Source organism: Indicator indicator, chromosome 21 (assembly GCF_027791375.1).
Source record: "Indicator indicator isolate 239-I01 chromosome 21, UM_Iind_1.1, whole genome shotgun sequence".
In the NCBI taxonomy this organism is placed as follows: domain Eukaryota; kingdom Metazoa; phylum Chordata; class Aves; order Piciformes; family Indicatoridae; genus Indicator; species Indicator indicator.
The window spans coordinates 13,985,936-14,046,883 of record NC_072030.1 but is presented as its reverse complement, the minus strand read 5'-3'; the positions used below and the strand labels follow the sequence as shown (position 1 = coordinate 14,046,883).

Genomic DNA, 60,948 nt, shown 5'->3' with positions numbered 1-60,948 from the left:
TGGCAGCGAGAAGGGTCCCTGTGCTACCAAGGAGGGATCCTGGTTGTACTGAGGAGTGGGGGTGGGTCCCAGTGGTACCCAGATAGGTCTGGTGGTACTGAGGGGGGTCCCCGGTGGTATCAAGGGGGGTCTAGTGGTACTGAGGAGGGTCCCAGTTATGCCGAGGAGGAGTCCTGGTGGTACCAAGGGGTCTGGTGGTACCACGGAGGGTCTAGTGGTACCGAAAGGCATCCGGTGCTACTGTGGAGGGGATCCCATTTGTACCGAGGAGGGTCCGGGTTGTACCGTGGTGGAATCCCAGTCCTGCTTGGGGGGGTGGGGGGGGGGTCCAACAGCACTGAAGAGCGTCCCGGTGGTATCGAGGAGAGTCCAAGTGTGCCGAGGTGGGTTCCGGTGGTACCGCGGGGAGTGCCGGTGGGACGGGCTGGGGGTTCCCAACTCCGGAGCAGTGCTGGGGTCCCACTCAGAGGACGGATGGCTGGGGAGGGGGCCTCCCAATCCCCTGCACCCCACAGAGTTGAGGGGGTCCCGTGGGCTTCACTCCAGTGGAAGGGGATTCCCGGGAAGCGGCGGGGCCGGGGCTGGGGCCGCTTTCCCCGGTCGGCGGGGCCGGGGCCGGTCCCTCCCCAGGGCTGGGCTCTTCCTGGGGAAGAGGAAGTGCGGGGGGAAGAGCCCGGCCAGCCCTGTGCTCCCGGGTAGGGGGGGTCTGGGGGGGTCCGGGGTACCTGCAGCACCTCCCATCCCCCCCCAATTCCTTGCCGGTCCCGGTCCCGGGGGGATGCGCTGGTCCTGACTCAGAGAAAACTGAACGGGAGGGTGGCAGGGGTGGGTCGAGGGGAAGGGGAAGCGGGAGGCTGTTTGCGGTGGGGGATGGTGTTGGAAAGTATTTTGCAAACGCGGGGCTGGGATAGGCGGCGTGGGACCGGGGCGGGACATCGCCGCTGGCCGCGCTGCGGGGACATCCCGGTCCCCCGCTGCAGGACACCCGGGACCCCCCAGCGCTTGCTGCTGCTCCCCACCCTCCCTCAAGGTGACCCTCCCCCAACCTTTCCTGCCACCACCTCTCCCCGGAACCTTTGGGGTGACCCCCAGCCCTTCCTGCTACCCCCTGGTGTCCCTTTGCTACCCCATCTCAGGACCCCCTCTCAGTCCATGCTTTCACCCCCAGGGTGACTCCCGGCCCTGCTGCCACCTTCTGCCCAACGCTCCCCCCAACCCTTGCTGCTATCTGCGGGCTGACCCCTTCCAGCCTTTGCTGCAACCACTTTGCCCAGACCCCAACCCCTACTGCCACCCCCGGGAACTTCGGAATGATCCCCAGCCCCTCCTATCACCCCCAGCCTTTCCTACTCCCTCCAAGGCTTTCCTGACACTTCCCAGTCCTTGCTGCCACCCCTGAGACCCCCCGGAGTGATTCTTAGCCCTTCCTGCCACTACTGGGGTGAACCCCATCCCTTCTTACCACCCCTTAGAGTCACCCTAACCCCTCCTTCCATCCCTTGGGACCCCTGGGGTAACCCCCAACCCTCTCTGCCGTCTCTGGGGTGACCCTCCTAACCCATGACCGTGACCAGACTCCCAGCCCCTGCTGCCTTTCTCCACCCCTTGCTGCCACCCCTGGGACCCACAGAGTGACCCTTAGCCCTTCCTGCCACCCCTTGCTGCCATCCCCAGGACCCCCTGGAGTAACCCCTAGCCCTTCCTGCCACCTCTTGAGTGGTCCCCACCCTTCTCTGTCACCCCTAGGGTGAGCCCCAGCCCTCACCCTCTGTCCCCCTCACCCCTTTGCAACCAGGGCCACCCAGGAGCGGGGTGCCAGGGGGACACCATGGGGTCCCTGTTCCGCAGTGAGGAGGTTTGCCTGGCCCAGCTCTTCCTCCAGTCTGCCTCAGCCTACAGCTGTGTCAGCGAACTGGGGGAGCGGGGGCTGCTGGAGTTCAGGGATGTACGTAAGGGATGGGGGGCTGGGGGTGCCCTGTGGGCAGGGCAGCTGGTCTGGGTGGGTTTGGGTGCCCTGGGTGAGTGCAAGTGGCTTGGGGTACCCTGGGTGCAGAGGGTTTAAGGTGGGTGGTTTGTCATGCCCTGGAGGGGGGTAGATGGGTGGCTTTGGGTGCCCAAGGTGTAAGAGGTTTGGGGTGCTGTGGGTGCAAGGTGGCTGCACTGGGTGGGCTTGGGTGTGGGTGGTTTGGGGTTCTGTGGGTAGAGGAAATTGATCTGGGTGAGTTTGGGTGCCCTGGGTGGATGCAAGGTGGTTTGGGGTGACATGGGTGCAGGGAGGTGAGGCTGGGTGGATTTTGGATGCCCTGGGTGCATAGGGTGGGTGGTTTGTATTGCCCTGGGGGGAATAGATGGGTGGCTTTGGGTGCATAGGGTGTAGGAGGTTTGGGGTGAGTGGTTTGGGGTGCTGTGGGTGCAAGGTGGGTGCACTGGGAGGGCTTGGGTGCTGTAGGTGGGTGCAGGTGGTTTGGGGTTCTATGGGTAGAGGAAATTAGTCTGGGTGGGTGCAGGTGGTTTGGGGTGCCTTGGGTGCAGGGAGGTGAGTCTGGGTGGATTTGGAATGCCTTGGGTGCAACGAGTTTTGGGGTGAGTGGTTCAGGGTGCTGTGGGTACAGTGGGGTTGGGCTGGGTGGGTTTGGGTGCCTGGGGTACAGGGGGTCTAGGGTGGGTATTTTGGGACGCTCTGGATGCAGGAGATTTGGGGTGGATGAATTTGGGTGCCCTGGGTGGGTGCAGAGAAGTGGTTCTGCGTGGGTTTGGGGTGCTCTGGGTGTGGAGGTTTGAGTGCCATGGGGTAGGGAACTGGGTGCAGAGGCTGGGTGCAGGTGATTTGGGGTACCAGGGACTGGGTTTGACTGGTCTGGGGTGCTCTGGGTGCCGTGGGTGGGTATCTTGGGGTGCTCTTTGTACTGGGAGCGGGCCCAGGGGTACTGGGGATTCTAACCCTCCCCCCCACCAGTCCCACCATACTGTTGACCCCCACTCTGCAGCTGAACCCCAAGGTCAGTGCCTTCCAGCGACGCTTTGTGGGTGAGGTGCGACGCTGCGAGGAGATGGAGAAGACTTTCAGTGAGTGTTAGGGGGACAGTGCAGCTGGTCTGGGTGGGACTGGGTGCCCTGGGTGGGTGCAGGCGGTTTGGGGTGCCATGGGTAGCAGGGAGGTGGGTCTGGGTGAATTTGGGGTGCAAGGGGTGCATGGAGTTTTGGGGGTGAATGGTTTAGGGTGCTGTGAGTATAGGATGGGTGGTCTGGGTGGCTTTGGGTGCTGTGGGTGCTGGGGGGTGTGGGGTAAATGGTTTAGGATGCAAGCAGTGTAGGGAGGTTAGTCTGGGTGGGACTGGGTGCCCTGGGTGGGTACAGGTGGTTTGGGGTGCCATGGGTAGCAGGGAAATGGGTCTGTGTGGATTTGGGGTGCAGAGGGGGTTGGGATAAATAGTTTAGGGTGCAAGGAGTGTAGGGAGTTTGTTCTGGGTGGGTTTGGGTGCCCTGGGTGGGTGCAGGTGGTTTGGGGTGCCATGGGTAGCAGAGAGGTGGGTCTGGGTGGATTTGGGGTGCAAGGGGTGCCGGGGCTTTTGGGGTGAATGCTTTAGGGTGCTGTGAGTGCAGGATGGATGGTCTGGGTGGGTTTGGGGTAAATGGTTTAGGGTGCAAGGAGTGTAGGGAGGTCGGTCTGCGTGGGTTTAGGTGCCCTGGGTGGGTGCAGGTGGTTTAGGGTGCCATGGGTAAGCAGGGAGGTGGGTCTGGATGGATTTGGGGTGCAGGGGGCTTAGGGGTGAATGCTGTAGTGTGCTGTGGGTGCAGGCCTTGGGTCTGCTTCTGGAGTTGGAGTTGCCTACCGTGACCTCTCCCAACGCTTGACCGGGGCTCGCCTCAGCCTTTCTCCAGCAGGAGTTACGGGACGCCGGGCGGGTGCTGGCCCCATGCCCGGACAACCCGCGGGCACCGCTGGCACGGGAGGCTCTGAGGGTGCAGGAGCAGTCGGAGCAGCTGGCACAGGAGCTGCGGGAGGTCAGCCGCAACCGGGCGTCCCTGCGCGGGCGCCTGCGGGACCTGCGCCAGTACCTCCACGTCCTGCGGGAGGGTCGACGCTTCACCAGCCTGCCGGTGGGTCCTGCAGGGCGGGTTGCCACCGGCCTAGGGTGCCACCCTGTGCCCCTGTCCCCTCCTTGCCAGGCTCATCTGGTCGCTCTCCATCGCTTCAGGCTCCTCTAGGTTCTCCGCCGCGGTCCCGGGCGCTCTCCGAGCGTGAGCCTCTCCTCGACCCATCCCTGCACCAGCATCTTGACCGCAAGATCAAGTAAGAGGGGGTGGGAGGTGGGGTGGGATGTGGGGAGAGAGGCTGTGGGGCAGTGGGGGGCACATGAGGCAGCTGGGAAAACTGTTGGATAAAGGTTGGAGGCGGGCCATGGAGCAACTGTGTGGCCGTGGGGCATCTGGAAGGCTGTGGGATAAGGATTGGAGGTGGACATGGGGAAACAGCATGGCCGTGGGGCAGCTGGGAAAGCTGTGGGATAAGGGATGGAGGTGGGCCATGGGGCAACCTGATCTAGTGGAGGGCATCCCTACCCGTGGCAGGGGGGTTGGAACTAGATGATCCTTGGGGTCCTTTCCAACCCTGACAGTTCTGTGATTCTGTGAGGCAGTAGCATGGTCCTGGAGCAGCTGGGAAGGCTGTAAAATGAGGGTTGGAGAAGATGCCTGGGGCAGTGAGCATGGCTGTAGGGTGAGGGTTGGAGAAGATGCCTGGGGCAGTGGTGTGGCCGTGTGGAGCAGCCATGGGGCAGGGGCAGCAGCAGGTCCATGCCATGTCCCCACAGCTTTGTGGCTGGTGTCATTCACCCCTGGCGGGTGAGCGCCTTCGAGCGGCTGCTGTGGCGAGCCTGCCGTGGCTACTTGGTGGCCAGCTTTGTGGAGATGCCCGAGCCCATGGAGGACCCCACCACAGTGAGTGGGGCACTAGGGTGGGGAGAGCTGGTAGGGAACTAGGGCTGGGACGAGCAGGGGGTGCCATGGACTGTGTTGTCCCCAGGGTGAGAGCATCACCTGGGTCATCTTCGTCATCTCCTACTGGGGCGAGCAGATTGGGCAGAAGATCCGCAAGATCTCGGACTGGTGAGCCAGTGGCCACGTGTCCTACCACACAGAGCTTTATTGAGCAAGATCTCCCCTGGGTCCCACCGTGGGGACAACCTGGGCCACCCCAGGGAGCCTCGGCACCACCTAATGGTGGTGTCTGTCCGTCTGCCCCTCCCAGCTTCCACTGCCACGTGTACCCCTACCCAGAGAGCGAGGCCACACGGGAGGAGACCATGAGTGGGCTCCACAGCCAGATCCAGGACCTCAGTGTGGTGAGCTGGGCACCCAGTCCTTGACCTGGGGAGCTGGGACTGGGGGGATGCCATGGTGGGACACCCCCAGTCCCTGACCTGGGGAGCTGGGACTGAGGGGATGCCATGGTGGGACATCCCCAGTCCCTGACCTGGGGAGCTGGGACTGAGGGGATGCCATGGTGGGACATCCCCAGTCCCTGACCTGGGGAGCTGGGACTGGGGGGATGCCATGGTGGGACACCCCTGGTCCCTGACCTGCTCTGGTTGCCCGCAGGTGCTGGAGGAGACAGAGCAGTACCTGGCTCAGGTGCTGGACAAGGTGGTGCTGGCACTGCCCACTTGGAGGGTGCAGGTGCAGAAGATGAAGGCCATCTACCTCATCCTCAACCAGTGCAGCTTCGATGTCACTGAGAAGTGCCTCATTGCTGAGGTCTGGTGCCCAGTGAAGGACCTGACCCAAGTGCAGGATGCTCTGCGCCAGGGGTCGGTGGGTAGCTTGGTGTCCTTGTGTCCTTGTGCTGAGGGTGGCTTGGTGTCCTTGTGTCCTTGTGCTGAGGGTGGCTTGGTGTCCTTGTGTCCTTGTGCTGAGATTTTGCTCACTTGTCCCCATGTCCTCATGCCAGGCTCTCCTCACTTGTCCTCACTTCCTCATCTCCTTGTGCTTGGTGTCCATATATGTCCCCTCGCCAGGGCTTCTTCGGTGTCCCCATGTCCACATGCCAGGGGTTGCTCATTGTCCCCACGTCAGAGGTTGCTTAGTTGTCCCTGTGTCCTTGTGCTGGGATTGCTTGGTGTCCCCATATCTCCACACCAAGGGTTGCTTGGTGTCCCCATGCCTTCACACCAAGGGTTGCTTGGTGTCCCATGTCCTTCTGCTGTTGCTGCTCGGTGCCTCCCTACCCTCGCAGCAGGGCTTTGCTCGGTGCCTCCATGCTCTCCTACCACCGGTTGCTCGGTGTCTGTGTCCTCCTGCCGCGGGTGGTGGGGGTCTGGGTGCCATGGGTCATGCTCTGGGGGCTTTTCCTCCCCAGTACAAGAGTGGCTCGAGCGTGGAGTGCTTTGTGCAGCGCATCCCCACCTCGGAGAGTCCTCCCACCCTCATCCGCACCAACAAGTTCACCGCTGGCTTCCAGAGCATCGTAGATGCCTACGGGGTGGCCAGCTACCAGGAGGTGAACCCTGGTAAGACCCTTCCAGCCCTCTGGCCTCAAGATTTGGTGGTGGGGGTGGGGGTGAAGACCTCCATATGATGTGGTTCCATGTGCCCCCCGCAGCACCCTACGCCATCATCACCTTCCCCTTCATCTTCGCCATCATGTTTGGGGACGTGGGCCATGGGCTGCTCATGTTCCTCTTCGCTCTCTGGATGGTGCTGTACGAGGACAGGCCCAGCCTGAGGCAGGCCAGCAATGAGGTGAGGAGATGTGGTGTGGGGCCAGGCTTGGAGGGCTGGGGTTGGGCTTTGAGGTGTGGGCTCAGGCTTGGAGATGTGGAATGTGGTTGAGGTCATGGAGTGGACCTGGAGACATGGGATGGGGTTGGTGGGATGGGATGGGGGTGGAGATGTGAGATGAGTGTGGTGGGATTGGGGGTTGGAAGTATGGGATGGGGTTGGAGGTTTGGGATGGAGGTGTGGAACTTGGGGTGATGGAATGGATTTGGAAGTGTGGGATGGGTTTGGAGGTGTGGGATGGGGTTAGTGGTACAGGGTGGGGTTAGTGGGGTTAGCGGGGTGGGAGTGGTGATATGGGATGGGTTTGGAGGTGCGGGATGAGCTTGGAGGTGTGGAACATGGTTGGGGCTGTGAAATGGGCTTGGAGACATGGGCTGGGGTTAAAGGTGTGGGACATGGCTGGAGACATAGGGTAGCATTGGAGACATGGAATGAGGCTCTAGAGGTGTGATGGGCTTGGAGCCTCAGGACATGGTTGGAGGCATGGGATGGGGTTGGTGGTGAGTGATGGGACTGGGAGTGTGGGATGGGGCTGGTGGTGAGTGATGGGACTGGGAGTGTGGGATGGGGCTGGTGGTGAGTGATGGGACTGGGAGTGTGGGATGGGATCAGAGAAGTGGAAGGGGTGTGGATTTGTGGAGCGGGGCCGGTGGTGTGGCAGAGGGACAGCATGGGGCAGGGTTGGTGCTGTGGGACAGAGGAGCCTTGCTTGCCCCCCCAGATCTGGCTGATGTTCTTTGAGGGCCGCTACCTGATCCTGCTGATGGGAGCCTTCTCCATCTACACCGGCTTCATCTACAACGAGTGCTTCAGCAGGGCCACTGCCATCTTCCCCTCTGCCTGGAGCGTGGCTGCCATGGCCAACCACTCCTCCTGGAGGTGGGACCCCCCCAGCCCCCTGTGAGCCCTGTCCAGCTCCCTGCCTGCACTGACAGCTCCTCGCTCTGCCCACAGCTCTGCCTACCTCGCCACCCACCCCGTCCTCACCCTGGACCCCAATGTCACCGGTGTCTTCCGAGGGCCCTATCCTTTTGGGATTGACCCAGTGAGTGCCCTCTGGAGGAGGAGGAAGAGGAGAGGAGAGGGTGGCACCTGTGATTGGGTTGCTTCAAAATCTCACCTACTTTGTCCATGACAGATCTGGAGCTTGGCCATCAACCATCTCAACTTCCTCAACTCGTTCAAGATGAAGATGTCTGTGGTGCTGGGCATTGTGCACATGGCCTTTGGGGTCATACTGGGCATCTTCAACCATGTGTGAGTCCTTAGGGCTGTGCCCATGGGCTCTGGCCACCCATGGTCGTGCTAACAGGACTCAGGGCTGGGGTCATCTGGGTGGGGTGGGTCCTGTGCTCCCAACATCTGGGTGGGAGTGGAGAGGGTGGGTGTGCATGGGGACACCAAGCAAACCTCAGCAGAAGGACACGAAGACACCAAGTGACTCCAGCACAATGATGTGGGGACAGCAAGCCCTCCCAACGGGTCATGGGCACACCAGGTAACCCCTAGCACAAGGAGACCAAGCAAAACCCAACAGAGGCTGTGGAGACCCCAAGTGAACCCCAGCAGAAGGACATGCAGACATCAAGCAGCTGAAGACGTGGGGACACCCAGCAAACCCTAGCATGAGGTCACCAAGCAAACCCCCTCAGAAGGACATGGGGACCCCAAGCACAAGGCTGAGCGTGGCTGATGTCCCTCTTCCCAGGCACTTCCGCCAGTGGCACCGGCTGGTGCTGGAGTTCCTGCCCGAGATGATTTTCCTCCTGGCGCTCTTCGGCTACCTCGTCTTCCTCATCTTCTTCAAGTGGATCAAGTTCAGTGCTGCCAACTCCTTGGTGGCCCCCAGCATCCTCATCCACTTCATCGACATGTTCCTCTTCACCTCCAACGCTGACAACCTCCCTCTCTACCAGGGGCAGGTAGGACCTCACCGAGGTGAGGTGGCACCCACCTGGGCACCTCACTGCACCTCCTGGGGAACCCTCTGCTGGCTGGGGTGGTGGGAATGGGGGTCCTCCTGTTTTCACAAGGGTGGCCATTCCCAGCTCAGCACTGGAGGTGACCTCAGAGTGTTGTCTGTGTGCCGCAGTTGCCGGTGCAGACGGTGCTGGTGGTGCTGGCGCTGGCATCGGTGCCCGTCCTGCTCCTGGGGACACCGCTCTACCTGTGGTGCCAGCAGCGCTCGCTGAGGACCAGCCAGCCCACGGTGAGGCTGGAGCCATGGTGGCGGGGTCAGCCACACAGGGAGGTGGTGCGATCTCACCATCAGTGATGTCCCCATGCAGCTGGTGGCCAGCAGGGAGCAGGAACCGCTGCTGGAGGGGCAGGAGGCTGGCAACTCCGTCAACGCCACCAAGGAGGATGTGGAGAGCGGGGGGCACAGCCCTGATGCCAAGGTGAGGGACACCAACCCAATGGGCTCAGGAGGTGGTGGGATGGTGGTGGCTGTGCCCAGGGAGGTGGTGGGGTGGACATACCTGGAGGTGTTTAAGAGGAGGCTGGATGAGGCACTTGGTGCTATGGTCTGGTTGATTAGTTAGGGTTGGGTGATCGGTTGGACTTGATGATCTTGGAGCTCTCTTCCAACCTGGTTGATTGATTCTGGGGTTCTGTGGTCACTGATGTCCCACTGTCTCTCCAGCACTTGGACTTGGCTGAGCTCTTCATGCACCAGGCCATCCACACCATCGAGTACTGCTTGGGCTGCATCTCCAACACTGCCTCCTACCTCCGGCTTTGGGCGCTCAGCTTGGCCCACGCCCGTGAGTGACCCCCTGAACCTCCTCCCCCAGCCACCCTAGCACACCTAGGAGGGCTCTGCAGAGAGACCTTGTCAGGCTGGACAGATGGGCAGAGTCCAAGGGCATGAGGTTGAACACATCTAAGTGCCGGGTTCTACACTTGGGCTACAGTGACCCCAAACAGTGCTACAGGTTGGGGACAGAGTGGTTGGGGAGCAGCCAGGCAGAAAGGGACCTGGGGGTACTGGTTGACAGGAGGCTGGGCATGAGGCAGCAGTGTGCCCAGGTGGCCAAGAAGGCCAATGGCATCCTGGCCTGGATCAGGAATGGTGTGACCAGCAGGAGCAAGGAAGTCATTCTGCCCCTGTACTCAGCACTGGTTAGACCACACCTTGAGTGCTGTGTCCAGTTCTGGGCTCCTCAGTACAAGAAAGATGTTGAGATGCTGGAACATGTCCAGAGAAGGGCAACAAAGCTGGGGAGGGGTCTGGAGCCCAGGGCTGGGGAGGGGTCTGGAGCCCAGGGCCTTTGAAGAGCAGCTGAGGGAGCTGAGGTTGCTTAGCCTGGAGAAGAGGAGGCTCAAGGGTGACCTCATTGCTGTCTACAACTCCCTGAAGGGAGGTTGTAGCCAGGTGGGGGTTGGTCTCTTCTCCCAGGCAACCAGCAGCAGAACAAGAGGACACAGTCTCAGGCTGGGCTGGGGGAAGTTTAGGCTTGAGCTTAGAAAGAAGTTCTTCAGACAGAGAGATTGCCCTTTGGGATGGGCTGTCCAGGGAGGTGGTGGGGTTGGCATCCCTGGAGGTGCTTAAGAGGAGGCTGGATGAGTCTGGTTGGTTAGATAGGGTTGGGTGATCAGTTGGACTCGATGATGTTGGAAGTCTCTTCCAACCTGGCTGCTCTGTGTGAAGTCAAACCTTTGCCCCTCCTCTCCTCGTCCCTGTCCCCACCAGAGCTGTCGGAGGTGCTGTGGAGCATGGTGATGCGCAATGGCTTCGTGGGGCTGAGCTACGTGGGCGGCGTGGTGCTGGTGCCGGTCTTTGCCGCCTTCGCCGTGCTCACCGTGGCCATCCTGCTGGTGATGGAAGGGCTCTCTGCCTTCCTCCACGCCCTGCGCCTGCACTGGTGAGCCCTCCTTCAGTGCTTGGCATGGGGTGATGATGATGATGGTGATAGGGTGATGGATATCCCCCCCCCTGCCCCCCAACTCCCACCCTTGAAGATGCTGCTCCTCACCAACCCTTCTCCTCCAGGGTGGAGTTCCAGAACAAGTTCTACGTGGGCTCTGGGTACAAGCTGTGCCCCTTCACCTTCACACCTGACCACTGGGAGTAGCTGTGCCATGAAGATGCTGGGAGGATAGGTGTGGGGGAGGCTTTGGAGCATCACCTGGACCAAATCTCCCCCATCCCACCCCTTCTACTCAACTGGGGAGCAAGAATTCCCCCTGCCCCCACCAAACCCCCAAGGTTGAGGAGCAGCATCCTGCCTACCAGTGAATAAAACCATCCCTGTTCCTCCTCCATTCCCTCTGTCATGGGCTGGGTATGGGGGTCCTGGGGCAGTGCTGGGGGTGGTCCTTGGGTGCACCCCACACCCTGTCACTGCTGCCCGTAGCCAAAATGAGAGGTTGTGGTGGTGCTGTAGGTGCTGAGTGGGGGGAAGGTGGGCAGGGGGTAGGGCAGGGTGTGGGGTTTGCCCCCCACATAGACACCAGGGGGGCAGGTGAGGGGCTGGAAGGTGGATGTGGGCAGCTCAGGAAAGCTGGGGGGAGTTGGCTGGGGGGGAACGGTGGTGACCAGTGCCCCCTGGCTGTGGGGAGCCCCCGGGCAGGGCAAAGATAGCAGCAAGGGGTCAGGACCAGCCCTGGACCCTCTACCTTTCTCCTGCTTCTCACGGTGGGAGGGCAGTGTGGTGGTGCGGGCACGGGGCATGGCACCCAGCAGGGACCCTGCGGGCACCTCACACCTGTAAGAGAGATGGGGAGGGGGCTTAGGGAGATGGAGTAGGAGGGGCACAGAGCCCCTGGTGGTGGTGTCAGGGTGGCATCAGGGTGGGGCCTTACCATGGCTCAGGGTCACCATCCCGGAAGCCCTTGGCGAAGGGGTTGCTGGCAATCTTCAGCTGGGTGATCTGCAGAGGGCAGCAGGGTTAGGGGATCCCTGGGGAGTTTGGGGAGGGTGGTCACCTCCATGACACCCCAGCCCACCCCGAGGCTCACCCGGTGGTTCTGGTAAGCTGTCACTGCCATGAACTGGGTCTCAGGGAAGCTGAAGGACTTGAAGTTCTGGTGGGCAAAGCGCTCGCTGTCCCGGCGCGGGTCCACGAACACCACGTGGAAGCGGGGCTGGTAGCGGTGCATGGAGTTGAGGATGATCTGGGGTGGAGGGGATGGAGAAGGCAGGTGGGCAGGAAGCCCCCCGTGAAGAGAATCAGAGAATTGTTAGGGTTGCAAGGGACCTCAAGGATCAGCCAGTTCCAACTCCCTGCCAGGGGCAGGGACACCTCACACCAGATCCAGTTGCTCAGAGCCACATCCAGCCTGGCTGCAAAAACCTCCAGGGATGAGGCTTCCATCACCTCCCTGGACAACCTCTTCCAGTGTCTCACCACCCTCATGGGGAAGAATTTCTTCCTAACATCCAATCTGAATCTCCCCATTTCTAGTTTTGCTCCATTCCCCCCAGTCCTGTCATGACCTGACACCCTGAAAAGTCCCTCCCCAGCTTTCTTGTAGCCCCCTTCAGATCCTGGAAGGCCACAAGAAGGTCTCCTTGGAGCCTTCTCCTCTCCAGACTGAACTACCCCAACTCTCTCAGTCTGTCTCTACAGCAGAGCAGCTCCAGCCCTCTGCTCATTCTTTTGGCCCTTCTCTGGACACCTTCCAGCACCTCCAGATCCTTCTTGTAATAGGGGCTTCAGAACTGGACACAGTGCTTCAGGTGGGCTCTCACCAGAGTGGTTCCTGGAGTCCCCCTGGAGAACATCTCAAGAACCTTGAAAAGACCCCAAACCACCTCAAGAACCCCTCAGAGAACCTGAAGCATATCTCAAGAACCTTAAGGAGACCTCAGACTGTCTCCAGAAGACCCCAAACCATCTCTGGAAGACCCCCAACCCCCGTTCTCCTCTAAAGACCGCGGCACAGCACGGAGCTAGCCAGAGCTGATGCAGCTGCCTGGCAGTTGGCAGTCTGAGGAGAGATGCATCTTGTCCCCCCACCCTCCCATCTCCCAGCCCGGGGGGGAGGTCCTCACGTGGCCATTGTCATCCAGGAGGTTGTTGGTCAGCTTGAGCTTGTCGAAGGAGACGATTTGGCGCATCCACTGCGCGCCCTTGGCCGGGGAGTCCGGGTGGAAGTGGACACGGCCCGGGGCTGCTGGGTCAGCTCGTCCTGCTGCCAGCCAGGAGGAGCTGTGGAAGGCATATCTGGGGGGGGCAGGAAGGGCTCAGCACCACCAGGATCTGCTCCCCAACCCCAGCATCCCCGAGGCTGCGTCCCCACCTGTATCTCTTGTCATCCAGCGGGATGAAGTCCATGAGAAGGACGTAGTCGGCCAGCGGGTCCAGCCCTGACAGCTTCACCTGGAAGGTAGGGAACATCCTCCTGTGGGGAACAGGGGGTGGAGAGCAGAGAGGTTTGGAATTGGTTTGGTTTAAGATCCTGGAGTCCAACCCTTCCCCCAGCACTGCCAGGGCACCACCAAACCATGGCCCTCAGTGCCACATCTCCACAGCTCTGAAACCCCTCCAGGGATGGGGACTCCACCACTGCCCTGGGCAGCCTGGGTCAAGCCTTGACAAGCCTCCAGGGCAACAAATTGTTCCTCATGTCCAACCTAAACCTCCCCTGGGGCAGCATGAGGCTGTTTCCTCTTGTCCTGTCACTTGCTCCTTGGCAGAAGAGCTCAACCCCCACCTGGCTCCAGGCTCCTTGCAGGGAATTGCAGAGAGCCAGAAGGTCTCCCCTCAGCCTCCTTTTCTGCAGATCCCTCAGCTGCTCCTCCCCAGCTCTGTTCTCCAGACCCTTCCCCACTGCCCTTCCCTGGACCCTCTCCAGCCCCTCAACGTCCTTCTTGTGGCAAGCAGCCCAAAACTGAGCGCAGGATTTGAGGTGTGGCCTCACCTCGAGGTGTTTCCCCCCCACCCCTGGCACCCCCCCAGCCCTCTGCAGTCCCCACCTGCCAGCCTTGGTGACGATCATCTCGGTGCCCAGGTGGTTGAACTGCTCCCAGAGGCTGCCCATCTCCAGCCGTGCCGCGGCGTGGCACACTCGCCGGTTCTTCCCGCTGCTCCCCAGGCCCTCGCTTGCCCACCCCAGGCTGGGCCCACAGGGGGACCCTTCACCTGGCCCCCCCCGGAAGGCTGTGGAGAGGTGAGTTGGGTGGGGAGGAGCAGACCCCGTGCACCACCGGTCACCCCATCACGTCCCAGCCATGCATGCTTGGAGGAGCAGTGGAGTCCTGCCCCCTGCCAGCCCCCCCCCAGTGGAGGTTTTTCTCCCCCTCACGACCCCACTCTTGCAGGACTGGGTGAGCCACCACACCCCAAAACCACCCCAAGACCCCAGCTGGGGGTCCTGAGGAGCATCACCACGGTGGGGAGGGTTACCTGCCATGGGTGCAGTGGATGGGCAGAAGCTGTCTCTGTCTCCTTCCTCCAGCACGGCGGTGGTGGAGACCCCACTGAAGCCCCCTCCCAGTGCAGCCCCAGATTCAGACTGTCCTCCCCTGCAGCCAGCTGGGGGTTTTATGCCCCAGTTTGGGGGTGGAGACGCCGGGGCTGGAGCACAGCCTCCTCTTCCAGACCTGCCTTGATGCGATGGTGATGGATGAGAGGTGAGAGGTGGGGACCACTGGGACCACCACCAGTCCCCAGCTGGATCTTGGGGTACCTTGGGCTGGGGGGGTTGCAGTTCTCTTGGGGTCTCCTTGTCTGAGTCAGGGGGGAGGTGGGGGCTTCTCCAACCTTCTCCCTTGGGCAAAGCCAACAGCTCCTTGTCACCACCTGGAATGAAAATCCATGGTGGAGGTGTTGAGGCATCTGCAACGTGCTGGCTGCTTGCTGGGGGGGTGGTGGGGAGGCAAACATCCTCTCCCTCCCTGCCCTTCCCTTCATCCATCCCAAAGCTGGTCCTGGCTCTTCCCTGGTACCTGAGCACTCCCCCATCTGAGCCCCCTCCACCTCACGCCTCCCATCATGATGCTCACTTTGACAGCAAGAGATGGATGGGGACAGTTTGGTGCCGAGGGGACAAGGGATGAATGTGGGGAGGTGAATGATGGGAGGAGGGGGGGGGAGCAGAGAGGCTACCCCAGAGCCCCCCACTCCCATCTGAACTGCAATGGAGCTGTGGACATCACCTCAGACTGCTCACTGGTAGGGGGTGGGGTGGTAGAGATGATCTTGAAAGGTCCCTTCCACCCAAACCATTCCAGGATTGGAACACTGGAACCTGTTTGTGTGGCATGAGGGCTGCTGGAGCTCTGGGGATGGGGCTGGGGGCAACAGGGAACATCTTCATGTGGCTTTTTGGTCCCCAGTGATGGTGGCACCAGCTAAGGGCTGAGATCCTGAAGGACTCAACCTTTCACTTCTGCTTTGGGATTGATGCTCAAATCCTTCCCATGCCCATCCCAATAGAAAGGAGCCCAACCAGCACCACCCCCAGAGCTGCCAGGTGGGCAAGGGGCTGCCTGGGCAGTGCTGGCATGTGGAATCAGGAGTGGTGCAGAACAGGGAGGGATGATCTCCCCAAGCCCCTCGTGTCCATCACGTCCCTGCCTGTGTCCCATGCCCTGGGGCGCTGGCTCAGCCCCATCCATCTCCTGCTGTCAGCTGAGCTGTGGCCACGGGGCTGGTATTGAGAGGGGAGATGAAGAGGTGTGAGAGGAGATGCTGACAGCCAGGAGGAGGAAGGAGGGGGCTCAGCTCCAGGCAGGACCAGACCTGCCAAGGCTCATCGTGTCATCACACCACCCTCTGCAGATGTTTGTTGTGTGTGGTTTGTTCTTTTTTCTTTTTTGGTTGTTTATTGTTTTTTTTTCTGCTGGAGAGAAAAGGAAAGTTGAGGACCTGGCTCTGGAAGGATTTTGGAACCTCAAATGCTGCCCAGAACGTGGGGGTTTGATCCCAGCAGGGCATCATCAGAGAGTCATGGAATCATGGAACAGTTTGGGTTGATAAAGACCTTTAAGATCATGGAGTTCAACCCCACTTAAGCCATGGCCCTCAGCACCACAGCTCCATGGCTTTGAAACCCCTCTAGGGATAGGGACTCCACCAGTGCCCTGAGCCAGGCCTTGACAGCTCCTTTGGGTGAGGACACTTCTCCTATGCCCAACCTAAACCTCCCCTGGGGCAACCCGAGGCCACTTCCTCTTGTCCTATGTCTTGTTACTTGGGACAAGAGCCCAACCCCCACCTGGCTCCAACCTCACTTCAGGGAAGCTGGAGAGAGCAGTGAGATCTCCCCTCTCCTTTTCTCCAGGCTCAACACCCCCAGCTCCCTCAGCTGCTCCTCATCCTTCCTCTTCTCCAGACCCTGCCCCAGCTTCGTTGTCATTCTCTGGCCCTGCTCCAGCCTCTCAATGTCCTTCTTGGAGTGAGTGGCTCATAACTGCCCTTGGCTCTCACCTTTGCTGGCTGTGAAAGGCTGTAGAAAGAGGCTCACCACATCTCCTGTTGGGCTTGGGAGCCTTCATCACAGCCACCAGAGAGTGGGCCAGCTCTAGAGCTTTCCTTTGTTCCTTCAGAAGGGCCTTTTTTGCCCTCTTGCTGCCTCTTTCAGACCTTCACACTCCTCACCTGATCCTTCCATTACCCTTCTTCCAGTTTTGGACACCTCTCCCTCAGGCTCTTGTTTCCCAGCTGATGGGTGGAATAAGGCAAATGTCACCACTCAGGGCACAAGGACTTCAGCTTGCCTTGGATCCCAGCAGGATTAAGAAGCAAATCCCCCCTAGAAGCTCTCTCCTGGCAGAGGAAGTGCAGGAGGGTGACCATGGGAAGCCAGCATGGATGGACCAAGAGCAAGTCATGCTTCACCCACCCAAGAATCTTGGCTGATGAGCTGATGGCCATGTGGATGAAAAGAAGAGCACTTGATGGTGTCTACCTCAGCTTCAGCAAGGTTACCACAGTCTTCTGGTGTCTCCTTGCAGCCACATTCTCACCTATGGGTTGAGTGTAAGACATTTAAGATGGGTAGAAGGATCATTTGTGGTGCCTGGGTTGTTGATGGACCTCTCCAGGGGGACTGTACCACATTGTTGAGGTCCTCTTCAGCTCCTTGGCATGATGGTGTCCAACATGGCTCTTGGGGATTTGTAATTACCTCTGAGATGCTCAAAAAGTGGCTGTGACAATGTTCTGCTCTGTGCATGGCCCTGTTTGTTTGCTCTGAAGGGAGCCCAAAGGCCTTGTGCCTCACTCAAGCTGAAGTCATCTCCCCTGGGGACACTTCTTCTCCAGACTAAGAAGCTCAGAGAAAAGACAACGACCTCCTGTGGGCTTTGACACTCTTCTGGGGCTCCAAGAGTCCCCAGGGTTCCATGAAGTACCTCCAGAAAGGAGCTAAAAAAAAAATATCTCAATTAATGAGGTCATTTGGGTGCTCTTTACTGGGATTGATGCTCTTTGAAAGCATCTTAAGATCAATCCCTCAAGGGCAGGTACTACCAAGAACCTCCACCCAGTGCTCCACACCTTTTGCTTTCACCACCCTCCTGACAGCACCAACAACCAGGATCTCCTCAATACCCTGACCAGAAGTGACCACAGGAGCTTTGGTGCCCTTGGCAACCTTCTCCTGGTGTTTTAGGCTGAGCTGAAAGGTTCCATCCGTGAAATAAAGCAAAAAATACTCCAGTTTGGGTATTACCTGCAGCTCCCTTCAGGATCATCATGATGGAATCTGGAGCTTAGCCCCAGTGCTGTCCTGGAGCCCTCTGATGAGAGCTTGGGCTGGAGGGAGCTCTCAGCTGGATTAAATCAAGTCAGGCTCAAAGGGCACAAAACAAACAGGCACTTGAGGTCAGGCAGATGAATCCTTCTTTGTTCCCCAAGCTTGCTGATGATTCCCAGGTTATTGTTTAACCTGGGGCTGGCAGCCTGGAGCAAAAACCCCACCCAGGCTGTTTCTGCTCTTGCTCCTCTTATCAGCTTGGCTGCCCTCCATGGCATGGACCCCAGAAGGTATCCAGTACTCACTCCAACCCCCCCCAGAATCCCAGCATGACAGGATTGGAAGGGACCTCTGGAGATCATCCAAGCCTTCAAAACCTCCTGCTCAGAAGTGAGAAGGTGAACCCAGCTTTTAGTCAATGATTTGTAGTCCAGCTGAGTATGGACTAGCAGCATGCACAAAACACTTTTGGGTGAGGACATGAACCCAAAATCCCAGAATTCCAGTATGGTGGTGTTGGAAGTGTCCACTAGAGCTCAGCCAGTCCAAGCCCCCTGCTCCAGCAGGGCACCCACAGCAGCTTGCCCAGCAGCACAATGCCCAGGGGGGGTTGGAAGCTCTCCACACAAGGACACTCCACAACCTCTCTGGCCAGCCTGCTCCAGGCCTCCAGCACCCTCACACCAAACAACTTTCTCCTCAGCTTCACCTGCAACCTCCTGGCTTCCACTTTGTGCCCTCTGCCCCTTGGCCTGTGCCTGGGCACCACTCAGCAGAGTCTGGCCCCAGCCTCTTGCCCCCCACAGCTCCTTTAGCTCTTGCTGAGCATTGCTCAGCTCCCCTCTGGGGCTGCTCTTCTGCAGGCTCACCAGCCCCAGGGCTCTCAGCCTTTGCTGCTCACAGAGCTGCTCCAGGCCCCTCAGCATCTCCAGAGCCTCCCCTGGACTCTCTCCAGCAGTTCCCAGTCTCTCTTGAACTGGGGAGCCCAGAACTGGACCCAGGGCTCCAGATGTGACCTCACCAGGGCAGAGTACAGGGACAGAAGAACCTCCTTTGACCTGCTGGCCACACTCTTCTTCATGTCCCCCAGGAGACCATTGACCTTCTTGGCTCATGAGCAACTTGTGCCCCAGCACTCCCAGGTCCTTCTCTGTGGAGCTGCTTCCCAGCAGGTCACCCCTCCCCTGTACTGCTGCTGGAGGTTGTTCCCCCCCAGGTGCAGGACTCTACACTTCCCTGGCTGAACTCCATGAGGTTCCTCTCCCCCAGCTCTCCAGCCTGGCCAGGTCTCACTGCCTGGCAGCACAAACTCTCAGTGTCTTCCAAACCCAAGTCTGTGGCCCAGCAGCTTTGCTCTGCTGGTTGTGGCTTCCTGCTGGAGCTGCTGCTCTCCAAACCAGAAGTGTTTTGCTTGTTGTGCAATCAGCTCTTGGGCTGGTTGGGGGAACTGGTGGTGAGCTGGGGCTAACGGACTCCTAACTCTGCAGGGTCACCATCTGACCAGGAGTGTGGTGGGAGACTCCATGTGGCTCCAAGAGGGTGAGTTACAGAGCTGGGGAAGGAGGATCCAGCACTGCAGCCTCCTTTCCTGGTGGCTCTTGGGGAATGGGCCATGGCACAGAGTCAGAAAGTAGTTGGTCAAGAGACCTCCTGCAGAGAAGCTCTGACCTGCAGCCTAAGTACCTTCCCAGCAGACAGAGGGAGGAAGTTCTTCTTCACAGTGAGGGTAGTGAAATCCTGGAACAGGTTGCCCAAAAGAGGTGGCTGAGGCTCCATCCCTGGGGCCATTCAAGGTCAGACTTGCTGGGGCCCTGAGCAACCTGCTCTGGTTGGAGAGGTCCCTGCTGAGTGCAGGGAGGGTTGGAGAAGGTGACCTTTAAGGGTCCCTTCCACCCTGGTGAGTTCTGTGATCCTGTGAATGAGGAAGTAAAAGCTGCCCAAGAGGGGTGGGAGGAGAGGAATCACTGTGAAGAAATGGTCGTGGTCATGGTCAATAAATGGTCATCTCAGTGGCAGGAGAGGGCCAGCAGCAAGGCTGAGGGAAAGAGGGAAGTGAGAAGGGAAGAGGGGGAACAACTCATCTCTCAGATGGGCAGGTCACATGCTTTAAGGTCATCCCCAGTGCACAACATGAGCAGAGTCATTTCCTAACCCATGAAGAAGAGCAGAGGAAGGAAAAGACAGCAGGTGAAATGGTGAAAACGTGGACACCAAGGGATGGGACCAGCAGGTGGGTGGCAGGGAGGAAAAAAATAGAGAAGGTAAAAAAAAAAAAAATTACTGATTGAAATCTCAGGATCCCAGCATGGTGGTGTTGGAAGGGAGCTCTGGAGCTCAGCCAGTCCAAGCCCCCTGCTCCAGCAGGGCACCCACAGCAGCTTGCCCAGCAGCACAATGCCCAGGGGGGGTTGGAAGCTCTCCACACAAGGACACTCCACAACCTCTCTGGCCAGCCTGCTCCAGGCCTCCAGCACCCTCACACCAAACAACTTTCTCCTCAGCTTCAAGTGGAGAATTCCTGCACCTGACTGTGAATGTCAAGAGCTAGCTGAGTCTGAGCTCACTGTCCTGACACAGGTGTGGGTGATGTCTCCTACCCCTGGAGAAAGGCTTTCAGAGAGCTACACCCTTGCAGATGCTGTGCCTGGGGACTGCTCTAACTCCTGGAAAGATATTTAGAGTTGGGGTTTGGTTTGGTTTGTTTTCTCTCATATTCCTGGAGAAGAGTTGGAGTTGTTGAGTCTGGAGAAGAGAAGGCTTCAGGGAGACCTTCTGGTGGCCTTGCAGTACTTAAAGGCATCAAGAAGAAAGCTGGGGACAGACTTTTGAGCAGGGCCCTTTGTGTCAGAGCAAGGGATGATGGTTTGGAACTAACAGAGGGAGATTCAGACTGGAGAGAAGGAGAAATGTTTGCCCCTGAGGGTGGTGAGAGCCTGTCCCAGGGTGCCCAGAGAGGTGGGAGCTGCCCCAGCCCTGGCACCACTGCAGGTCAGGTTGGTTGGGGCTCTGAGCAACCTGCTCTGGTTGGGGCTGTCCCTGCTGACTGGACTAGGATGTGCCTCTCAGAGTCCCTGAAGCAGTGTGGGGTTCTCTGATCCCCTCACATTTCCCCATTATGCTGTGGTTGCATTTTTCTGTCCCATGTCCTTGGAGGGCACAAACATCTTTCCAACTCAACCTTCAGCAGAAACTCAGCCCCTTGGCTTCTGCTCCTTGCTCCAAGGTTGTGCACTCAAGTTGTGTCCCTCAGGCTCTTCCAGCAGCGTTTCTGCTGTGCCTTGAGGACTCCATCCTGTAAAGCTCAGAGGGCAACCTGGGTGTGTTTGCCCCAAGCTCTTCAGGGAAAGCTCCTGGTGCCTTCAGGTGTCCCAGAGACACTCTGGCAATTTGTCCCCTGGCTGTAGGGTAAAACTTAAACCTTCTCTGCTGGAGGCTGCAGTAGGGGAGCCTACCTTTGATGGAGCTTGTGGGGAACTTCAGCTCAAGGAGTGGTGAGTGTCACTCTGAGAATGACTCCAGATGCTGCTGAGCAGCAAGAGTGAAATTTTCAGAGGTTTTGAGACAATTTTTTTTTTTTTGCTGGGTGGGGAAGAGCTTCCTTAACCAGGGTGTCCAGCCCCTGCAGGAGCAGAAACCTCCTAATGAAGCCATATTGGAAGATCTTCTGCTGGGTCAAAGCTTCAGGATTTAGGAGCCATTGGCTCTTATTTGGTCAATAAATGATTTCTCAGTAGGTTATTGTTTTTTTTTTTTGGCCTTCAACCTGCCCACTGAGGGTAACTCTCAGATTTATTTTTTTTCCTCCTAAAGAATTGGATGCCCTCATCCAGGAGACTCCAAATCCTGTGGTAGCTTCTGACAGAATCCCAGCATGTTGGAGTTGGAAGGGACCTCTGGAGGTCATCCAGTCCAAGCCCCTCCTGCAGCAGGGCACCCACAGCAGCTCATCCAGGAGCACAATGGGCAGAGGAGGTCTGGAATCTCTCCTGAGAAGGAGACTCCACACCCTCCCTGACCTGACATCTTCCTGAGAGCTGGCAGATATGGTTTCACCCCTTCCCTGTGTCTCTTTGCCTCCTCTGTAGTGGCACCAGGAGAATGGCTGGGGGGCAACCACTGCCCCGTGAGCCAGTTTGTCCTCTTGGGCTTCACCGACCTGCAGGAGCTGCTCTTGGTGATTTTTTCACTCCTCTACACCACCACCCTGCTGGGGAACCTGGGGATGATCATCCTCATCAAGACCAGCTCTCAGCTCCACGTGCCCATACTTCCTCAGCCACTTCTCTTTCCTGGAAGTCTGCTGCTCCTCCTCCGTCACGCCGAAGGTCCTCTCCGCTCTCCTTGCCGAGACAAATGTCATTTCTTTCCAGGGTTGCATCACCCAATTCTGCTTCTTTGCAGTGTTTGGCACCACAGAAGCCATCCTCCTGGCTCTGATGGCCTGTCACTGCTTCCTGGCCACCCACCAGCCTCTGCACTGCTCCTCTGCCGTGTCCCACAGGGTCCTCGTCTGGCTGCTGCTGGCTTCCCACGCTGCCGGCAGCCTCAATGCCCTGGTGCACACCAGTGACCTCCTGAGCCTCTCTTTCTGTGGGCCAAACGTGGTCAACCATTTCTGCTGGGAATTCCCACCCCTGCTGGTCCTCTCCTGCTCTGACACCTGGCTCAACCAGGTGCTGATGGCCGAGGCCATGGCTCCCTCTCGGCCGTCGCTGCCTCTTACGCCTGCATCCTGCTCACCATCTGCAGCATGCCCTCCACTGGGGCAGGCACGGAGCTTTCTCCACTGCACCTCACACCTCATGGCTGTTGGCCTCTTCTCTGGCTCTGCAGCTTGCTTGTACTTCCAGGCATGTGGAAAATCAAAGGAAAGCAGCCTCTCCCACACCATGGTGACCCCCGTGCTCAACCCGTTCAGCTCCAGCCGGAGGAACAAGGAGGTGAGGAGCATCCTCAGGAGGGATACAGACAAGCTCCTCTCCCCCACCTATTCCCACAGGTCCTGCTCTAACCAAACCAAAGCAGATATCACCTGCCACAGCAGAAGAAATGAGGTGGGCACCTGGCAGAATCCTGGAAACACAGCTTCAGAGAAGCTCTGTGAGGGAATGGACTCATAAGCAGCTCTAGAGCATGCCCAGGGCAGGGCTGGAATTCCCTTCCCTGGAGAGGGGTTTCAAAGCCCTGGAGATGTGGTGCTGAGGGCCATGGTTTGGTGGTGCCCTGGCAGTGATGGGTGAAGGGTTGGGCTCCATGATCTTAAACCAAACCAATTCCACACCTCTCTGCTCTCCACTCCCTGTTCCCCACAGGAGGATGTTCCCTGCCTTCCAGGTGAAGCTGTGTTGGACTCTGTGATCTTTGAGGTCTCCTTCCACCAAAACAATTCCAGGATTCTATGCACAGTTGATACTTTTGACCAAAGAGAAGCTGATGTTCAATTCTGTGGCCTGAAAGAGGTGGCTGAGGGCAGAGGAAGACAAAGAAGTGAAGGCTGCATGGGGGAGAGGGACAATGTCTTCCACAACTTTATTTTCAACTTGTCTAAGTAGTTGCCCAAGGTTTTGCTTTAGCACAACCACCCTGGTGGGTTTTCTTCTCTGCTTTGCCCAAGGAGAGTCTTTATGGGAGGACACCACATTGCCATTCTCTGTATCTCCTGCACACAGACCTCCTCAGCTTTCCTGGACAGGTCTTACCCATGGACACCTACCAGCCTGGAGCCACCAGACCGACATTCTCCTTCTCCTAGGAGCAAGGTGGAGTTTCATCCCCTGTGACACCCACTCAGCTTTGCCAGGAACCATCAGGCAAGAGATTGTCTGAGCAGTCCTGGCTTTTCTCAGGGTGTCAGCTGCTGGTGATGCCACAGAGAGCCTCCATCCTTCTGGCCAGCTGTTGCATTCAGACATGCCCAACTCATTTGATGGCTCTGAGACTCTCAGCCTGGGCCAAACTTCCCTTCTGTCCCCTCTCCATGGTGGGAAAGTTTCATTTCCAGCTGCAGCTTATTCATTATTTCTGCTTCCAGCCTGCAGAGGTTGAGTCACCTCAGTCCTGGAGTCACTGTGGCCTTTCACATTGGAATTAGTCACCATGGCTTCCCCTTATGGAGACAGCAATGTGTATGGAGGCTTTGATTCATCTGCTCTGGACTCATCTGGGTCTATTTTAAACTCCCCCCACATCAGATGAATTGTTTGTGGAAGTAACTCAGGGATTTTTCTCCACTGGCTTGCCTGGCAGAGAAGGGTGATGGCCAGATGGCAACTCTGGGCTTTGCACAGAGCAGCAGCACTCAGGGCATGGTCCAAAGAGTTCAGCTGAATGTAAATTAACTCAATTTTACATGCACTAAGAAATTAATTAAACCCATCATCTCACTGTGGTGATGTCTGGGAGGCCTTCAAAACCTCCTGCTCAGAAGTGAGAAGGTGAAACCAGCTTCTAATCAATGATTTGTAGTCCAGCTGAGTGTGGACAAGCAACATGCACAAAACACTTTTGGGTGAGGACATGAACCCAAAATCCCAGAGTCCCAGCATGGTGGTGTTGGAAGTGTCCACTAGAGCTCAGCCAGTCCAAGCCCCCTGCTCCAGCAGGGCACCCACAGCAGCTTGCCCAGCAGCACAATGCCCAGGGGGGATTGGAAGCTCTCCACACAAGGACACTCCACAACCTCTCTGGCCAGCCTGCTCCAGGCCTCCAGCACCCTCACACCAAACAACTTTCTCCTCAGCTTCACCTGCAACCTCCTGGCTTCCACTTTGTGCCCTCTGCCCCTTGGCCTGGCCCTGGGCACCACTCAGCAGAGTCTGGCCCCAGCCTCTTGCCCCCCACAGCTCCTTTAGCTCTTGCTGAGCATTGCTCAGCTCCCCTCTGGGGCTGCTCTTCTGCAGGCTCACAGCCCCAGGGCTCTCAGCATCTTCAGAGCCTCCCCTGGACTCTCTCCAGCAGTTTCCAGTCTCTCCTGAACTGGGGAGCCCAGAACTGGACCCAGGACTCCAGCTGTGACCTCAGCAGAGTACAGGGGCAGAAGAACCTCCTATGACCTGCTGGCCACATTCTTCTTTATGTTCCCCAGGGGACCTTCTTGGCCACAAGGACACATTGCTGGCTCCTGGGCAGCTTGTTGTGCACCAGCACTGCCAGATCCTTTGACTGTGGAGCTGCTTCCCAGCAGGTCACCCCTCCCCTGTGCTGCTGTGGTTGTTCCTTCCCAGGTGCAGGACTCTGGCCTTGCCCTGGTTGAACTTCATGAGGTTCCTCTCCCCAGAATCTCTTTTTGATTCCCTGTGTTGCCAAGAGCTGAATGATGATGTATTCCTAGTGCTAAATGCAGAGACAGTAACAATCTTTTTTACAAAGATCTCCTTTCTCTATCACAAAATAGAGATGAATTATTGACCATGTAGATAAATTCTTGGCAGTTCTCTATCAAGAAGCAGGAGAAATTCCTCAGCTTCCATCTAACCTGCTGAAACTAATTACATTTGTTTATCACTGCCTGCCTTCTCCTCCAGGAGCTGTTCCCAAAGCCACAGGCTCCCAAGAGGAATCCCCTGTGTGACACCAGAGGGAGGACAGCACCAACCCCTTGGTCTTTCAATCAACCCAAGCCCATAAAGAGCAGCTTTTCTTGGTCACTCATTGATGTCCTTCCTGCTTTTAACAGAGAAACTGGGGGTTATGCCATCCTAGAAGACATTGGTCTGGGAGGTTTCAAGTCTCTGATAGACCAAAAACCAAGATGTGAGCATCCAGGTGAGTTTGAGCCTCAGTAATGTCAGGAGTTGTTCTGTGACACTTCAGCCAGGAGCCAAGGTTGAGATGCCTGCAGCAAAACCAAACTGTTTGTGAGCTGTTTTCCCTCAGTTCAGGTGGGTGATGAGGAAAGACCACCAAGAGACACCAGCAGTGCCTGTGCTGAGCAGCTCCTCCACCTCAGCTGCTTGTTTTCACCACACTCAGTGTGGCTGATAAGGATTGCCTGGGGGCTAGGGAAGGCAGCAGCTTGGACCAGCTAGTCACAGAATGGCAGCAAGGTGGTGGCTGGAAGGCAAGTCAGCAAGGACCATGTGAGTTGAGCTTCCTCATGCAGAAGATCCTTTCCAAGGGTATAATTCAGTGTTTTGGTCAAACACAGGGAGCAACTTCTGTGACTGTTCCTAATCCCCTGCAGCAGCACAGGTGAGAGGTGACCTGCTGGGAAGCAGCTCCACAGAGAGGGACCTGGCAGTGCTGGTGGACAACAAGTTCCCCATGAGCCAGCAGTGTGCCCTCATGGCCAAGAAGGCCAATGGTGTCCTGAGGACATGGAGAAGAGTGTGGCCAGCAGGTCAAAGGAGATCCTCCTCCACCTCTGCTATGCTTTGCTGAGGCCACAGCTGGAGTCCTGGGTCCAGTTCTGGGCTCCCCAGTTCAAGAGAGACTGGGAACTGCTGGAGAGAGTCCAGTGGAGGCTCTGAAGATGCTGAGGGGCCTGGAGCAGCTCTGTGAGCAGCAAAGGCTGAGAGCCCTGGGGCTGGTGAGCCTGCAGAAGAGCAGCCCCAGAGGGGAGCTGAGCAATGCTCAGCAAGAGCTAAAGGAGCTGTGGGGGGCAAGAGGCTGGGGCCAGACTCTGCTGAGTGGTGCCCAGGGCCAGGCCAAGGGGCAGAGGGCACAAAGTGGAAGCCAGGAGGTTGCAGGTGAAGCTGAGGAGAAAGTTGTTTGGTGTGAGGGTGCTGGAGGCCTGGAGCAGGCTGGCCAGAGAGGTTGTGGAGTGTCCTTGTGTGGAGAGCTTCCAACCCCCCCTGGGCATTGTGCTGCTGGGCAAGCTGCTGTGGGTGCCCTGCTGGAGCAGGGGGCTTGGACTGGCTGAGCTCCAGAGCTCCCTTCCAACCCCACCCTGCTGGGGTTCCATGGCTGTTCTAAAGGAAGTCATTTTAAAGATGTCTTGAGCTTTCAGCAGAGCTTTCTCACTTTTTGGTCTTCTGAAAAAAAAAAAAATAAAAAGGAGTTTTGGGGCATTTTGGAGTTTTCTGGGGGGAGTTGTGGGTTTTTTGTTGTTGGTGGTGGTGTTAGTGTTGTTTGTTTGGGTTTTTGGGTTTTTTTTGTTGTGTTCATTGATTTTGGGGACTTTTCATTTATCTTCTCAAGGGGAGACTGCTCTCTCATGTCAGAGCACGTTGCTGTGGTTACCTCTTCAGAAGTGACAACTCATGAACTCCTCCAGAAGGTGGAATAAAGCTCTGCCAGCTGGGGGACAGGGCTTTCATTCCAGTCAACCCAGCAGAGATTAGCTCAGCTTGAAGCCACCAGAAACTAACTTCAGCCCAGTGCTCCTTTCACTTCAAAACCTATTCTGAGCCCAGCACTGAACATCTTCAGCAGCTCCTGCCTCTGAGCTTAGTTTTCCTTGTTAAAAGCAGAGGGATCTTGACCATCTGTTGGTGGGAGAGCAGCAATCTGCTGACTCTCTGTGTCTCTGCTCCCCCACAGCAGCTCTGCCTTGATGATAGCCACGAGGAATCACACCCCCAATGCTGACTTTGTCTTTGTGGGCTTCTCAGAGAAGAAGGAGGTCCAAGCTGCCCTTTTTGTGGTCTTCTTGGCCATCTACCTGATCATGCTGCTGGGCAACCTGGTCACGCTGGTGCTGATCGGCTGGGACGCCCAGCTCCACACCCCCATGTACTTCTTCCTCAGCAGCTTGTCCTTCCTAGACATCTGCTATTCCTCCACCATCACCCCCAGGATGCTGTCAGACCTGCTGGCAGAAAGGAAGCTCATCTCCTACTCGGAGTGCTTCACCCAGCTTTACTTCTACGCCGTCTTCAGCACCGCCGAGTGCTACCTCTTGGCTGCCATGGCCTACGACCGCTACGTGGCCATCTGCAGCCCCCTGCTCTACGCCACCTCCATGTCCAGCAGGGTTTGTGTGCTGCTGGTGGGAGGCTCCTACCTGGCTGGCATCCTCAACGCCTCCCTCCACGTGGCCGTGGCGCAGCGGCTCTCCTTCTGCGGCCCCAACCTCGTCGACCACTTCTACTGCGAGGGGCCCCCGCTGCAGGCTGTCTCCTGCTCAGACACCACCCTCAGCAAGATGCTGATGCTGGTGGTTGTTGGCTTCAACCTCTTCATCACCAGCCTGACCATCCTGGTCTCCTACGCCTACATCCTGGCCACCATCCTGCAGCTGCCCTCGGCGGCGAGGAAGCGCAAAGCCTTCTCCACCTGCACCTCCCACCTGGCCGTGGTGACCCTCTCCTACGGGTCCTTTGCCTTTGTGTACTTAGGATCCAGGTCCAGGCACCCCCAGAAGCTTGACAAAGTGGCCTCAGTGTTCTACACCCTGCTGACCCCCACGCTGAACCCTCTCATCTACAGCCTGAGGAACAAGGAGGTGAAGGCGGCGCTGGGGAGGGCGGTGCTGAGGACCCGTCCCGCTCGGACGTAGCTTCTCTTGGTGTGTTAGGGGAACTGAGAGGTCTCCTCAGACACCTTTGTGCTTTCCAGGAGGAGATTGCTCTGCTATTAAAGAGGCAGTGGCCTCCTCTGAGCTGCTGGGGCAGCCTCTACCTCAGTCCTTCGTGTTTGGGTCGCTGAGTCGTGCCTCAGGGACAGGTTTGCTGCTCTGGGTTTGCAGCCTGGTTTTGTTTGGCTGTCAAGAATTAAAGCCCTCCTTTTGAGCCTTTGAGGCTGTGTCACCCTGGTTGGCTTGAGCAACACCACCAACTACCACCTGTGAGTATCAGTGTGACAGCAATGCCCCCAGAGCCCTCTTCATGTCATAGGGTCATGGGATCAGGGAATGTTTTAGGCTGGGAAAGATCTTTAAGGTCACAGAAACGTTCATTCAGGTTGGAAAAGACTCTCAGGGTCACCAAGTCCAACCCAGAGCCCTGCTCTACAAGGTTCACCTCTAAACCATGTCCCCAAGCACCACATCCAAACCACCTTTAAACACCTCCAGGGCTGGCGACTCAGCCACCTCCTTGGGCAGCACATTCCAGTGCCTGGGATCATGGAGTCCAACCCTTCACCCAGCACTGCCAGGGCACCACCAAACCATGGGCACCAGAGCTCCACAGCTTTGAAACCCCTCTCCAGGGATGGGGACTTCACCACTGCCCTGGGCAGCCTGAGCCAGGCCTTGACAAGGCTTTTGTTGAGGATATTTCTCCTCACCTCCAACCTAAACCTCCCCTGGGACAACCTGAGGCCATTCCCTCTTGTCCTGTCACTTGCTCCTTGCCAGAAGAGCCCAACTCCCAGCTGGCTCCAGCCTCCTTGCAGGGAGTTGCAGAGAGCCAGAAGGTCTCCCCTCAGCCTCCTTTTCTCCAGGCTCAACACCCCCAGCTCCTGCAGCTGCTCCTCCCCAGCCCTCTTCTCCAGACCCTTCCCCACCTTTGTTGCCCTGCTCTGGACCTGCTCCAGCTCCTCAGTGTCCTTCTTGGAGTGAGAGGCCCAAAACTGACCCCAGGATTCCAGCTGTGACCTCAGCAGTGCCCAGTCCAGGGGGACAATCCCTGCCCTGCTCCTGCTGGCCTCACTCTTGCTGGTCCAGGCCAGGCTGCTGGTGACCTTCTTGGCCACCTGGGCACACCCTGGCTCCTCTCCAGCTGCTGTCACCAACCCCCCCAGGTCCTTTTCCAGCAGGCAGTTTGCAGCCACTCTGCCCCCAGCCTGGAGCCTTCCTGGGGTGGTTGTGACCCAAGTGCAGGACCCAGCCCTTGGCCTTGGTGAACCTCATCCCATTGGGCTCACCATGGCTCCAGCCAGTTCAGACCCCTCTGTAGAGCTTCCAACCCTCTAGCAGATCAGCACTGCCACCCAACTTGGTATCATCTGCAAACTGTCTGAGGGTGCCTTGGTTCCCTCATCCTGGTCGTTGGTGAAGGCATGAAGGAGAAGTGGCCTCAACAGTGAGCTGTGAGGACACTACTTGTGGCTGGCCACCAAGTGCCTGGGGTCACAAGGGGTGTTTGACGTTTGCTGTGTCACTTATGGGGTAGAAACACTTAGAAGTGATCCCAAACAGCCCCAAGGGTGGCAGGGAAGAAGCTCCCCCCACTACCACCAAGCACAGCACCATACCTCCCCAGCAAGGCTCTCAGGCTGCAGGTGGGAATTCAACCTTAGGGCCGGAGGGCAGGGAATCCAGAGAAACCTTGAGGAGCATTGATCTGCAGCCATCCAGGCCCACACAACTGTCCTTCATACAGTCCCATGCCACCATGCTGGCCCTCCAACTCAGCAGCTTTGGGGCCTGGACTAGGTCTGAGAAGCAAAGCAGCTGTAGGTGTGCACTTTGTCCTTAACAAGGAAGAAAGTTTCTTTCTTCTTAGCTCCTGGGTAATTATCGTCTCATGGCTTGTTAAGAAGAATGAGCTAAGGTGACTGCAAGCCCTCTGAGAAGCCTTCTTGGTGATTAGGAAACTTTCTTGGTAAACCCCAGAAGGTCTTGTTAAGATGATGACTTCTGGAAGGGTGATTGCTCTCCAAAGACCACTTCTTGCCCTGGGCAGGGGAGCAGCAGCACTTGTGAAGGAAATAGCTGTAACCACCTGTGTGAGGACAGCCTGGGGCACAGCCTGCTGGAGGGCCTGCTGGAGAACTTCCGTGTCCAACCATGGCCAAACCTTCCCATGAAAGAAAGAGACATCTCTCGTGGTGTGTGCAGACAGCCTGCTTCCCCTGGTGCTCACTAGTAGGGGGTGGTGGTTTGTCCCTGTCCCCTCTTGAGCAGGGGAAGCTCACTGCATTTCTCCTCACCTTTGGACCTTCTCAAGGACACCTCACACATCAAATTTCTTACCATGGGACAGTTTTGATTATGCCTTTTGGAATTCTGCTGCTGCATGTTGAAGAGCACCCTTCACATCTGAGCAGTTTTCATGAACATGGGGCTGGAGAAGAATGATAGAATCATAGAATCAGTCAGGGTTGGAAGGGACCACAAGGATCAATCCAGTTCCAACCCCCTGCCATGGGCAGGGACACCTCACACTGGATCAGGCTGGCCAGAGCCTCATCCAGCCTGGCTGCAAAAACCTCCAGGGATGGGACCTCAACCATCTCCCTGGGCAACCCATTCCAGGCTCTCACCACTCTCATGGGGAAGAACTTCTTCCTCACATCCAGCCTGAATCTCCCCACTTCCAGCTTTATTCCATTCCCCCCCAGTCCTGTCACTACCTGATACCCAAAAAGTCCCTCCCCAGCTTTCCTGTAGCCCCCTTCAGATCCTGGAAGGCCCCAAGAAGGTCATCTCAGAGTCTTCTCTTCTCCAGACTGCACAGCCCCAACTCTCTCAGTCTCTCCTCATAAGGATAGGAATGAGTTGACCTGGCCCTCCACATCCAAACTCTGCATTGTCTCATCATGGGCTGGTCATCCAGGTCCTCTCTGAAAGGTGTGGGAGCAAGAGGATGTGTTAGCAGGTGCTAGAACAGAGGGTTGGGATGGATGTGGTGCAACAGGAGCAGGTCTGAACCTCAGCACTGGTATCATGGACTTGCTGTCCATGGGAACACATCTCAGAGTGGTTTAAATCGATGTGCTTTGGGGATCTGAACATCTTCTGGAGGCCAAAGCACCCTAGGGACCCTCCTCAAGTCCATTCTCAGTCTGTTTTGGTCCAAAATGAACTCAGGCAGGGCCCAAGCTGTGAACAAAAACAGAGGTGGGAGAGCTCCTGAAAGGAGGTTGTAGTGAAGTGGGGCTTGGGCTCTCCTGCCAGGAAACTACTGATAGGAAATGGCCTCAAGTTGCAACAGGGGAGATTTTTGGATGGAAATTAGGCAACATTTCTTCACTGGAAGAGTAGCCAGGCATTGACCCAGGCTGCCCAGGGAGGTGGTGGAGTCACCAGCCCTGGAGGTGTTCAACAAGCATGTGGCCATGGCACCTGGGGACATGGTTTAATGGCCATGGTGGTGTAAGGTCAGTGGTTGGACTGGATGCTCTTAGAGATCTTTTTCAACCCTAGGTCCTGTGTTTCCATGATCTTCTGACTTAAACTCCTTGAATTGCACTCTTGAATAAAACCTAGAAAAAGAGTGACACAACTTTATTGATCAAAAAGAGAGACTGAGGAGCTCTGATGTAATCACTCAGCTTCTAGCTAGCTAAACATGGAGTTGAATCTGCTTCAGACCATCTAATCCTTTCTTCCATCATCATCATCATCATCATCATCATCATTATTAATAATCATCATCCCACGAATCCCAGCATGGAGGGGCTTGGAAGGGAGCTCTGGAGCTCAGCCAGTCCAAGCCCCCTGCTCCAGCAGGGCACCCACAGCAGCTTGCCCAGCAGCACAATGCCCAGGGGGGGTTGGAAGCTCTCCACACAAGGACACTCCACAACCTCTCTGGCCAGCCTGCTCCAGGCCTCCAGCACCCTCACACCAAACAACTTTCTCCTCAGCTTCACCTGCAGCCTCCTGGCTTCCACTTTGTGCCCTCTGCCCCTTGGCCTGGCCCTGGGCACCACTCAGCAGAGTCTGGCCCCAGCCTCTTGCCCCCCACAGCTCCTTTAGCTCTTGCTGAGCATTGCTCAGCTCCCCTCTGGGGCTGCTCTTCTGCAGGCTCACCAGCCCCAGGGCTCTCAGCCTTTGCTGCTCACAGAGCTGCTCCAGGCCCCTCAGCATCTCCAGAGCCTCCAGTTCCCAGTCTCTCTTGAATTGGAGAGCCCAGTTTGTGGAGAATCTGTGGAAGAACCTCCATAGATTTGTGAGGTTTAGGGGAAAATCTGGGGGCTTGAATTTCTTTCCCACCTCAGAGGCACTGTTCCCTTTGAAGCTGATACAACCCTTGCATGCTGACAAGAGTTTAAGATCCTCCTTCTGCACCTCACCAGAGCACTCTTCACTCCCTTGTTCCTCAGGCTGCAGGTGAAGGGGTTGAGCATGGGAGTGATCACAGTGTAGAAGATGGAGACCACCTTGTCCATCCTTCCATGGCTGGACACAGGTTGTAGGTACATGAAGAATATTGTCCCATAGAATAAGGAAACTGCTATCAAGTGGGAGATGCAGGTCTTGAAAGCTCTGGAGCTGCTCTGTGCTGAGCTCATCCTCAGGACTGTGCAGAGGATACAGATGTAGGAGACCAGAATGGTCATGCTTGTGGTCACCCCATTTATAGTGACAAGGACGAAGCTGACCCTCTCACTGCTGTGAGTGGCAGAGCAGGAGAGCTTCAGCACAGGGCTGGCATCACAGAAGAAGTGATCAAGCTGGTTGGAACCACAAAAGGAGACCCCAAAGGTGCAGCTGGCACTGAGGAAGGCCAGGAGGCAGGATGATGCTGCCAGGTGCCAGCAGACCCAGCCGGAGAAGATCGTGAGATAAAGTAAGGGCTTGCAGACTGCAACCTACCTCCAGCCAGGAGGTGACACTCAGCAGTGGCAAAGAAAGAGAAGCCATGGAACTGTGTCACACAAGCAGCAAAGGCAATGGTCTCCTTCCCTGAGCAGAGGTCTGCTAGCATGCTGGGGCAGATGACCGTGGAGTGGCAGACGTCAGGGAATGACAAATGGGTGAGGAAGAAGTCCATGGGGGTGTGGAGGCTGGGAACTGCCCAACCCAAGAGCATAATCCCAATGTTCCCCACCAAAGTGACACCATCAACCAAGAGAAACACCCCAAAGAGGAGGCTCTGCCCATCTGGACAGTCTGTGATTCCCAGGAGGAGGAATCTGCCCTGGGTGGCATTTCCTGCCATGACTGGATGGGACTGGCTGAAGGCAAGAGGAAGAGAATGGTCAAAATGGCTAAAAAAACCCCCCAAAAATGAGTTTCACTTTGGGCTCACTCCCTGCAGTCCATCAGCAGCTCAACTGCCACCTTTTTGGTGTCTTCTGCTAGGTTCTCCCAGCCCAGCTTGGGTGTTCTTTGGTTTTCAGTTGAAGCACTCAGAGAAGAATATGGAATTGAAGTCACATGAAGGACAGTTTGGGTAATTAACACTATGGATTCATTCCATGTTAATTAATTCTTATTTTGTATTTTTTTAAAGGAAATCTTCATGCCTGTGAGAGTGCTGGAGGCCTGGAGCAGGCTGCCCAGAGAGGTTGTGGAGTCTCCTCCTCTGGAGAGCTTCCAAACCCCCCTGGCCACTGTGCTCCTGTGGGTGCCCTGCTTGAGCGGGGAGCCTGGACTTGCTGATCTCCAGAGGTCCCTTCCAACCCTGCACCATGCTGGCATTCTGGGATTTTGGAATTCTGGGCTTCAAGAGTTTGAGGATTCTGGGATTCTGTCTTTTCGGATTAAAGAGAAAAAAATAATCAGACCTTGATCCATTGAGGTGTGAAACAGGTTTGGTTCAGAGGACACCTCAGAGGTGAGCGACCTGGGGTGAGAGCAACGCCTGGTCCCAGGGAAATCAGAGACCCCCCAGCATGAGTGACCTACAGACATTGTGGCTTCTAATGATGATCCCAGCCTTCAGATCATGTTTGTCAAACTGTTAGACATGGATCAATGGACCAACTGGTTATTTATGGATTATCTGTGTAGATAACAACCATGAGTTCTCCCTTTAGAAGCTCCAGCAGCTCCAGCCTAACCCCGTGGACAGGAGATCAAGATGCTCCCCTGAAAATCCAGTCAGTTTGGTGATTCCAAAGGCTGATGGGCTAAGGGCAACTCAAAATTGGTGGATCTCCTTATCACACAATAAAAAAACAAACAAAACAAGTCCTCCTGACTGGCACAAATCATCTTGCTTTGGCCCCCTCAATAGAAGAACAACTTGCAGCAGACCTTCCTCCCCATGCTCATGGAGGAAAACCTACTTGGAGAAGGTTTTTTTGCCAGCAGAGTGCAGAAAAAAAGAGATGAGGACATGAGGAAGAAAACCTACATGGGGTTGAAGCTCATCTTTGTCCTGGTGGTGTGGCTCTTCCTGTGCCTCTGTTGAAGTTGGGTAGGTGGGAACCAAGGATTTAGCCTTGGCAGAAACAAAGAACCCCAAACATCTCCATATCTACCCAACCTCACTTAAGCACCTGATGTGAAGAGAGATGTGCTCCTTCCCAGGCTCTTAACTGATGAGCTGGTGGGGGATGGAGTTGCCACTATGGTTCCTGCTGTTCTCCTGGGAGATTTGCACTTGGAGGCAGTGGGCAGAAGGCATTCAAACCAAACAGGCAACAAGGCTGAAACAACCCCAAAAGATTAGGAGTAATAAACCAAACACCTCCCAAAAAAGTATTTATTTCTCATGCAGCAGAAAGTTCTTGCCAGAAATTGAAGCTCTTCCATGTTCTGGGGAGGTGTTTGTGGTTGATGTGAGAACATGATGACATCAGGACAATGGAAATCACAATGTTCTCCCCCCCCTCCAAACAAACCACCCCAAACAACAACCATATTTCAGTCCCTTGAGCACTTCATCCCTGTAAGGCCAGAGCTGTCCCCAGTCACCATAACAAGCTCCTCTGGGAGGGGACTTGATGATGCTCAGCTGGGATGAGGCTCAAGTGGGTTCTGGAGGAGGGTTTTCCACTGAAGCTGAGCTGTGCTGGGGTTCATAGCAACATCTATGTTGGTTTGAAACTAAAAGGAGGAGATTCAGACTGGAGAGAAGGAAGAAATTGTTGACACTGGGGGTGGTAAGAGCCTGTCTCAGGTTGCCTGGAGAGGTGGGAGATGCCCCAGCCCTGGCACCATTGCAGGTCAGGTGTTTGGGGCTCTGAGCAATCTGCTCTAGCTGACTGCAGGGGGGTTGGACTAGATGAGCTGTAAAGGTCCCTTCCCACCCAAACCCAGCCTGGGATGCTCTGATCTCAGATCACAGAACCACAGAAGCTTTTCAGTTGGGAAAGATCTTCAAGATCATCAAGTCCAACCACTATCTACCTCTACAGAAAGACTTGGTGCAGTCAGGAGAAGGGAGGCTGAGCCTCAGTTAATTGTGACAGTCAGGTCAATTCTCCAATGTCTACATCTAGCCAGGTGGATGCTGCCTGCAGGGGAGGACTCAGCCAGGCAGCTCGATTTTCATTACATCCAGCATCTCTTCCAGCACCTCCTTGACATCTCAGATGTTGTTTTGCCTCTGGCCTCTCGAGGTGGAGAGCAAACCCCAGCTCTGAATCCCCATTAATAACACCAGGGGAGAGAGCAGACAGGCTGCTGATGGCACAGCTGAAATGAGATGTCTGGAGCTGGAGGTTGAACCTCACCCCTTCAAAGAGGGACATCAAGCAGCAGTGGCTCTGAAGTGGGGATCTGTGACTCTGTCAGGCCATGATTAATGTCACCCAGTGGAAAAAAAAAAAAATCAATGGCTGCTTTTGCTCTCTGGAGTGGAGCATGATTTCAGGAGCTGCTGCCTTCTCCAGGCTGAGCAGAGGAACCAAGCCTCAACTGATCTTTTATCTCCACATCCATCAACACGTTGAAATCAAAGCGAGGTGAGACAGATCCTGGCTCTTATTGTCCTGCATGAAGGAAAACTGTGGGGAGGAAATCATATTCTCCAATGCTTTCACCTAGAAAAGGTCTTCCTGGGACACAGGGAAGAGATGCTTGTTTCTCACACTGGGCTGGGAGCACTCAAAAGATGAGGAATTCTTCCATTTTCTAAGCATTTTCTTGTGACAGTCATGGACTTGGGTGGGAAAAGGGCTTGAGAGGAGCTCTGAGAAAGCCCTGAAGTTCTATGGATGGTTTGGAATTGTTCTCCTTCCTTGCCTGGAGATATGCACCTAAGGGTGCTGCTGGTGGTGGTATCCCTTTAGTTAGGGCTGAAAGGAGGAGATTGGCCTTGGGAAGTTGAGGTATTCCAAAGAGAAGTTACCTTCTAGTGACTTCAGCTGGTGTTGGATGAATAAAAAGGGGAATTCTTGACAGATTTGGGTCTATTTGAGCATTTCCATTTGAGAGAATCATAGAATGGCTTGAGTTGGAAGGGACCTTGAAGATCATCTTGTTCCAAACCCTTTGCCATGGGCCGGGACATCTCCCACTAGACCAGGTTGCTCAAAGCCCCATCCAGCCTGGACTTGAACACTTCCACAACTTCTCTGGGAAACCCATTCCAAGAAAGACCTCAGGCAGCTGACCTGCTTCTATCTTCAGCATGGTTGATGATAATGACACCTCTGATTTTGTCCTGCTGGGCTTCCCAGCCCGAGAAGACCTGCAGGTGGCATGCTTTGTCCTCTTCCTTGCCACCTACGTGGTGACTCTGACGGGAAACCTGGGGGTCCTCCTCCTGATCTGGATTGACCCGTGCCTGCACACCCCCATGTACTTCTTCCTGAGCCACTTGTCTCTCCTGGACATCTGCTACTCCTCCACCATCATCCCTCGCTCCTTGCTGAACTTCCTGCTGGAGAAGAAGGTCATTTCCCTCGCAGGCTGTGCTGCTCAGCTCTTCTTCTTCGCCGCCTGCGCCACCGCCGAGTGCTACCTGCTGGCTGCCATGGCTTACGATCGCTACCTGGCCGTTTGCAACCCTCTGCTCTACTCAGTGGTCATGTCCCAGAAGCTTTGTGTCAGGCTGTTGGTTGGTGCCTACTCAGCTGGCGTGCTCAGCTCCACCATCCACACGGTTTCCATAGCTCGCCTGCCCTTCTGCCGGCCCAGGAGGATCGATCATTTCTTCTGCGACGGGCCGCCGCTGCTGGCCCTCTCCTGCTCTGACACTCACCTCAGTGAGGTGACCATTGCTGCTGTGGTGGGGTTCAACGTGCTGAGCACCACAGCCTTCATCTCAGTCTCCTACTCGTTGGTGCTCTCTGCTGTCTGGAGGATGCGCTCCGCGGCTGGCCGGCGCAAAGCCTTCTCCACCTGCGCTCCTCACTTGGGCTCCATCGCTCTGTACTATGGCAGCTCCCTCTTCATGTACCTGCAGCTCAGCTCCAGCCACTCCTTGCAACGGGATAAGGTGGTCTCCATGCTGTACTCTGTTGCAATCCCCATGCTGAATCCCTTCATCTACAGCCTAAGAAACACGGACATGAAGAACGCCATGAGGAAAGCAAAAGGTAGAGTCCTCTCCTCCGTGCCCATCCTTGCTTCCTGGTCAGCTGAGAGGAGAAGGCTACCCTGATGTGGTGAGGAGGGTTAGGTGCTGCACCTTCAGGAAGGAGGGTTAGATATTGCACTTTAAATAAGGAGGGTTAGATATTGCACCTTAAATAAGGAGGGTTAGATATCACACCTTGAGGATGGAGGGTAAGATATTGCACCTTGAAGGAGGGTTATCAATTGCACCTTGAAGAAGGAGGGTTATCTATTGCACCTTGAAGATGGAGGGTAAGATATTGCACCTTGAAGTAGGAGGGTAAGATATTGCACCTTGAAGAAGGAGGGTAAGATATTGCACCTTGAAGTAGGAGGGTTGGATATTGCACCTTGAAGAAGGAGGGTTGGATATTGCACCTTGAAGAAAGAGTGTTGGATAAGACACGTGGAAACCATCTTTCTCCTTGACCTAAGGCTACGTGGTGCCCTAGGAGGATGAGACTTTCTCCAGCTGGAGCCTGAGCCCTGAGAGTGACCCTGAACTGGGCAGAAAGTTGTTATGCAATGCCAATGTTTGTTAAGTGTGATGGCAATAAATATTATTTGGTATGGAAATGTTCTTTCAATTAAGAATCAGCTTAATTTCAGGAGTTGTAGCTCTAGACCAAGCCTTGAGGTCATGATGTGTCATGGTGATGGTGTGTTGGTCATCAAAACATTCACGGTAAATGGAGACACCTCCTAGTTGAGCCTCTGCTCTGCTGTGACTTTAACTTCATGTGAAAGGGCTCAAGAGCTGGAGGCTGAGGTCTTCCTTTGCCCCAAACAGCCCAGGGAATGGTATCCTGGGGTCACCTTGTGATGGAGATGCTGCAACTGCAGCATAGAGCTGCTTGGATCTACCCAAGCAGGTATCAGTGGAGTACTTTGGTCTTCCCTTTGATTTTTTATAATGAGGATGGAATCACAGAATATTTTTTGTTGGAGGAGACTTTTAAGGGCATCAAATCCAACCCTTCACCTAGCACTGCCAGGGCACCGCCCAACCATGGCCCTCAGCACCACATCTCTATGGCTGTGAAACCCCTCCAAGGATGGGGACTCCCCCACTGCCCTGGGCAGCTTGGGCCAGACCTTGACAACCCTTTTGGATGAGGACTTTTCTCCTCATGTCCAACCTAAACCTCCCCTGGGACAACTTGAAGCCATTTCCTCCTGTCCTGTCACTTGTTCCTTGGGAAAAGAGCCTGACCCCCACCTGGCTCCAACCTCCTTTCAGGGGGTGTAGAGAGCCAGAAGGTCTCCCCTCAGTCCCCTTTGCTCCAGGCTTGACAAGCCCAGGTCCCTCAGCTGCTCCTCACAAGAGTTGTGCTCTACAACTCCCACCATGCTGTGATTCTGTGTGGTTCATGCTCCACTGACTTTGTTTTCAGCACTCTTCAATGCACCATTGGATGGTCCATCAGCCTTCCCTGTTGGTGGCCAAGGGCTTCCTCAGGGCAAGACTGAAATAGAGATGGTGATAGTTGGATAAATAATAGCCAGCTGCCCTGGGCTTGTCGTTCACAGAGAATGGTGGTGTTGGAAGGGAGCTCTGGAGCTCAGCCAGTCCAAGCCCCCTGCTCCAGCAGGGCACCCACAGCAGCTTGCCCAGCAGCACAATGCCCAGGGGGGGTTGGAAGCTCTCCACACAAGGACACTCCACAACCTCTCTGGCCAGCCTGCTCCAGGCCTCCAGCACCCTCACACCAAACAACTTTCTCCTCAGCTTCACCTGCAACCTCCTGGCTTCCACTTTGTGCCCTCTGCCCCTTGGCCTGGCCCTGGGCACCACTCAGCAGAGTCTGGCCCCAGCCTCTTGCCCCCCACAGCTCCTTTAGCTCTTGCTGAGCATTGCTCAGCTCCCCTCTGGGGCTGCTCTTCTGCAGGCTCAACAGCCCCAGGGCTCTCAGACTTTTCTCCTCCTCTTGTCTTTTCTCTTTTCCTTCCTTTCATTTCCTTTCTGAAGGCCAGGTAGTGGCATGGGCAGCCTGGACAGGTCTCTTGGTGCAGCCAGAAGGGTTTGGGGCAGGGGCTAGGAATCAAAAGGGGACTTTGTTGAGCAGGTGGAAATGATCATCATGATCATTACCACAATGACTTGAGAAGGTCAAAACAATGCCCAGCTGGAGGAGGGTCCTGAGGGAGAGCAGTGTGCACAAACAGCTGAGGTCACACTTCACCCAAGATAAAACCTCTGTGCCAAGCAGCCTGGGTGATCTTCTGAGCAGCTTCTGCTGTAGCTTCCATCCATCAGGTGGACTTCTCAAGGAGCTGCAGGCACCACATCTACCAACATCTCCTTGTAGAGCAGGTAAAGTAGGGGTTGATATTTGCAGCTGGTGACCCTCTTGCATGCTTGAAAGTGGTTCTAGTACAAGTGGAAGAAGAAGACTGAGCTCAGGGCTCTGCTGGTCTCTGTCACCCCTCCACCCCTAGCACACTTCACAACACTTTCCTTCCACTGAACTCCATTGCTTTACCTCTTTGCTTCTTTGTGTGCTTCAAATCACCAAATTCCAGTATGGAGGGGTTTGGAAGGGACCTCTGGAGCTCAGCCAGTCCAAGCCCCCTGCTCCAGCAGGGCACCCACAGCAGCTTGCCCAGCGGCACAATGCCTGGGGGGGGTTGGAAGCTCTCCTCACAAGGAGGGTGATGATCCTTGGAGGTGTTTAAGGGGTGATGGTCCTTGGAAGTGTTTAAGTTATGTTGTCCCCTCTAGGGCTGCTGGTCACCACAGCTTGTCTCTATAAGATGGAAAAGTGCACCTCCAGGACACAAACCATTTCATTCCAGTGTTGAAGTTGTCAGAGAAAGTAATCCCTATTTCAAGGGTCCAAGTCCATGCCTCAAGGGTCCAAGTCCATGCTTCAAGGGTCCAAGTCATCCAGACGGAGCTACAGCTCTGTGTCCATCACCAAGTGATGCTGACCCAGAAGGTCAGAGGTCAGTAGAGCCACATGAGTGGTGCTGGCACTTCATTACCCTCCTGCACTCACTGCAGCCTTCTCTGTTGTTTTAATTCAGCCCATTCTGGAGGAGCAGAAGCTCTTTTATGTCCTGGTGGAGCTGCATCTGAAGAAAGTCCATCCATGCCCTCCAAGAGCATCCATGGGATGAACGAGTGCCCTAGTACGGGTTAGAGGAGGTTTGCTTCAAAACCCCTGCTCCTGACTCCATCTAAAGCTGACCCAGGGACATCTCAGCTGGGCTGTAGACATCTGTGGAGACATTTTTTCCATCAGACAATCCATCTGCAGAGGGGTTGATGAGAAGAGCCAAGGTGGAGATGTAAAAAGGTTGGGTTCTAGATGATCTATTCAAAGAGCACTGTTGGGGGGTCTTGAAAGTTTGTTCAGTGTGGTCACAGCAGAGCTGGGCTGGAGACAGTTCCACCCCACCACATGCAGGAAAGGTTCTTCCACATCAGATGCACTTAAAAAATTAAACCAAAAAGTCAGCAGTTTGAAGTGCATGGAGAAGATGAACCAGAAGCAATGAGGCCACAGAGCACTGATCCAGTCTGGAAGGAGGAGAGAAAAAAAAAAAAAAAGAGCAAAAAAGGGAAAAAGAGACAACCCCCCCCTTCAAATGTCCACCAAGTGGGAGTGAGAATCCATCTCCTCATCTTTTATCCACATCTCTTTGACTTTTTCCACTTGGTTTGAAATGTTTTGCTGTTTGTTTTTTCTTTTGGTTGGGGTTTTGGTTGGACCATCAATACAAAGAGGATGAACCACAGCAGGATTATTGGGCTTTGAACATCTGGGGGTGGTTTTAACTCCTTCACCTTGTTGATTCCCAAACTTGGGCTAAAAGCAGGAATATTGTATCATTTCCCCCCCTCCCCTCCACCCCCAAAATTCCACCACTCATGGAGGAAGCCTTGATGTTTCCACTGGATTTCTCTCTTAGGGCTTTATTTCACTGATTCATTGTTCTTCCAGTATCTTAAGGGGGACTACAAGAAAGCTGGGGAGGGACTTTTTGGGGTGTTTAGGACTAGGGGGAATGGAAAAAGAAAATAGAAATGGGTAGGTTCAGATTGGTTGTTAGGAAGAAATTCTTCCCCATGAGGGTGGTGAGACACTGGAACAGGTTGCCCAGGGAGGTGGTGGAAGCCTCATCCCTGGAGGTTTTTGCAGCCAGGCTGGATGTGGCTGTGAGCAACCTGCTGTAGTGTGAGGTGTCCCTGCCCATGGCAGGGGATTGGAGCTGACTGAGCCTTGAGGTCCCTTCCAACCCTAACAATTCTCTGATTCTTCCATGCCAGTTCCCCTCGGAGAATGGTCCCACAGCAGCTACAGGCTGGAGAAAACCTGACTCTCTTGCCTGGCTTTATCCTCTTGGGTTTCCCTGATGTCCCAGAGCTCCAACCCACCATCTTCACCATTTTCTTCTCTCTCTATGTGTTCATGGTGCTGGGCAACCTGACCATGGTCCTGCTGATCAGGGCTGACCCCCAGCTCCACACCCCCATGTATTTCTTCTTGAGCCATTTATCTCTCATTGATTTTTGCCTTTCCTCTGCCATCAGCCCCAAAGCTCTGGAGACCTTCCTGCTAGGGAGAAGCCACATCTCTTTCTGGGGTTGCATTGCTCAGATGTATTTGTACCTTGCTCTGCTCATCTCTGAGTGCTTCCTCTTGGGGGTGATGGCTTACGACCGCTACGTGGCTGTGTGCAAGCCGCTGCTTTACGTCACCATCATGTCCAGGGCACGCTGCTGCAGCCTGGTGGTGCTGGTGTACACCACGGGCTTCCTCAGCTCCCTGATGCACGCTGTCCTGGCAGGGAGGTTGTCCTTCTGCCAAGCCAGGAACATCAAACACTTCTTCTGCGAGCTGCCCACCCTCCTGCAGCTCTCCTGCTCCGACACCCGCATGAACGAGACCCTCCAGGCTGCCCACGCTGGGCTGAACATCGTGAGCTCCTTCCTGATGATCCTGCTGTCCTACACCCACATCCTCCACACCATCCTGCAGATCCCTTTGGCCAGGGGAAGGCTGAAAGCCTTCTCCACTTGCACTTCCCACCTGATTGCCGTCACCATCTTCTACGCCCCGGGGGTGGTTGCCTACCTTCAGCCTGGCCAGGGGTGCTGGTGGGATGAGGCAAAGCTGCTCTCAACATCTTACACCATCCTGACTCCCAGCCTCAACCCTCTCATCTACAGCCTGAGGAACAAGGAGGTGAAGGAGGCCCTGAGGAGGGTGTTGGGGAGGAAGCTGGGGCTGCATCTCCCCGAGTTTTGAAAAGGGATTTCAGGCCTCTGGAGGTCAGGGGGGGATGTGCTTGTTGGGCAGTGCTGGCCTTCTTCAAGGCAAGGAGGTCACACAGCAAGCACAGGGGGTGGGGGACTCGTGAGTGGTTCTGCTCAGGCTTCTTTGAGCACAGTGAATTGTTATTTCAGTCGTGGTGGGAGCCTTCAGAAAGGGATCAGAATAATCAAGAGACCTCCATCTGCAGGTCAGCTGCAGCTCTGGAGTCCTCAGCACAGGCAGGGACCTGTTGGAGTGGGGCCAGAGGAGGCTACAACATTGATGGGAGGGCTGGAAGCCCTGTGCTGTGAGACCAGGCTGAGAGAGTTGGGGTTGTGCAGCCTGGAGAAGAGAAGGCTCCAGGGAGACCTCCTGGTGGCCTTTCAGTGCTTCAAGGGTCTGGGAAGAAGGCTGGGGACAGACTTGTGAGCAGGGTCTGATGGGACAGGACAAGGGCTGATGGTTGGGAACTTACAGAAGGGTGTTTGAACTGGAGAGAGGGTAGAGATTCCTGCCCCTGAGGGTGGTGAGAGCCTGTCCCAGGGTGCCCAGAGAGGTGGGAGCTGCCCCAGCCCTGGCACCACTGCAGGTCAGGTTGTGTGGGGCTCTGAGCAACCTGCTCTGGCTGGGGCTGTCCCAGCTGACTGCAGGGGGGTTGGACTGGATGACCTTCAAAGGTCCTTTCCCACTCAAACCTTTGCATGATTCTATGACCACCAGAAAGCACAAAGCCATGGTGCTGGCTTCTGGGCAGCTGGAGCTGTGCCAATGACTTGTCACAGGCACAGAGTCATTGACACGCTGCCAAAACCTCCTTGGGACCATCTTACATGGACTCATCTTTTCCTTTTGGGCTGATCAGTGAGGGGGCCATGATTTGGGTGGCATTGCCACTGAGTTATGACCCTTCTGTCATGGCTGGAGTGGGGAGAAAAGAAACCCCAACCAAGCAGACAAATGGAGAACTGAGAAACATCTTTAATGTTCAATCAGCTCCAGAACTTCTGGAGGATCCTGTGGCTTGTGCAATGACCAATAAAGCTGCTGGCTTCAAATCAGCACCTTCAGAAACCATGGTCTTTGTGGTCTTCCTAGAAGAACTTTCCTAGAGAGTGAGTGAATGAGATGGCAGCCAGTGAAAACCAGCTCCAAGTGATCTGCTCTAAAGCTTTTAACCAAAGTTTCTGATGGAGCTGGTGTGAAAATTAGAGGCATTTGGACAACATTCCTGAGCAACAGAGGAGGTGACATCTGTAGCAGCTTGCTCTGGAGGAGGGAGGGATCTTTCTTTCTCCTCCATCCTTCCCCTCTCTGTGCAGTAGCCCAGAGAAGGCAGCATCTGGGGCTGCAGCTGTGGTTAGGGCACTGGGGAGGGACAAAAAGCCTCAGTTCCCCTCTCCTTGAGGTGTCAGGGAGGGCAACCACCATAACTGCCAAGGCCAGCATCAGCCAGAGCCTCCACCCAGGGCTTGGGGCACTGTTTAAGCTCAGCCATGGGTCTTTGGGCACTTTTCAAGCTGTGCTGGAGCTCTGCTCCTGTTTTGCTCTTCAGCTTTCCTGCCTCGAGTTTGTTCCTTGGTGTCCCCTGGGCCATCAGTGGGAGCCACTGCTCTGCTCAGGTGCTGTGGGACCATACCCTGTGGGTGAGGCTCTTGCCCACCTGAGGTTGTGGCCACCTTCAGCTCCCAGTTTGCCTTCCCTTGGGGAACAACTGGCTCTTGCTGCCCTGTTGCCCCATGCAGATGGCATGGGCAATTCTTGATGCAAAGGCTCCAGTGTCTGAGGTGAGGACAAACCAAGCTGTTATGGAAGGCAGGTGTGGTGAACATCTCCCACCAGCACTTTTTGTTCTTCCTGTGGCCTTTAAGGATGGGTGGGGGGTGTTTATTTTGCTCTGCATGAGGTATCCACACCATAGCCTCTTACATCTGAGCATCCCAGCCCCAGGTTGCCCATCAGGGTGAGGAGATAAATGATGAAGAGAGGAGTCTGCAGCTGGGGCTTGCTTGCCAGTCCCAGGAGGATGAACTCTGTCACCATGGTGTGGTTGTCCTCAGCCATAGCAGAGTGCTTCACCCTCAGGTGTCTGCTGGGGGGTGGGGAGGAGAAAGAATGGCAGTGAGAGAGCAACAGCAGCAGATGGTGGTGCTCTCAGGGAGGGCTTTATTGGACTAGCCACTGGAAGTCCAAGGCTTTAGTCCTTGAATCCTGTGCAACCTGCTCTGGGTGCTCCTGCTCTGGCAGGGGGTTGGACTGGGTGATCTCCAGAGGTCCTTCCAGCCCCTGACATTCTGTGAATCACAGAACCACAGGATTGCTTTGGTTGGAAAAGGCCTTGAAGGTCATCCAGCCCAACCAGTGTCTAACTCTGCCAAGTCTGGGACTGAGCCACATCCCTCAGCACCACATCTACATGGCTTTGAAACCCCTCCAAGGGTGGGGATTCAACTATTCCAACGTTTGAGAACCCTTTTAGTGAAGAAGCTTCTTCTAACATCCAACCTAAACCTCTCCTGGGGCAGCCTGAGGCTGTTTCTTCTCCTCTGACTGCTTGTTCCTTGGCAGAAGAGCTCAACTCCCACTTGGCTCCAGCCTCCTTTCAGGGAGTTGGAGACAGCCAGCTATCTCCTCAGCCTCCTTTTCTCCAGGCTAAACAACCCCAGGTCCCTCAGCTGCTCCTCACCAGCCTTATTCTCCATTATTCATCACATTCCTTGCCCTTCTCTGGAGCCCTTCCAACACCTCTTGTCCTCCCTGTTTGCTTTGTGTATGTTCAGAGCAGAAAAGCAGCTTTCCAAGTGGTTCCTCAGAGCTTTCATCACAATGAGATTCTTGATGCTTTAGCAAGCCTGAAGGTACCACCCAGAAACTGAGACACATGGGGAAAAAAAGACAGACACTTTGGGTAAATTCCTCTAAGGAGGTTTTGCCACACAGCAGAAGACTCAAGCTTGAGTGCTCTGGGGTTTTAATCTTACTCAACATTTTAACCCTGTGCCTACCACCCTGCTTTTCTGCACCATCTCTTGCCCTTACTTGGCATCCAGAGGTGCCTTCCTGGGGTACACACAGAGGATGCCTGTGTCATCCTAAAGCAGAAAGGAAACAACTCCTCCTTCCCTCCTTTCTTCAAGCCCATTTGATGCTACAGGATGAGGGAAGTGGCACTTTGAAGATGTGATGCTCAGAAGTGACACTGAGGAACAGTGAGAGGCTTGGCTGCTTGGCAGCAGTGAGGAGATTTGGTGCTTGGCAGCAGTGAGAGGCTTTGGTGCTTGGCAGCAGTGAGAGGCTTTGGTGCTTGGCAGCAGTGAGAGGCTTTGGTGCTTGGCAGCAGTGAGAGGCTTTGGTGCTTGGCAGCAGTGAGAGGCTTGGAGCTGGCAGTTGAGAGGCTTGGTGCTTGGCAGCAGTGAGAGGCTTTGGTGCTTGGCAGCAGAGAGGAGATTTGGTGCTTGGCAGCAGTGAGAGGCTTTGGTGCTTGGCAGTGTTGAGAGGTTTTGGTGCTTGGCAGCAGTGAGAGGCTTTGGTGCTTGGCAGCAGTGAGAGGCTTTGGTGCTTGGCAGTGTTGAGAGGCTTTGGTGCTTGGCAGCAGTGAGAGGCTTTGGTGCTTGGCAGCAGTGAGAGGCTTTGGTGCTTGGCAGCAGTGAGAGGCTTGGTGCTTGGCAGTGAGAGGCTTTGGTGCTTGGCAGCAGTGAGAGCTTTGTGCTTGGCAGCAGTGAGAGGCTTTGGTGCTTGGCAGCAGTGAGAGGCTTGGGTGCTTGGCAGCAGTGAGAGGCTTGGGTGCTTGGCAGCAGTGAGAGGCTTTGGTGCTTGGCAGCAGTGAGAGGCTTTGGTGCTTGGCAGCAGTGAGAGGCTTGGGTGCTTGGCAGCAGTGAGAGGCTTTGATGCTTGGCAGCAGTGAGAGGCTTTGGTGCTTGGCAGTGTTGAGAGGCTTTGGTGCTTGGCAGCAGTGAGAGGCTTTGATGCTTGGCAGCAGTGAGAGGCTTTGGTGCTTGGCAGCAGTGAGAGGCTTGGGTGCTTGGCACCAAAGCCTCTTGCCCAGGTACTGTCCCAAAGGAGCTTGTGCAGGGGCCCAGCTTCTGGGTTTATTCACTCCTTTGGTCCTCATTGACAAAATTCCTGAAGGAATTCTTAGCTGAGCAAAGAAGCTTCACACCAACCACAGTGGGGATCATTAGAAACACTCAGAGGAGCCTTGGAAGAGTTTGGGCTTGGGTCCTGTTCCCCTCAGGTGAGCATAGGAAGCTCCTGGACCTTGCTTTGCTCAAGTGGTGATGTGGAGTGGGAGGGAAATGTCCATCCAGGCTGAGCTGCAGGTGGGAAAAGCTGCAGGAGGGGTTGCTGGGCTGCAGGGGCTTGGGGTTTATTCTGCTGGCTGGGCAAATGCAGAGCTTCTCCAGGAGGTTTAAGGTGGTTAATGTGTGAGGGTTGTGACCACAAGTGGACATAAAATGAGTTTTTTTTTTTTTTTCCCTGTGCAAGAGGGTTTTTTTATGGCTCAGACTTAGAAATTATATTATTTTAAACACCTTCAATTCTTCTTTAATTCTTTGGGAGCATCCCATGACACAAGGGCAGGCAGCAAGCATCAGCCTTGTGCCTTTAGGGAAATGAAAGTGGCCTACAAGAAAGACAGGAAAGGACTTTCTTCTTCTCTGGAGAGCTTCCAACCCCCCGTGGGCACTGTGCAGCAGAAGGTTGAGAGATGTCCTCATCCCCTCCACTCTGCCTTAGCCAGGCCACAGCTGGAGTCCTGGGTCCAGTTCTGGGCTCCTCAGTTCAAGAGGGACTGGGAACTGCTGGAGAGAGTCCAAGGGAGGCTCTGAAGATGCTGAGGGGCCTGGAGCAGCTCTGTGAGCAGCAAAGGCTGAGAGCCCTGGGGCTGGTGAGCCTGCAGAAGAGCAGCCCCAGAGGGGAGCTGAGCAATGCTCAGCAAGAGCTAAAGGAGCTGTGGGGGGCAAGAGGCTGGGGCCAGACTCTGCTGAGTGGTGCCCAGGGCCAGGCCAAGGGGCAGAGGGCACAAAGTGGAAGCCAGGAGGCTGCAGGTGAAGCTGAGGAGAAAGTTGTTTGGTGTGAGGGTGCTGGAGGCCTGGAGCAGGCTGGCCAGAGAGGTTGTGGAGTGTCCTTGTGTGGAGAGCTTCCAACCCCCCCTGGGCATTGTGCTGCTGGGCAAGCTGCTGTGGGTGCCCTGCTGGAGCAGGGGGCTTGGACTGGCTGAGCTCCAGAGGTCCCTTTCAGCCCCCACCATGCTGAGATTGTGTGACACTAAAACAAGCCACAAGAGCCAAGCTTTCAGACAAACCTGGGCCTGAAAGCCTCTGAGGAAGGCTTAGTCTGGGCTCCACTTCTGTCTTAGAAGACAAACCAGGTCCAGTTTGCAGCCAGCCTGGAGCCTTCCTGGGGTTGTTGTGACCCAAGTGCAGGACCCAGCACTTGGGCCTTGGTGCACCTAACACCATTCAGCCAAGAATATTCCAGAGGTGGCTTAGAAAATCAGGATCATTTCAGCACTGTTGATGGAACTCCCCTGTGAACCAAACCCAGCTTCTTATGATACCTCCTCAGGGCTGACCCTCTCTGATCTTTGATGCCTACGAAGCATCTAAGCCCCTCAAATTTCTTGTACTCAGGCCCATGCTTGATTTGTTGGCTGGTGTCAGTAGAAGCTTCCTTCTAAAGCTAGGGTTTTGTTTTTTTTTTCCCACCTGTGCAGCCTTCAAGCAGCAAGGTTTAAACCACCTTTTCCCAGAGAATGAGGAACAGCATTTTGGTTTATATATTTTTATTCCAAACCACAACATATGGCTTTGACAAGGAAAAGCTATAAAAATAAAGGATAAAACAGGGGGGGGGGAAGGGAAAAACAAAACAAGGAGTGGTGGAAGGCACCATCTTCTTTTTCTCCTTAGTCTAGGACCTGTCTCTTGTGTGTACAACATTGAAGGATGCCTCAGGGAATCAAGGAGTGTAGAGGCTTCCATTCAACATTTATTGACCTTTGTCTTTTGAAAGAGAATTTAGAGGGGGAAATTTGAGGCTTGGAGAGTTGCAGTCTCAGCTCAGCTTCTGCTAGGTTTAACCACTGAAGAGTAGGGCAGAACCTGGCTGGAGTTGGGTTTTTAGAGCAAAGAAAGTGAAGGAAGAACCCAAAGCAAATCCTTCTTAAAGGGAAGAACTTACCTCATTATTTCAAGCCTACTTCCCACCTCCAACTGGCCTTTCATCCACACCTCCCTGACTTCACCCTCTGCTGCTTGTCCTACTTCCTTGTGGATGGATGATGAGGCAGGACTCATCTGGCTCCATTTCTAAATCTCTCCCCACCCCCCATTTGTATCCACTTTGCTCCCCAGCAGTTCAACCTCTCCTGCCTTTGATCAGAGGTTGTTTGTGAGCTGCTCCCTTTAACCCACAGCCTGGATTGCTGCCTCTGGTTCTTGGTGGCCTCTCTCAAAGCCTCAAACTGATGTTCCTCACCCCTCTATTCCGCTCTCTTCTCTCCCAGCCTCACACATCACTACTGCTGTGCAGGATCTCCTATGGACTAACCTAGCCTGCTGGGCAGCTCTTTAGCAGCATCCTCCTTAGCACTAACACACAGGAAAGAAAGAAAACGACCATTTATTAGCCTAAAATTCCTGCTTGAGCACAGAAACCAAGTACAGAGGGGAGAGGCGGGGGGGGTGGTGGCTGCTCAGCCTACTTCCCCTTTCTGCTCTTGGTGGCTGTGGCGTTGTTGGTCTTGGCTTTCTTCTTGGCTGAGCCCTTGGTCTCGGGCTCCTTGCGCTTGGCTGAGGTGATGGAACCTGTCACCTTGAAGAAGTCATCCAGCCTGCCCTGCGTGCTGCCCTGCCTGCTTTTGAGCAGCCTCTTGGCCCCGCTGCGGATCCGCTCCTCGTTGAACTGCTTCTCCCCGCACATGAACTGCACGAGCTGCTCCTCATCGGGCTCGCCCCACTTCAGCTCCACAGCCTCGGGGTCGACCACCTCGGGCTCTAAGAAGAGCTTCTGGGCCTCCCTGTGCAGCCAGTTCTCAGGCAGAGGGTACTTCTTGGTGTCTATCTGCTGAATGATCTTCTCGATGGTTTTGTGCTCCCTGATGAGCTCCACGGCGCGCTTGGGCCCGATGCCGCGGATGCTCTCGCAGTAGTCGCAGCCCAGGAGGATGCAGAGGTCCACAAACTGCTCCCAGGTCAGGCCTAGGTCCTGCAGAACCCGGTTGAGGTGAAACTCCTGGATGGGCAGCTTCTTGGTCTCGCTGGCTGTAAGATGCCTCATCAGGACAGGGCTGCCAAAGGTCAGGCAATCCATGTCTTCCGTGGCAGCAGCATAGACCTTCCCAGCCTTCACCAGGGTAGCACAGCTGGCTTCAGCCTCTCCCGGCGCCTCCACGTAGGGGATGCCCATCAGCTTGAGCAACTTCTTGCACTCATCAGTGTGCTGCTTGGTCACCTTGACCAACCTCTTGCTGTACTTCTCGATGTTCTCCTCCTCCCCGGCCTCCTGCGCTTCCTGCAGGTGCTTCTCGGCCTCGGCCCGGCGCTCGGTCCTCTTGGCCAGCTCCCCCGACTTCAGCTGCGGGGGTTTGCCGTCGAAGACGTACACAGGCTTGATGCCGTTCTCCACCATGCGGATGGTCCTGTAGAACATGCCCATCAGGTGGCTGGTGGTCTCCCCCTCCTCGTTCTGCAGGACCTCCGCTCCCTGCCGCACGGCGATCAGGAACTGGTAGATGCTCATGGAGGCGTCGATGGCAACCTTGCGGCCGAAGTAGGACTTGATGTCGTTCTCCCGGATGGCACTGGGAGCCACGTCAGCGATCAGCTTGGCCAGGCCGTGGATTCCCATCCTGGGGAACAGCAACACCAGGACGCTGGGATGGGCCCCTGCGCACAGACAGGACACACGCGGTGCTGGGGGTTAACAGCCGGGCTCTGGGGGTGGTGTAAGCAGGGGGAGGCCACAGGGAGGTGCCTGCACATCCCCACCCATCTCACTCCAGCCACCAATATTCCCTTCCCAAGCCCACCTCAGCATCTCCAGCCAGGATTACCCCTCCTCCAGGCCTACCTCAGCCTCTTCAGCCACCATTAACCCTTCCCCCTCTGGCCATGACAGCCTCCTCCCAGCCACAATTATGCCCCCACAGTCCTCCTGAGACACCCCAGCCACTAGTGTCTTTCCTCTTGAGCCCATGCCAGCCTCCCCCAGCGACCATCACCCCTCCACAGCTCTCTTCAACCTCCCCCAGCCATCATTAACCCCCCACGGCCCTCCTCAGCCGCTCCAGCTGCCATTACCCCCGCTCCAGGCCCGCTTCAGCCTCCCCCAGATGCCATTATCCGTCTCCCGGGCCCGACTCAGCCGCCATTTTCCCCCTTCCAAGCCCTCTCCAGCCCCTCCATCCGCTAATTTCCCCCTCCCAAGCCCTCCCCGGACCCCCACCAGCCACCATTACCCTGCAGCTCGCTCCCGCCACCTCAAAGCCCGCCGGGAGCCGACTGAGCCAATAGCGAGCGGCTCCCGCTATCCCCGCCCACTATCCCGGCATGCTCCGCCACCCAGTCGTCACTTCCGCTTCCGGGGAGGGCGGGTGGTGGGGGCGACGTGTCGAAGCGGAGCGGGAACCGGCAGCTGGGCGCCATGGTGAGTGCTGAGAACGGGGACTGGGAGCCGGGAACTGGGTGCCAGGGTAGGTGAGCCAGGACTTGGCGCCGGGGAGCTGCGGTCAGGATCTGGGAGCCAGGACTGGCAAGCGGGAAGCCGCAGTTAGAAGCCCAGGTGCTAGGACTTCGGGCCTGGGAGCCGAGAACGGGAACTGGGAAGCAGTGGTTAAAGGGCTGGGAACTGGGTGTCGGCGCCGGGGAACCCCTGTCAAGCCGCTGTCAGGGGCCGGCGAGCCAGAACTCGGGGCTGGGGAGTCAGGACTCGGGGCTGAGAAGTCGTGGTCAAAGACCGGGAGTCGGATCTGGGGATCAGAAAGCCGCGGTCAGGGGCCAGAAGCCAGGACTGGAGGACCGGGAAGCCGTAGTTAGAAGCTGAGGAGCCAGGACTTGGTGCTGGGAAGTTGTGGTCAGTTGCCGAGACTCGGAGCCGGGAAGCAGCTGAGAAGCCCTGATGAGGGACCGGGAAGCCGCAGTCAGGGGCGGGAGCTGGGACAAGGGGCTACGAGACGGTCCCGTACTCGGGTGGTGCCGCTCACCTTCGCACTGTCCTCGCAGGAGCTGGAGGCGATGAGCAGATACACCAGCCCGGTGAACCCGGCTGTGTTCCCTCACCTCACCGTGGTGCTGTTGGCCATCGGCATGTTCTTCACTGCCTGGTTCTTCGTGTATCCCCAGGCTGGAGGCGGGAGGGGGCGGCAGGGGAGCGAGAAGGGGCATAGGGATAGGGATAGGTGGGAGGTCCCCTCCCCTTCCTCTGCCTCTGTTATCACCTTGACCCCTGGGCTGCAGCTATGAGGTGACTTCGACCAAATACACAAGAGACATCTATAAGGAGCTGTTGATCTCGTTGGTGGCCTCACTCTTTATGGGCTTTGGTGTTCTTTTCCTGCTGCTGTGGGTTGGTATCTATGTCTGAAGCACCAGTACCACCTCCTGCATCCCAGTGGCTGGAAGCTCCTGGAGTTCTTCACACTCTACAGGGCTCTGGCTGGAGAGGAGGGGGTCCTGTGACTTCAATAGCAGCAGAGCTTTGGCCTGGGGAATGCTCTCACTGAGCTCCTCCATTTCTAGATGGGAAGTCCCACACAGAACCTCTTTTTGTATTTCTTTTATACTTCAACCACAAAGCCCTTCCCAGGTGTGGGCTGTGCTCTGCCAAGGGACTTATGGCAGCACCAAACCTGAATAAAAGTGGCTCTGTCCCCTACCTGCCTTTCAATTCATGCTTTGGCTTCTGTGTGCACTTCTCTTCCACCTGGCTTTTCCAGACCCCTTGAATACTGGCAGCAGATCCCTGTGCCTTGGGATGGTCCTGGTGGTTAGCATGGATTTGCACAGCTCTGTGGCCTCTCTTGTCAGGATGTCCTCCCCCCAAGACTTGACCTGTATCTCCCCTCAGCCTGCTCAAGTGATGAGAACAACAGAGGTGGATGCAGTGGATGTGGCTGGAAGGGTGGACTCAGGGGAAGCAGATAACAAGACCCAAGGGCTAATGTTAGCAGCACAGCCACTGGACCCCAGTCCAGGTCAAAGTGGTTAAGAAACCAACTCCTAAGCACCACTGCAGGTCAGGTTGTTTGGGGCTGTGAGCAGCCTGCTGTAGTTGGGGCTGTCCCTGCTGACTGCAGGGGTGGGTTGGACTGGAGAGAATCTTAGAATAATAGAATCATTGGGGTTAGAAAAGACCTCTAAGATCACTGAGTCCAACTATGACCTTAAAAGGTCCCTTCAACCCAAAGCAGTGTGAGATTCTTCCCTCAGTAGGTAAATGTGGATGCTGGGAGCCCCTGGCAGGCTGCACTCAGGGTCTGGCCTTGAGCAGGGACCTCTCAAGGTTACTCCTCTAAGGTTGAGAGAGTCCTTGCCATAGAATGGTTTAGACTGGAAAACACCTTCAAGGTCATGGAGTCCAGCCCTTATCCCAGCACTGCCAGGGCACCACCAAACCATGGCCCTCAGCACCACATCTCTGGAAGCCCTCCAGGGATGGGGGCTCCACCACTGCCCTGGGCAGCCTGGGACAGGCCTGGACAACCCTCAAGGGCAAGAAATTGTTCCTCATGTCCAACCTAAACCTCCCCTGGGGCAACTTGAGGCTGTTTCCTCTCATCCTGATGCTTTTGGAGATGATCCAGAAGCTAATGCAGGGCACCCACAGCAGCTTGCCCAGCAGCACAATGCCCAGGGGGGGTTGGAAGCTCTCCACACAAGGACACTCCACAACCTCTCTGGCCAGCCTGCTCCAGGCCTCCAGCACCCTCACACCAAACAACTTTCTCCTCAGCTTCACCTGCAGCCTCCTGGCTTCCACTTTGTGCCCTCTGCCCCTTGGCCTGGCCCTGGGCACCACTCAGCAGAGTCTGGCCCCAGCCTCTTGCCCCCCACAGCTCCTTTAGCTCTTGCTGAGCATTGCTCAGCTCCCCTCTGGGGCTGCTCTTCTGCAGGCTCACCAGCCCCAGGGCTCTCAGCCTTTGCTGCTCACAGAGCTGCTCCAGGCCCCTCAGCATCTTCAGAACCTCACAGAGATGCTTTCTGATGCCCCCAGCTCCACCCTTAACCTCTGAGGTGCAAGGAGAGCTGTGTTTTAACATCCCTGTTCTCACACACATGAGGTGTGTGGCACTTTGGGACATGGTCTGCTGGTTATGGAGGTGTTGGGTAGCAAGGCTGGACTTGCTCTTGGAGGTCTTTTCCCACCTTAATGCTGTAGCAAGAGGCAGCAGCAGGTTGGGACTTTTCTGACCTTGCATGGACAACAATTCATGACCCAGGGCAGGGTTTCCTTGCTTCATTTTGGAAGCCTTTTTCAGAGCTGCTGAACTGAAAACTTGGTCTTTAAGGAGGGAGGAACACACCAGGAGCCATCCTTGGATACAAAGCAGTATTTATATATTTATTTAGGGGGCGAAAGGGGAGGGAGGGAGGGAGGGAGGATAGGGGGAGGGGAAAAATCTTTACCTCCAAGCAGAAAACGAAGTCTAAAATAAGGCGAATAAAAACAAACACACACACAAAAAAATTGAAACCAACAAAAACAGGGGAGGAAGAAAAGAAATATATCCAGCAAAATATAAATAGAAATCAGAAAGAATAGAGGAAAAAAAAAAAAAACAAAAACCAAACCCAACAACAACCAATCATGAAGAATACCTTCTAAGAACACAACTCTACAGGACTTGCTGGCAATATACAGTGATTAAAGCTGTGACAGCAACACTTCAACCAAACAAATTAGTGCTTTACTTGTTTTATTTTGTGTGGTTTGTTTTTTTTTTAATGTCTTTTAACCTCATTTCCTACTCTGGTGGCACAGAGCTCTTTTATTTACAACCTGTTAAAAGCTCCCAGCTGTAGGACAGAACCTCATGGAGTTTGCTTTGGAAAAAAACAAAACCAAAAACAAACTCCAAAGCAGCCAAACTTTGGCTTCCTTTTCCATGCTTCCTGCCATCAGTGTCTTAAAAAGAGATGAAACATCTCATTTCCAGCCCAAAAATAAGGAAGGGTTTGGGATTTTGGGGGTTTTTTTGCCCCCCCTCCCCAGCTCCCTCTGTCTGGCCTCGATTGTGAACACTCCTATGCCTGATTGGGGATGGAGAACCCCCTCAAAGGACCTCTTTGGGGGTGCAGACAGCTGTTGTGGTGGGTCCTGAAGCCATCCTGTGACCCTTTCATCATTACAAAGCCCTTTTGGAGCTCCACTGCCTTGCTGGTGGACCTGCCCCACGCTTGCTGGGGCTCTGAGAAACCTTGTCTAGGGGGGGAGATGTCCCTGCTGACTGCAGGGGGTGGGTTGGACTAGGTGACCCTGAAGGGTCCCTTCAACCCAAAGCAGGGTGGGATTCTTCAGTCAGTAGGTAGATATGGATCCTATGATCCATAGAATCAGCCAGGTTGGAAGAGACCTCCAAGATCCTCCAGTCCAACTGATCACCCAGCCCTAAGCAATCAACCATTCCATGGCACTAAGTGCCTCATCCAGGCTTCTCTTGAACACCTCCAGGGATGGTGACTCCACCACCTCCCTGGGCAGCACATTCCAATGGGCAATGTCTCTCTCTGTGAAGAACTTCCTCCTAACCTCCAGCCTGTACCTGCCCTGCACAGCTTGAGACTGTGTCCCCTCCTGCTGCTGGTAGCCTGGGAGCAGAGCCCAACCCCCACCTGGCTACAACCTCCCTTCAGGTAGTTGTAGACAGCAATGAGTTCCCCCTGAGCCTCCTCTTCTCCAGGCTGAACACCCCCAGCTCCCTCAGCCTCTCCTCACAGGGCTTGTGCTCCAGACCCCTCCCCAGCTTTGTTGCCCTTCTCTGGACACCTTCCAGTCCCTCAACCTCTCTCTTGAATTGAGGAGCCCAGAACTGGACACAGCACTCAAGGTGTGGCCTGAGCAGGGCTGAGTACAGGGGAAGAAGAACCTCCCTTGTCCTGCTGGCTACACTATTCCTGATCCAGGCCAGGATGCCACTGGCTCTCCTGGCTGCCTGGGCACACTGCTGGCTCATGCTCAGTCAATTCTCTTGCTCCACAAACTGGAGCCCCCAGCACTCAGGATGTGCCCTTGAGCAGGGATCTCTTTCAAGGTTACTCCTCAAGGTTCAGAGACTCCTTGCCATGAAATGGTTCAGACTGGAGAAGACCTCACAGCTCATGGAGCCCAACCCTTCCCCCAGCACTGCCAGGGCACCACCAACCCATGGCCCTCAGCACCACATCTGCACAGCTCACAAACCCCTCCAGGGATGGGGATTCCACCACTGCCCTGGGCAGCCTGGGCCAGGTCTTGCCAACCCTCAAGGGCAAGAAATTGTTCCTCATGTCCAACCTAAACCTTCCCTGGGACAACTGGAGGCCAATTCCTCTCATCCCATTGATGGGGCTCTGAGCAACTTGATCTAGTTGGGGATGTCCCTGCAGGGGTTGGGTTGGTCCATTCTAACCCAATGCCCTCTCTACTTGAAGATATTATTTGGGATTTAACAGCCTAAAAAGTGCATCCTGAAGCCCTCTTCTCTTGCCACCAGCAGGGTCTTTGCCCTTCAGGTGTTGCCTCACCTCAGTTCTGAAGCTAACTGGCCACCAGTTTATGAGGCACTCAAAGTTTTTAATGCATGGGTGGGAAAGCCACTGTTCCCTGTTAGCAATAATAACAACAACAACAACAGGCACTAGAGATGTTCCTGCAGCCCTTAGGCACTTGGTTTGCCCAGAGTCCTCCTACAAAACCCCATGGCTGAGCACCTGAGAGGCTCCAACTCCTCCTGAGCCACTCCTGCTGACACATTTTCTAGTGATTGATTGATTCCTCCCCTCCAGGGGTGGGGTGAGATGGGTCCTGGGTCTCAACTGATCCCACTCAGGACCACCAGTGAGTTTTGAGGAGGGGGTTGTTGGTGGTGACTGCAGGCAGTGGTGTCAGCTCTGGCCCTCACAACACCACCTGCTGTCTCTCTAGGGTCTAGATGTGTGGGCGTTTAGCCCAGCTGGACAATCAAAGGGGAAAGAGCAGGGCTGAGAAGGCTGCACCTCAGCTGACATGGAAGAGCTGGTGGCATCACTCACCTCAGTAAGGACACACCAGACTGGGCCACTGATTGCCAAGTGGAAGACAGAAGCTGCCAAGGAAGTAACTTCCCAGTTGAAGACCAAGCAGGAGAAGCTTGGGGCAGGCAGAGGGAAGAGCATGGAGCAGCCCCTCCAGGAGAATCCTGCTGAGCCTGGAGCTGCCCTGCCTCTGCTGGCTGCTCCCAAGCCTTGGCACCTCTGGGTTCCTTTTAGGGCAGTCCCCCTGCTTCCCTTCTGCCTCCTGCTTGTCCCAGCTCCAGCAGCACCGCTGGAGACAGCTGGCTGACCTCAAAACCACCCTACAGAGGAAGAACCTTTGGTGGCTGAGGTGCCAGCTCATGGAGATGCCTCAAGGAATCACAGGGCTGTGGCTGCTTTGCTGGGACAACCTTTGAGATGGGTGGCAGGAGATCAAACTGCTCCTTGGGCAAGAGAGAGAAGGTGGTGAAAGGTCCCACAAGACCTCCACAGGAACCACCTCTCCTTCTGGCTAACAAAAGCTCTTGGCACACACCTTGGTTCTGCTGCCACCACCACAGCCTGCAGCTGGCAAAGGGAGGGATTGGGGCAACCATCTCCACTGAAAAGCAACAAAAGAGAGCAGCCAGAGCCTGGAACAAAGCAGTTTGGTTGCAGTTGTCTACATCCAGTGCTGGGACTGCAATGGTCAAGGCATGCTCTTCCCTAAAGCCATCCTCAGAGCATGCTCCAGGGCTGGTGGGTGCTGGTTCCATCTCACCACCCAGCTCCAAAAGACAACAGAAGAGCCTGGAGGTGACTTGGCCTCCAGGAAATGTCATCTCCTTGGGTTTTTCTTTTTTTTGTTTGCTTTTAGCAAGAGGTGCTGGAGCAGGAGAGGGAGGAGGCCACAAGGTGCTGAGCACCTTGCTCTGATGTGTCCCACCACTTTTGCAGCAGTCAAGCTGTAGTGTGGAGCTTAGTGGTGACCCAACTTTGGTTTCCTACTGAGCTCAACAGGGACAGAATGAAAAGAGCCATTTTTTTGGACAGCTTAAAAATAATAATAATAAAAAAAAAGAAAAAGAAAAAGGAAGAATTCAGTAGTTTAGCAAGTTAAGAACTTGTAACAGTAAACCACCCCCAAGACACTCCATGGAACTGCTTTCTGAGGGCCTCCCAAGTTGCTGCTGACCCCCCACCACCCTTTGAGGGACAAGATCAGGCTCTCCAGAGCCTGGCAGGGAGCTGTGGGGCATGGTGAAGCCATGCCACGTGTCCCCAGCGAGCTGGCCTTGCTCTGCAGGGCACAGCAGGCTTTGCCAGTGGCTTCTCTTCCCCACATCTGGGCAGAGGTGGTTTGGCTTGAGTGGAGGGCCCTGCAAAAAGCCACAGGCTGCTGCCAAAGGAGGAGGAAACAGGTCCCACCACGCTTCCTGGAGGTGCCTTGGGGCCCAGGGGATGGTGGCAAGTGTCCCCCACGCAAAGTCTGGCCTGGGCACAGCCTCAGCAGCATCTCTGGTGGGGTTCTTGTTGTCCGTCCATCCATCCATCCATCCATCCATCCATCCATCCATCCATCCATCCATCCATCCATCATCTGCTGATCCAGACCTGGAGAGGGTGAAGAGTCCAGCGAGGAGGGGGACAGGTGGGGTTGGTGGTGAAGCTGCTCTTCTCTTGTTGTCCACAGAGGACAATTGGTCTCCAGGGGAGTGGGGGAGGTTCTATGGAGTGGGGCTGTGGGGTCAACTAGAAGGAACAGCAACTCCAGTGTAGGACTTCCAGTATGTCCAGGCACAGCCTTCCTTTCCAGGCCAAAGTCCAGCATTTTGCTCTTGGAAAGGGCTCCAGTGTTGAGCAATTCCAGTGTTGTGAAGAACTGCTATGGTCCATCTGGGACCACCAAGCCAGGATGGGATGGAGCTCCCACCTGGGATGTGGTAGAGCTGTCCACATGCAGTCCAGTGTAAGGCTTCCCAGTCCAGTGTTGTAAGAGGAAGGAGAAGTGATGGAGGACACCCAACGTCCCCATAAAGGATGGAGAGAGATGCTGGGGGTGGGGTGGGGGTGGGGTGGTGGAAGATGGTTCAAGGTGAGCCCAGGAGACCCCACAGAGCTGGTTGTGTTCCTGTAGCTTAGGTCCTGTCTTCTGCAGGTGCTTTTCTTCAGTGTCTGCATCACCAGCCATGACCAAACCAGCTCCACGTAGGAGATGGGGGTGAGGTGGGGCTGGGGGTGGGGGGAGGCTAGTGGAGCAGGGTGGTACAGGAGTCTCCCCAGTGTCACCAGTCCCCCTCCTCTCTCCAACCAGAGGGCACTGGTGCTGCCAGGACTCACTCACAGAGCCAGTAGAACTGGAAATAATAGTCAGTGAAAAGGTGTCCCAGCTGCTGGGGACTGCTGCTGCAGTTGGCTTGGCCCTGGGAGAGAGTGAGAGAAGGAGCTTACAGAGAGGGGTGGGAGATGTCCTCCAAGGGGGGAACTCTGCCTGAACTAGCTGAAAAATCATGGAATCACAGAATGGGTTTGGTTGGAGTCCAGCCCTTCCTCCCAGCACTGCCAGGGCACCACCAACCCATGGCCCTCAGCACCACAGCTCCAGGGCTTGGAAACCCCTCCAGGGGTGGGGACTGCACCACTGCCCTGGGCAGCCTGGGACAGACCTGGACAACCCTCAAGGGCAACAAATTGTTCCTCATGTCCAACCTAAACCTCCCCTGGGGCAACTTGAGGCCATTCCCTCTTTCCTGTCACTTGTTCCTTGGCAGAAGAGCCCAACCCCCACCTGGCTCCAGCCTCCTTGCAGGGAGCTGCAGAGAGCCAGAAGGTCTCCCCTCAGCCTCCTTTTCTCCAGGCTCAACACCCCCAGCTCCCTTGGAAATTCTCCAGACCCTTCTCCTTGTGCTTCAGACCCTTCAGAAGGGCTTCATTGCCCTTCTCTGGACCCAAACCAGCCCCTCAATGTCCTTCTTGGATAGAAAGACCCAAAACTGACCCCAGGATTCCAGTTGTGGCTCAGGGGGACAGTCCCTGCCCTGGTCCTGTAACTGCGGAAGGCACCAAGCGTGATGGAGAGGGCTGTGGAGGGCTCTTGGTGCACAGTGAGACCACTAACCCCCACCATGGTCCCACTGCTCTCCCTTCTGCTGACTAGGAGGACAAGAGGGCAGACAGGAGGGAAGACAGAGCAGCTTCTTGCTGTCACTCACTGGCTGTGCTACTCGGAAGTGGTAGGTGAACTCCTGGAAGGACATCGTCACGAGGGGCCACCGGTGAGTTGTGTCCTGGGCAAGAAACCACAGCAGCTGGGATGAGATCAGGGCTGAGCCCCAGGGGGATGTTCTCCCTGGCCAGGCTGCTGCAGAGCCTTCTGGAGGGACTGATGTGCTGAGGTGACCCCACACACCACGCCACACCTGGGCTTTGCAGGTGTCCCCTCCTCCTCCTCTTTACCTGTGTGTCTGTGGCATTGGTGGAGCTGCTCAGCTTCACAGCATCCTGGCAGGGGGCACTGGAGGCAAGGCCACAAAGGGAGATGGAGACAGCTGAGGAGGAGCTGAGGGGACAAGACATGGTGAGACCATGGAAAAGGAGCAGCCAGCAACCCCCCCACCTCAGGCAGAAGACACCATGGCCAGGTGGCAGAGTCTCCAGCTGACCTGAGGGGTACCAAAGCACCAAAGAGATGAGCCCTGGACCACTCACTTCATCTCCAGGGTCAGGTTGGTGTTCACTGCTGTGAGCTGGTTGACAGGGATGCGGTAGGTGAAGTTTCCAGTCCTAGGGACAACAAAAGAGAACATCAGACCTCACCCCAGCACTGCAGGTAGCTGTGAGATGGCCAGCTCAGGACCCAAAGGCTCTCTCCTCAACGAGGAGGAACTCCCAGGCTGGCTCCTGGGGCTGAGCTCATCACCAAACACAACCTTCTGGCCCCTCCTGCCCAAGGAGCAGCACCAGCTGCCTGGGGGTGAGGGCACAAACTGGCCCAAGGCTCCAGGAGCTGCTTCTCCTGGACCTCCCACAGTGTTGCTTCCACCAAAGTGCTGCCAGATGGCTCTGC

The 60,948-nt window shown here is 55.7% G+C and overlaps 9 protein-coding genes and 1 pseudogene across 10 annotated transcripts in view; 6 read left to right on the top strand and 4 right to left on the bottom strand.

The window, feature by feature from the left end:
- Positions 1-1,828: 1,828 nt before the first annotated feature.
- TCIRG1 (T cell immune regulator 1, ATPase H+ transporting V0 subunit a3) lies at positions 1,829-10,922 on the top strand. Its single transcript, XM_054390646.1, has 19 exons — positions 1,829-1,945; positions 2,988-3,066; positions 3,872-4,101; positions 4,200-4,294; positions 4,815-4,941; positions 5,027-5,109; positions 5,252-5,345; positions 5,602-5,814; positions 6,359-6,509; positions 6,602-6,741; positions 7,502-7,659; positions 7,735-7,825; positions 7,919-8,037; positions 8,489-8,702; positions 8,873-8,989; positions 9,069-9,179; positions 9,425-9,545; positions 10,475-10,646; positions 10,775-10,922. The coding sequence occupies exons 1-19, from the start codon at positions 1,829-1,831 to the stop codon at positions 10,854-10,856; spliced, it is 2,514 nt and encodes an 837-aa protein (XP_054246621.1). The 3' UTR covers positions 10,857-10,922.
- Positions 10,923-11,122: 200 nt separating this feature from the next.
- Positions 11,123-14,690, bottom strand: TBX10 (T-box transcription factor 10). The gene is made up of 7 exons (XM_054390425.1): positions 14,675-14,690; positions 13,703-13,886; positions 13,027-13,128; positions 12,779-12,950; positions 11,743-11,898; positions 11,587-11,654; positions 11,123-11,489 (listed from the first exon to the last, which is right to left on the bottom strand). The coding sequence occupies exons 1-7, from the start codon at positions 14,688-14,690 to the stop codon at positions 11,123-11,125; spliced, it is 1,065 nt and encodes a 354-aa protein (XP_054246400.1).
- A 4,260-nt stretch (positions 14,691-18,950) lies between these two features.
- On the top strand, positions 18,951-22,547 carry LOC128973927 (putative olfactory receptor 5AK3). Its single transcript, XM_054390424.1, is given in 5 exon segments — positions 18,951-18,966; positions 21,513-21,690; positions 21,692-22,119; positions 22,122-22,185; positions 22,187-22,547. Coding segments are annotated over 5 exon segments (1,047 nt in total).
- An 857-nt stretch (positions 22,548-23,404) lies between these two features.
- On the top strand, positions 23,405-27,865 carry LOC128974135 (olfactory receptor 1019-like). Of its 2 annotated transcripts, XM_054390656.1 has the most exons (2): positions 23,405-23,415; positions 26,935-27,865. In XM_054390656.1, the coding sequence occupies exons 1-2, from the start codon at positions 23,405-23,407 to the stop codon at positions 27,863-27,865; spliced, it is 942 nt and encodes a 313-aa protein (XP_054246631.1). The 2 variants fall into 2 exon arrangements, with proteins under 2 accessions (XP_054246631.1, XP_054246632.1); XM_054390657.1 differs by lacking the exon at positions 23,405-23,415 and having other exon boundaries at positions 26,897-27,865.
- A 3,560-nt stretch (positions 27,866-31,425) lies between these two features.
- Positions 31,426-44,754, bottom strand: LOC128973926 (olfactory receptor 1020-like; annotated as a pseudogene).
- LOC128974132 (olfactory receptor 5B12-like) lies at positions 35,904-37,478 on the top strand. Its single transcript, XM_054390652.1, has 2 exons — positions 35,904-35,935; positions 36,497-37,478. Exons 1-2 carry the CDS (start codon positions 35,904-35,906, stop codon positions 37,476-37,478), a joined length of 1,014 nt encoding a protein of 337 aa, XP_054246627.1.
- On the top strand, positions 41,719-42,687 carry LOC128974030 (olfactory receptor 8I2-like). Its single transcript, XM_054390541.1, has one exon. The coding sequence runs from the start codon at positions 41,719-41,721 to the stop codon at positions 42,685-42,687; it is 969 nt and encodes a 322-aa protein (XP_054246516.1).
- Positions 44,755-49,392: 4,638 nt separating the features above from the next.
- Positions 49,393-50,541, bottom strand: FEN1 (flap structure-specific endonuclease 1). Its single transcript, XM_054390650.1, has one exon. The coding sequence runs from the start codon at positions 50,539-50,541 to the stop codon at positions 49,393-49,395; it is 1,149 nt and encodes a 382-aa protein (XP_054246625.1).
- A 757-nt stretch (positions 50,542-51,298) lies between these two features.
- Positions 51,299-52,555, top strand: TMEM258 (transmembrane protein 258). Its single transcript, XM_054390681.1, has 3 exons — positions 51,299-51,339; positions 51,915-52,024; positions 52,149-52,555. The coding sequence occupies exons 1-3, from the start codon at positions 51,337-51,339 to the stop codon at positions 52,273-52,275; spliced, it is 240 nt and encodes a 79-aa protein (XP_054246656.1). The 5' UTR covers positions 51,299-51,336; the 3' UTR covers positions 52,276-52,555.
- A 6,663-nt stretch (positions 52,556-59,218) lies between these two features.
- The window catches only part of MYRF (myelin regulatory factor), an 87,223-nt gene continuing 85,493 nt past the window's right edge, over positions 59,219-60,948 (bottom strand). Inside the window, exons 24-27 of the mRNA XM_054390423.1 lie at positions 60,591-60,665; positions 60,339-60,441; positions 60,095-60,169; positions 59,219-59,305 (exon numbers count right to left, since the gene is read on the bottom strand). Of these exons, the coding sequence (XP_054246398.1) occupies positions 59,219-59,305; positions 60,095-60,169; positions 60,339-60,441; positions 60,591-60,665 (340 nt within the window). The remainder of the gene's footprint in view (positions 59,306-60,094; positions 60,170-60,338; positions 60,442-60,590; positions 60,666-60,948) is intronic.

Excerpts from the sequence above, each read along its gene's own strand:
- TCIRG1 (XM_054390646.1), top strand. The coding sequence starts at position 1,829 with ATGGGGTCCCTGTTCCGCAGTGAGGAGGTTTGCCTGGCCCAGCTCTTC. Across the intron at positions 1,946-2,987 it reads GGCTGCTGGAGTTCAGGGAT|CTGAACCCCAAGGTCAGTGC; the intron begins GTACGTAAGGGA and ends CCCACTCTGCAG. Across the intron at positions 6,510-6,601 it reads CTACCAGGAGGTGAACCCTG|CACCCTACGCCATCATCACC; the intron begins GTAAGACCCTTC and ends TGCCCCCCGCAG.
- TBX10 (XM_054390425.1), bottom strand. Across the intron at positions 11,655-11,742 it reads CAGCTTACCAGAACCACCGG|ATCACCCAGCTGAAGATTGC; the intron begins GTGAGCCTCGGG and ends TGCCCTCTGCAG. Across the intron at positions 11,490-11,586 it reads GATGGTGACCCTGAGCCATG|GTGTGAGGTGCCCGCAGGGT; the intron begins GTAAGGCCCCAC and ends TCTCTCTTACAG.
- LOC128974135 (XM_054390657.1), top strand. The coding sequence starts at position 26,921 with ATGATAGCCACGAGGAATCACACCCCCAATGCTGACTTTGTCTTTGTG.
- LOC128974132 (XM_054390652.1), top strand. The coding sequence starts at position 35,904 with ATGCTTTCACCTAGAAAAGGTCTTCCTGGGAC. Across the intron at positions 35,936-36,496 it reads AGAAAAGGTCTTCCTGGGAC|CTTCAGCATGGTTGATGATA; the intron begins ACAGGGAAGAGA and ends ACCTGCTTCTAT.
- LOC128974030 (XM_054390541.1), top strand. The coding sequence starts at position 41,719 with ATGGTCCCACAGCAGCTACAGGCTGGAGAAAACCTGACTCTCTTGCCT.
- FEN1 (XM_054390650.1), bottom strand. The coding sequence starts at position 50,541 with ATGGGAATCCACGGCCTGGCCAAGCTGATCGCTGACGTGGCTCCCAGT.
- TMEM258 (XM_054390681.1), top strand. Across the intron at positions 52,025-52,148 it reads TTCACTGCCTGGTTCTTCGT|CTATGAGGTGACTTCGACCA; the intron begins GTATCCCCAGGC and ends CCTGGGCTGCAG.